The sequence below is a fragment of the Chlorocebus sabaeus genome, chromosome 14, assembly GCF_047675955.1.
Source record: "Chlorocebus sabaeus isolate Y175 chromosome 14, mChlSab1.0.hap1, whole genome shotgun sequence".
Classification (NCBI taxonomy): Eukaryota; Metazoa; Chordata; class Mammalia; order Primates; family Cercopithecidae; genus Chlorocebus; species Chlorocebus sabaeus.
The window spans coordinates 18,690,061-18,762,149 of NC_132917.1; the positions used below are offsets into that span (position 1 = coordinate 18,690,061).

The 72,089-nt window shown below is 39.4% G+C and overlaps 1 long non-coding RNA gene across 1 annotated transcript; it reads right to left on the reverse strand.

Moving 5' to 3' along the window:
• Positions 1 to 968: 968 nt before the first annotated feature.
• Positions 969 to 41,058, reverse strand: LOC140713412 (uncharacterized). Its single transcript, XR_012095490.1, has 4 exons — positions 40,731 to 41,058; positions 36,429 to 36,582; positions 9,961 to 10,002; positions 969 to 2,419 (listed from the first exon to the last, which is right to left on the reverse strand). It is a non-coding gene; the product is annotated as an uncharacterized lncRNA (long non-coding RNA).
• Positions 41,059 to 72,089: the final 31,031 nt, after the last annotated feature.

The following is a 72,089-nucleotide window of genomic DNA, read 5'->3' on the forward strand; positions in this document are numbered from 1 at the left end:
TGAAATAAGGGGGACAGACTAGCTAATAATCCCATCTGTGAGTTTTTAATAAAGGAAATAGTTCCTGATTCCTATCAGCGTTGTAACGATAGTACTTACAATTTCTTAAATTTTGGAGTTATTCTGAAAGGAACGGTGGGTGGGTAAATTAACAATTTGGTGGTGAATTTTCAGCATATACTCTTTTATTTAATATTTCTAGAGCTCCAACTTTGTGGTAGACATTGAACCAGGGGCTCAGAATACAAACATAATGCAGTCTGGATTTTGCCTTAAGTTGCAAGTCTATTTGGGGAGGCAGACTTGTACGTAAATAATTACAATAAGGCTTGAAGTTGATATAGTACATGTATAAATAAGGTTTATTGGTGCTGAAAAGGAGAGGACATCTGCTTCTAAGTTGCTAAAAATATGAAGATTCATCTAATAGTCAGAAAAGGGTCATAATGGTTTTCCCCCAGACCTTGTTGTTTACAAAATCTGTGACATTTAAACTTAGTGAGAAGAAATTTAATATTCACTAGCAAAGGCAAAGCAGAATGTCCATGAGCATTTACCCATTATGTTTTCTTTTAAACTAACAAATGGCTAACCTGTTTTCTATTCAATCAAATGGTATTTTAGAAATTGTGGTCTACACAAAGGATGTCTCTTGCTGGGCAGAGTAATATAATACATTCTGTGTGGAGTAGGAAGCTTTAATGATATATGCAGTTTTGTTATTAAAACTGAGTTATATATTTTGCTCCGCTCTGGAAAATTGTGACCTAGTATAACATATCTTCACATTGTTTATAACTTGAGGAAAATCAACATTTTGGGTTCCCAGTTCACACAGTAGGAATTACATTTGTTTTGGCCAAATATAATTTATATAACTGCAAGGAACAATAAAACATGAACTCTACAGTGTTTTCTTACCTAAAAATAATATAGACCTTGTAAAATGGAAAAGATTATTATTATAAAGAAGACAGTAACTTAAAAGGCTGAAGCTCATTTTACAATACTTTTTAATGCCTGTGCAAATAGGCAGACACCTGTGTCCCCATTTTTCTTGACCCCAGCCCCAGGAGTGAGATTCCGCACAGTAATAAATAACCTTGCAAGTAAAACTTTGAAATAGAATTTGCTTGATCAAGCCGAGTCCTTCCATGTTCAAAAGTCATTTTCTATGTGACTTCTTAAAATGATTCAGTACTCTTTATTGCTCCACCTACAAAGATTTTTTTTGTAGGTGATAAAAGTATCTGGTCCATCTTATTAATATAAGAACCCCATAGTGAAGGGGCCATTATGGATTTAAGAGTTGAAAATGAAATGAATGAATGAATGAATGGATGAATGAATGAATGAATGGGTATTTCTCATTAAAGTCAACTAGCCTATTCAGGAATTGACTCTATTACTTCGTTATCAAAATAAAACTATGATGCCATTCTCAAAGATATGTGAATGATAAAATGAGAAAAATATTCAAATTTGTTTTTATGAAATATATGCAAGAGTCACATTGAATGCATATTATAAATGTATTGAATGCATAATATTAAATTGCTGATTGCAAAATCAATCACACAACTAGAAAAAATAGTAACATTTTGGGGGCAAGTACTTTGTTCAAGGAACTAGTCCGTTGTATCCTATGTAATACTCTAAACAATTCTATGAAGTTGGCAAAATCATCACAATGTTACATGTGAAGAAGCGAAGGCTCATAAATCTTTTGTGATGTGTTCCAAACCACATGGCCAAGTGAGTAGTAGAGTTGAACCCAAACTATGAGTCTTATGATTCTACATACCATGCTCTTTCTACTGTACCACTTGATAATTTACTGGGTGAAAACTACAGGCTAGTATCAGTCACAGCATCATCAGGTGGCTGATGGGTCTACGATTCCTACTAGACAACGCCTATCTACTCTTGCTAGTCTTAATTTTCCTCAGTTCAAAGCCTTTTCACATACAAATCAGGATTTTTCTTCCTAAGATTTTAAATTTTGCTAATTCCAGTACAATTTTCAACATGTTATTTTAAACCCTATTATCTATTTTAAGATGGAATTTAAATTGCATTCAATATTATTAGTGTTTGTACCTGTATTAATTTTTCTACAGCAATCCATTTTTAATCCTTATTTAGAGAGACATTCCTAAGGCATCCTAAATGATGCCGACTTGCTTCTCAAGAGCAGACATGAGTCTATTTTACTTTGAAAAAGTCTGTAGCTTCTCCAGGCGTTGAATCATCTGGCTTGGGGCCAGACACTAGAGGGTGCTTTAGAAATATTATTTGATGATGAACTCGGATGTTAGCCACTTGCTTTTCAGAATTCATTCCTGTAAATCATGGCTTTGAAAACTTGTCAGTATTTTGCTTTTCCTTTTGTGGATTTCTTCAAAGGGAGAAGGAATGTCTGAAAAGTAAATATTCAACAGTCATAACTACATCCCAAGGAGGGTGGAATAAAAAATATTGTAGAAATGTATAGATATATAAATATTTCTGTGAGATAAAAAGGGAACCCTGTGGATAACTCACAAAGAGCCTACTGGAACTTTATCAGTCGGCAGGGCTTTGTTAGAGAAAGTGGGTTTGTGAAGGGACAGGAGAACATGTGTTTCTCCCCATTCCAAACCCTGCTTTTCTGGAAGCTTGCTGTAAACAACCACTCACATTTGTATGAGACTTTTTTTTTTTTAAGAGGTGCTTTTACATATATTACCTTAAGGGATGTTTACAACAACCTATATGGTGAGCATTACTATTTTTATTCTACAGATAAAACAAAAACAAATGACAGGTTTAGTGACAATAATTAACTCACATAGATCCAGAAAGCAAATTAACAGAAAAAGAATTTAATTATAGGACTTTATTCTACAATGTGCAGCAACCCCATCCCTCCCCCATATATGGCTGATGTAACTCTATTTCTTCATTTCCACCTTCAGATTTTGTCACCAATTGTGTCCTTCTTCCCTTTTTATTCTTTTATTTTATCTTTAATGTCCTCAAAACTTAAAAAATAAATAAGTAAAATAAAACACACAAAGAAGAAAAACCAGAGGTCATGAAATATGAAAATTTCATGCTTCCCCTGACCTCAAAAAACTAGCATAACCAATTACTGGAGAAAAAAAAAAAAATCCTCTGAAGACTTACATTTTGAACTCAGCAGTTCACAATTTTTTAAGGCTTATCTGCTCACATATGCTGTGTTTGAATAACTGAACATTCATTGCATCCAACTCTTGTCGCTGAAACAGGGCTCTAAGTGAAGCACAGCTGAGGCACAAAGTGTGCTCTCAGATTCCAGAGGAGTCAAAGCTCTCACTGGGAAGATTAGAAAAGACTTAATGGGTGCAGCACACCAACATGGCACATGTATACTTATGTAACAAAACTGCATGTTGTGCACATGTACCCTAGAACTTAAAGTATAATAATTTTAAAAAAAAAGTGAGGGAGCAATAAAGGCTGTGTGACAAACAGAAAAAAAGAAAGAAAGAAAAGAAAAGGCTTCTTAAAAGAAGGGGAAACAATTCTTTATTCTAGGCCTTAAATGACAATAGGATTTCAAAAGAACACTTGAAGCTTTGGAAATAGGAAAGCCCCCAAGTCAGTGAAGCTCAGAATATATGCAGAAAACAATGAATATTTAACTTATTGGAGGCTCGCTTGCCTGAGGAAACCATCTGGAGAAGAGCCTGGCAAGGGAGCTTTGAACTGTGCTTTAGAGCAGATCTGTCTCAGAGCTTTCTGAGCCAGTGGAAATACCAGCGTCATTCACCAATAGTAGCAATGGGCCATATGTGGCTGTAAGGCACTCTGAAAGGTGATTGGTCTGAATAAAAAACGGAAAGTTTAATTTTAATATTAATGTAAAAGCCAGATGTGGCTAGGGGCTACCATTTTAGACAGTGTCAATCAAGCGAGACTTGAATTACAAAGCGACAGGTTAGTACAGAATTGTAGATCTACCCACAGGAAGCAGACACTGACTGACTGAAGAAGAGAGATGAACTGAGATAATTTGGAGAGGCCAAGGTAAGAAAAGTATAAGATAGATGAATTGGAAGTTGGTATCAAAGAAGATGTTAAGGTTGTAACTGATAAATTTGTGAACTGCTGAGTTTAAAATACAACTTACGCTCATTTAGCTTGTATGACAGATGTTTGTTCTCCACCAAATTTATGAATTTTTCCAACGTCAAAATGATGTCCATTCTTTCGTCTCTCAGTCAACATCCAGAACTCAGCATCATACCTTACACAAATATATGTTGTGCTGTGATATTGTCTTACAAACTCAACCATAGCTCTGTGTTAGTGTTATTAGATATTACGTTAATGTTAAATATTAATGTTAAATGTTAATGTTAGATATAAATTAAATATCTAAGATGGATGAAAGTGACAAGAGTTGGATGTAGTGAATATTCATTTAAACACAACATATGTCAGCAGGTAAGGCTTTAAAAAGTATTTTTTTTTTCCTGTATGTGTGTAAATGTGTGTGTGAGTGTGTGTGTGAGTGTGCAGGTGTGTACTGGTTTATTCTCCCTCAAATTTTTATCTCCAAAGCACTTGTAATGAAAATACATCATCTATATTATTTTAAACCCATAAGAAACAATGTTCTTGTTTCAGCTTCATTAGATTCTTAATTATGGATAAAATATTCTGTAAAGTTAGCCAGTGTCCACTCCTTCATTCTATAAGCTAAAATGATTGTTAAAACAAAAACAGAAAATTTGACTTCTCCAACTGTAAGGCTTGGGATCAAAATATCAAAATCACAAGTAAAATCTCACATTAAACTTGGTAAAACAAAATTATTTTCCTACAGTATTTTGCATTAGAGCAAAGAAAAAGAATAAAACAATAGCAGCAACGGCAACGCAACTTCTCATCTCCAACACAACCATTCTAATCACTAATATCTTTGTATCCACAAAGGGACTCATCACTTGGGTGACTTCTCAAATAAATCTTAAATTGTTTTTGGCTCAGTAAATCCTCATATGAAGACGTTCTGGGGATGACTAGGCACCAAATAGCCTTCCATAAAATGTGTTATGGGCCAATATTCACTCAGTGACCTGGCTTCTCTTCTATATGCTCATATGACATGAGCAAATGCACAGGCAGAGTTTCAGGAAAAAACATCGAGAAGTTAGTTTTTCCTTCACATTCATTCAAATGATGCCTGGGCTAACCATGTTTGATGAAGACAGAGTGAATTCATCCAGTTCTCCAGGCAAGGGCTATGTGTATTCTATCTCTCTAAAAGTCTCATTTTGGAGAATCCTCAATTCATCAATAACTCCTGCAGCTATTGCTGAAACCTTCCCCCTCCTTTATTTAAACCTGAAAAGAAAGTGAAGCCCAGCTAGTGAGGATTATCGGGTTATCTGGAAGACAAAACTATGGAGATTTGTATTCTTATGCATTCTTTGTCTCACAACAATGGAAATCCTTGAACTTCCAGAGATATTATGTTCTAGCATCTTGATCCTTTTAAAAACTCATTTGCATTATCTGACATTTATTTGAAATGTTGGGAGCAGAACTTTAGAAAGGGTTTTAGGTCTGGATCTTCCATTTTAACTTTATTGTGTTTTTAAGACTCATTTTTGAGTTTTCTTACATACACATACTGATCCCACATTTTTCTACATGTATATTTAAATATGGGCAAATAGCCGTATAAACTCAGGAAAATAAAGCAGTTATTGATATTAGTATATTGATTAATGCATTATCCCTTCGTTCACAGAATCCTAAAATCTTAAAATTAAAATTGACCTTAAAGGAAGCTACCTTAAACCATTCTTACAAACTACTGTACTACTACAAGTATTGAATGCCTGGGATCCGAAATGGGAAGAATGCTTCCTTTTTCATGTTTTGTTCCTTCTATTTTGTTTCCAAATGTCCAAGTAGCCAAGTCTCTGGTATGCATCAGAGGAACAGTCAATTTTCAGAGTGAAGTCAAGTGAAAAGTATGCAGATGGCAGTGTAAATGTTAGGAAAGTTTGGGGAGAAATATGCCAACTATGTGCTGTTTTGTTACAGTAACTATAGAACCGTCTCTCCAATGCCACGGACAAGACCCTTGCCAAATGGAATACCCTATTTATAACCCTATTGGGAAGAGGAAATGGTGCCAGGAACAAGATAAAACTATTATCTGTATTAAGAAAAATACTTAAAAGCATGTTTGTATTTGAAAATAAATGTTAGTGGTTAAGAAAAATAATAATGGTAGTTGTAGATCTGGGTGTTGAAACCTGTTGCAAGGCTATTAATTAGTCATCATCTTACCTTCACTGCTATGTCTCTGCCAACTTACCTGTTTGAAGTCATAAATGGAGCTCATAAATGGGCTGTTTGGGAGATATGTAGAAAATAAACAATTTCCCCCACTGGGTAAATAGTTAAGAAATCTCCCTGGGCTCATATGTTTTCCTCCTGTTGGCACTGTTGACTCAGTGCCCATGTGGGATGTACTCCCAAACTGTGCTGCTGCTGGCAATGTTTCCAGTGCCAAGTATTTAGCCTGCAGTCCCAGAGGCAATGAAAAAACAGCTAAGTCCAAGGGAGTGCCATGAGCATATGGACCCTGGTCACAAGAGTGTCACACTGGGAGGGGCTTGGACATATGCCACAGGCTGCATCAGGACATATGCCATGGGCTGCCACCCCAAATAATTCCCTCTTCCCCAGGACCCAGAGGAACAGCTTGTTGAATAAACAAGAGACTGAGAGAGTGGTTGAACTGGCACCAGGCCAGCGTCCCTTGCCTTCCCCACTGAATCAATGAAAACTTGGCATATACTACATTTTCAAGGAGCAGGGAAGCATGAAGGCATAATCTCTTTGTCCCTCATGTGTTTTGCCACTTCATCTTTTCTCCACCTACTTATCTGACTTGGTAGAATACAAACACTTGATATCATTTGGAATAAGACAAAATAAGGGTTTTTTTTTGCTAGTTCTGTGCCCCTAAAAGAAAAACAAAAAAAGAATATTTAACTGATAAAAGCCTCAATTTCTTTTCAGTGAATGGTACCTACCTTGCTGGTTTGTGGAAAGGTTTAAAAAGGTGATATATAAAGTGCTTTGCACTGTTTCTAGCACATGATAGACAATAAATGTGAACTTGTGTATGACCAGATGCACACATTAAACTCTGGATAGTCCAGTTAATTACTCCATAATATTATTATTTAATAATCAAATTTATTTATTGAGTTATATTGTAATATAGAATATCGTCCTATAAGTATATATTTATTAAAATAATCTAATTGTTAACCCTGTATCAAAGTTTCTGATAATTCTGTAATTATACACAATTATTAAAGACATAATTTCCACATATTATATATCATGTGTTGTGTATTGTATACAAACACATTATATATATCGTAATATTATGTATTATATGTTTTATATATCATGTTATATTATGGCTTGTATTACATATTATGGATTTGTAGGTCTCATGTATATGTTACATACATATCACATTTAATATACTGTATATTTGTATTATTATCAATTTATGTTTATATCAGTTACAAATTGTGATATATAAGCTTATTTCATGTAAATAACTTAAACTATAATCATATGATTAATATACTATCTATTAGGGGCTTATTAGATTGTCATACAGATAATTAGATATAATTATTTAAAATAACATGATTTTTTACTATTGTATATGCTATTTATATAAATGTAGGTGTAAACATGCACACACAAGTTTACTTATTTAAGCCACAATTCTCCTGGTTTAGAATTATCACAAGGGAAGAAAGTGAAATGTCATGGGACAACCATGTGTCTGAATGAGAAAAGTTTCAGTTGAGGTCCTGACAGGTGTGTGACCCTGGGCATGCCATTCACCCTCTCTGAATCCTTATTTTCTTACTCTAGTAAAAAGGGAAGGGAACATTTACAGATTTAAATTGAAATAACATATGAAAAGTCTGCAACACACTTCTTAGCTCATAATTAATCAATAAGTGGTAGATGTCTTTATTATCAAAAACTAATTATCATTGTTGTTTTCAATGGAAGTCTCAGAAATAACATCTGAAAAGCAGCCGTTCACTTACTGAGGATTTCTACATGCAGAGCCGGCTACTGCGATTTCTGTTTTGCTTGGGCCTCATTTGGAGAACAGGGCCAGTTGTTCTCACTTTCTAGTGGTTGGAGAATATTCAAACTGATATCCCTTGTGGAGTAAGATCTTGGGGACAAATATTTCTTCTATTTCAAGGTTTCTTAAATTTCACATGTGATTTTAAAAAGCAAATAAGCCCCTTAATTGCTTCGTTAAGCTAGTCAACACTAATTAAGAAAAGTCAAGTGGAAAAATATTAGAAACTGCTGTGCTTGACTTGAAGCCTCCTCTCTTTCTCCCAGAATATGTTTTGCTTTGCTAAGGAAAGGGAGTTTGTGATTTTCTGTGATAGAATCCACTCTGACCTCCTGGGTTCTGAGCTTGAAATTGAGCTTCAGTCTTTGGGGGTTGATCCTGTTTATTACTGATGAAACATGATTTCCCAACCCCATGAAAAAATGCCTAAGTGCCTTGTAAAGTAGCACAGGGGGTAAACCAAACTATTTTGATGAGTTAGAATTCAACAAGCTTGAAACATCAGTTTCTTCTCCTTTGATACAGCATAGGAGCTTAAGAACAGTGGGCAAGGGAGGTAGCTCATTCTTGGAGTGGGAGCTCCGTATGTGAATATGTGCACGTATGCATGTATGTCTGCACCTTTGTGTTTGTGCACCTCTGTGCACATATGTGGTGTTGAGTATGCCGTAGGGAGCTTCTACTTGTCGCGAGACAAATAGGTCCTGAATTCAGGCTTTTGCTCTTCTCCAAACTTTAGGGCAGTTATTTCTCTTAGTTCTGCTGAAGCTTATAAGAAAAGTGAGTTTTGTTATAGATTTTCCTAGAACTAACTAGGCCATATGTCTGGTTATATCAGCTCCTTTGGAATCTCTCAGATCTAGAGAAAATGATGAAGTAATTCCAGTAACCTGCCTTAACTCTCCTTTACTGTAGTAAACAGCTTCTATTATTGAGCACTTACTGTGTACCAAATGTTGTTTAGATATTTTATAACCATGACCACATGTAATTCTCAGGGTACCTCCTCAAGATGCGTATTATTATCTCTATTTAATTGATAAAGATATCAAGGCTAAGAGAAATAAATGGCTCATAGCCCCCGAGTTGGTAAGTTGTTGAGCAGGGATTAAAACCCCAAGATGCCTCCTGCAAACTCAGTCTGATTTCCTCTTTACCCCATTATTGAAAAGGCTCTCTTACTGTAATCCTCTGAGTCATACCAGTAATCTTTCCTGGTCCTAGATGAGAAAAACTCAAATTCCTCTTCACTCTAAAAACACTCCTTGGCACAGTGTCTCTGCTAAGCCTGCTCAGCATGCAAACATCCCCTGAAGCTCCATGGTTGGCTTTACCCACAGCCTTCAGGAGCTCAGCACATGTCAAGCCCTTCAGAGGATTTTGGACTGCTTAAGGGAATCTGCTGGAAAAGCAAGACATATGGAGGACTTTGGGATTGGAATCAGAAGTAATTTTACCTATATTGACACTTGTGCTGGGGAGACCAGACCTGAGTTATCTAGGGTAATAGGTGATCTCCCCTTGGGGCGTCAGCTCCTGTGGATGGCCTTTCTCCTTGACTATGGATGAGTGAAAAGGATAAGAACCTTGCCTTCATCAGAATAAACTCAATAGAGCCAAAACCATAAGACTCAGTCTATTCTGCAGGCATTGAAGCATGCTGTGACACTGTCATGCCAGACCCCTCTTAACTTCAGTAGGGATGGCGCTGGGTTCAAGAGGCTGGAGAAGAGACCTAGAGCCAGCAAAAGAGGCCTATGGTTTTATTTGCAGGAACTTACATACAGGGTCCAGTGGTGGCAGGCTGGACAGGAAAACCACAACTGCTGGCAAAAAAAAAAAAAAACATGCAGTTTACATAACATCCTCACTGACCACCCTCTCCTCAGCAACCTCCACATGAGCACCCTCATTTCTTAAATTACTGTTGTCAGGTCCATCTGCTGTACAGGGTCATTCTCAGGGTAGGCTTCAGTTAAGCTATTGCTGTCAGATGTGTCTACCATACAGGCACCAATTGCATTGGCCCATTTGAGGGAAAAATGCTCAATATGTCTTGAGTGAGGAAAAAGTGTAGAAGCCCTTGTTGGATGTGCTGAGGAATCCAGTTTGCAGGCTCCAAAGGGGTTCTGTTAACTCAGCACTGAGCAGTCCCATGAGATTGTGAGTGTTCAATCAGCTTGGGGAGGGATGGCAGTGGGCATCTTCTGCCTGTGGTGGGCATGCTCGTGGCAGTTGAGAGACCTGCCATTCATTAGACTCTTGCGTACTGAAGAGCTTCCTCAGTTTCCTTTTGGCCCAGGACTACTAGATAAGACAATTCTAGACTTTTCTCATAATGGGTCTGAGCCAGTGGATAGTTCCCTTGCCTTGGACTGAGCAGGATGAAGTCTGCAGGGATGGGGTGGGAGCAGCGCCTGTAGCTCTGATGCTTCAGGCACATGTACATTCTTATGAAAACAAATGATCTCTGGCCAGGAACTGAACACAGATAAACTAAGGCACAAAGTGTGCACAATTAAAAAGACCACAACTTTTGTGAAAATGCTGACATTAATTAAAATAAGCAAATAAAGGAACAAACAACCCTTACATATTTCCTTCAATTTCTCAGTGTTCTGGAGATTCAGAGCAAGTGATTATGAGACTAAAAAGTTTTATCAGGTAGTTATCAAATTATTCCCACCAAGAATATGAGATAGAATCATGACATTCTTTCCCAACATCTTTAATGAGAGTAGAATGAGGTCTTTGTAATAACAAACAGCTTTTGATATTTCTGTGGGGGGCTATTGCTCTAACTGCTCACAAATCAAGGACAAGAAATAAAGTTTATGTAAGAAGAATGTGTGATGAATGTTTTGGGAATTGAAGCATGCAACACAAATGAGTGTAAGGATACAGGTGTGAGAGGCTGTTGCAACCTAGGTCACAGTTCAGAAGGTGGTCTACCCCAGAGCACCTGCCAGTCAGATAAAGAATCCAGGCAAGCACAAGGCAGGATATTAATACTCATAGATAAATGAGCTGACAACTGTTGTCCTGGGGGAGCCTGAAACACTTAACAAAGTAGGGGCTCATGACTAAGAAAAATACAAGGCCAGATCCCAGTTCTAGTGACAAGGTCAGAGGGAATAGAGATGTCAGCAGGGTGACCCAGAGAGTACTAAGTCTCAGACCTCACTGTGGCAAAAAGTGATTAGAATCTAATGAGAGTGCCTGGGTGTCAAACCCAGTCAATGGATACTAGCAAGGGTTCATGATAGTCTGAGCTCCACTGAACTTCACTGTCCCAAAGATTGAAGTGGTGGAAGTCTCCTGATAACTTTGCCAAGAGCAGAAGTGGTGTGAGTACTGGGTACCCTTAGGCCTCCTGGAAGCCCAGAAGATTGAGCCTTAAGAATATGAAGAGGGGGCCAGGCATGGTGGTTCACCCTGTAATCCCAGCACTTTGGGAGGCCAAGGCGGGTGGATAACGAGATCAGGAGTTCAAGACCAGCCTGACCAACATGGTGAAACCCCACCTCTACTAAAAATACAAAAATTAGCCAGGAGTGGTGGCATGCACCTATCGTCCCAGCTACTCAGGAGGCTGAGGCAAGAGAATCGCTTGAACCTGGGAGGCAGAGGTTGCAGTGAGCTGAGATTGCACCACTGTACTCCAGCCTGGGCGACAGAGCAAGACTCCATCTCAAAAAAAAAAAAGAAAACAAACAAACTATATATATATATATATGAAGAGGGTGGAAGATTTCATATGTTAACACCCTGGAAAGTCATCACTCCCAGATTCTTTCCATGGAGGCTCTCTCGAAAGCAGAATGACTCCCATTCTAGAAGCAGAAGGTGAGTATGGCAAAGGCCTGTGGAGGAGCTAGTGTGAAAGGAACTGACATGAGGACAGCTACCAACTGGAGTGAAAAAGTCAGGTCTCAGCTATAAGAGCACTAACTCGGCAGGCAAGACCAGTAGGGCCCTCATCAGAAACAGTCCAGATCAGCCACCTTTTTTGACATTTTGAGCCCAAAAATGTTCCTATATACTACACTGAAGTGTGTCCCTGAAGGTGGCCCCAGAAATGGTCCAGATGAAGTCCTGGGAAGGCTGTGGAGGTTCTCCTCTTTTGTTTCCTTGTTCAACTTGCTCCAATTACCTTGCTCTCCCATTGAGTTTCAAATCACGCCTTGTATCTTCACACCTCTTTACCCTAAGCCTTCTCTTTGCCTGGAATGACCTCTTTCCTCTCTCATCATTCAATCTCCATCTTGCCTTTGAAATAAAGCCTACCTTTCTTGCTATTGTGATTACTTTAGCTTGCATGGACTTTTCCTGGCTCTAATATCTGAATCTTGTATTCAATAATCATTCTTTGGTAAATTTTCCTAAGAAAGCCCACTGGACAAAAGTCAGATTCACATTAAACTACAGACTAAAGAGCAGGAAGAGCCCCTAGAGATCCCCTAGCCCTACTATTTCTGTTTAGGTGAGGAGGCAAAAGTGTAGAAGGAAGGCATGATTTCCTTAAAGTCACAAGAGAGTCAAAAGCAGAGAATGCATAAATCCATGTCTACTGACTCTCAATCTGGAATGTCTTCATACATTTTTTTAAATTTTTTTATGCCTAAGTAGTTTAACTTGAGATGAAAATGCAATAAGCATCACATTTCCACAGAAGTGATAAGAAATTGGTCAGGGCTCCTTTCTGATGTTTCAGCAGCTATGAGTCTCACTGAAGGTCCCTGTTTTTGCACCTCAGGGTAAATCATGGGTTTCTGAATGGGCAGGAGGAAACTAAGGCTAAGTGAGGCTACCCCTGGATGCACTGGAAGCCCTCCCAGGAGGGAAGAGAAAGAGACCTATAACATCAACCTTGAGCTTTCCTTCTTTGTTCCTTTTATGGCCTTCCTCACTTTACGTGAGTTCGGGATATGAACGTGCTCAGGGGTAGAGAAAGCTGTAATCCCCAGGGCCCTGCACTATAAACTTCATTTCCTCCGTTTATTGCAGTTAACTGCCCATGAACTCTATTAATATTTTGCAAATTGAGATCCCTAAAACACATGTTACTGTTAATTTTAACCTCATGCTAACTAGGATGTGGTCAAATTTTCACAACAAATTCCAAGGATATTTTGATATGCCTTGGAAAAATGCATTTAAAGGTGGCTCTGGGGTATTATTTCTTCTAAGTCTACACATTTTCTTTCAATTCTTGCTGCTTAGGAGCAAGCAGAAGTGAACTGTCTTAGGCGAGGAGGAGCCATAATACAAAGTGATGCAGTTAGGATACGGGAGTGACAGAAAGAAGCCTCTACCAGACCAAGAGGTATAGTCAAGGAACATCAACTTTCTGAACATCAACCTTCTGAACTTACCATAGTAAAAATCTGATGTCAACAAAATTGTTATACACTTTTGCATGCAGAATCAATTTACTTCAAAACACTTCACCATTCTATAAACACAGTTCTTCCCTTAGGCAAAAGCCATGGGTTTTATAAATTTAATGAGGCAAAAATGAATTTTTCCCACCTCCAGGATACCAAATACATTATCACGGAATAGTATCACAAGTGTGACCTCTAAGTCTGATGAGCCAGAAATAAGAAACTCCTTTCCTTCCTTCCTTTCTTCCTTCCTTCCTTCCTCCCTCCCTCCCTCCCTTCCCTTCCTCCTTCATTCCTTCCTCTCTCCTTGTCTCCCTCCCTCCCTCCTTTCCTTCTTTGTTTCCTTCCTTCCTTCCCTCCCTCCCTCCTTCCTTTCCTTCCTTCTTTCCTTCCCTCCCTCCTTCCTTTCCTTCCCTCCCTCCTTCCTTCCTTCCTTCCCTCCTTCCCTCCCTTTTCTCTCTCTCCCTACCACTCTGCTGCCTCCTTGCTTCCCTCTCTTCCCCTCCTCTCACCTCTCCTTCCCTACCTTTACTTCCCTACCTTTTTTTCTTTCCTGCCTTCCTTTCTCCCTTCCTTCCTTCTATTTACTCATCAAATATTTTCCGAGTACCCATGTTGCCGGAAATTGCTCTAGCCATTGCAGATTCAGTGATAAACATATCCCTGGAAAACATTAATCAGTGATTCCACCTTTGAGATAGGTATTCTTCCCCAAGAACATCAATCTATTCAAGGCACTCACCTTAAAGAGAGGAGAAAATGTCCAGCTACAGAAAATAAAGCAGTGACCATTTTATGAATCATTGAGTCAACAAACCTGCTTTTTTAGTTTGTTTTCCCAAATGATTCTCCACTTTCTCTCAATCATAATGGTAAGTTCAAGTTCACCCAAATCTTTATTGCCTCAAATGAGGAGATGGTGTAGTATAGTGACATCATTTTTGTCCTCACAACCAATTATTCTGAGAAAGGTGAGTGAGTGCAGAGCCATTGGAGAGAAGGACATCCACCTTCCTCTGCCTCCTGCCCTTATACAATGCCAAGGTCACACCTGGACCTAAAGGAGAGACCCTTCTCTTCCATATATGTTCAATTGATCTTATTCTTCAACTTCCATTGCTCTCACTCCAATTTTTCTTACCCTTGATTCTAATATAGGTGGCAGCATTCACAATACCTAAGTGCCAACTTCTCTGAATACATTCAATAGGAATTCAGTTATTTAGGGAGTAGGGCATCTCCTGAGGAAAAAGTAAATATTCTTCCTACCCTTCCCTACCATCTTTGTGAAATAACCATGCTTTCTCCTTATGATCAGGGTGTATTACAACTGCCAGTGCATGAACTCTTTTCTTTGCCGGCTGTTCTATGGGTACAGTGGGCCCAAATTGATGAGTAGTGGTCATATTTTTAAGTTAATGAGTCCTATATCTCATGGTAGAAACAGCCCTCAGAATCTAAGGTTTCAGGAACAAGAAACAGAAATCTCCCAAGTAGGTCACTGGGAGTAATGGTGAGTCCAGCCCCAAGAGTTCCCCCCGAGGACTCAATGATAATAACTCATTCTTCTTTTAAGAAAGCCAAGATCCCATCTTGTACCCTCAGCCCAGTGATTTCCTGGGCATACAGATAACCCAGCCCCAGAGAAGGGCTGCTAAGGGCTGCTGCAGGGCTGGCTCAGAGGCACATGAAGCTCTGCCCGAGAAACAGAAAGAGAGAGAGAGATCCTTGAGAGTCCACAGCTGTGTGGGGATCTGGGCTTTGAGCCCCCTCAGCTGAAGTCAGCAGCCCCCGGAGTGTCTCAAACCTGCTGCTGGCCTCAAAGCTCAACTTCCTTGGCCAAGGCCCCATATCACTGTAGGACATCCAGGGCTTCAAAGGAGGGCCCCTCAGAGCAGCCTCCTCCTCCCGAATACTTCTTGCCAAAGCACAGCTGAAGCAGGCTTGAAGCTAAATATTTGGATTGAAAGGGAGGGAGGATGCAGCCCCTCTGAGGGGTATTTTACCCAAGCCATTGGGAGAGAACCGGCTCCCAGCGCAGGCATGCTGAGCCCCACAACATTGAAAAGCACTGTTATCGCTGTGCAATCAGCTGTACCATGTGCCTGCAAACCTCACAGAAACACAGGCCCTGCAATGTGCATAGTGATTCCCAGCCTGCCTCCCTCATCTCATTTCACCCTCTTCATGACCTCCAGAACCTGCAGGATGCAATGGCTCTCTTCTTTGTATATGAAGAAATTGAGCATCTCCACAATGGGGAAATGACCTTCTCAATGTTGAACACGAAACAAGGGCTTAAGACTGGACTCTAAGTCGGGCCTTCTGAAGGCAGGATTGACCTCTTCCTTATCAATCCAGGGTTGCTGTTGAATAATAACAATGCCCAACATAAGTACACAATGCTGTAGGGAGGTGGACAGAGCATGGTTTTGGAGAGAAAAGAAGCGAGCTGAAGGTTCCATTCCAGTGTCTGTCAGTTCTGTGACCCCAGGCCTGTCATGGTTGACTTTATTGAGAAGCAATGTCATCTGGAAAGTGGACACAATACTGAGATTTGTCCCTACCCCCATCACTCGTCTGCACTGGGGGTCACCTGAGCCAGTGTGCATTTAAAAAGTCCTTTCCACCTGCCTGTGCCCTGAACCTGGGAATGATGGTGATGGTGATCATGCCAAAGAAATGAACATCACAGCCTAAAGAAAATGGGGGCAGAAGAGAGCTTCGACATATTGCCTAGCCCCTTCATTTTATAAACGTAAAAACTAGTTTGTCTAAGTCAATCTAGGAAAATGGTAGCAAAGCCAAGCTTAGATCTCCCAGACCTGTCTTGTATCATTATCCTTCTTTTTTTCTTCATGTTCCCAAACACTTAACAAGCACATTTATTCTCTGGGGGAGTAGATAGGACAGATGATATATCCCAAGTTTATGAGTGAGGAAATTATGACACGAGGGTTACAAGAATTACGTCAAATGGCATGATGAGTAAGGAGTGGGCTGGGTTTCACTCTTTATTTGGCCAAAGTAATTTTATTTTAAAATGAAAAACAAAAACAAAACCACTACACTCACACCAAACATTTGCCATCCAAACTGCTCAAAGGGCTTTCTTTATACCGATCTCCAACCATTGCAGGGATCCCTTTTATAGCATCCCTGTCACTTGAGCAGCTCACCTTTGCTTAATGAACTCCTGTGTGGTCCTCATCAGATAAATAATTCCATCATTAAATAACCCTTATTTCAAGCAAATATTTGTCAATTGCCTGCTGTATGCAGGGGACTAGATGTATCGATTGCGAGAAAGCTCTTCCATGTATTGGAGCAAAATCTGCCTCTCCCTGGCGAGTAGTCATTTTGCCCTCCAGCTTTACTACAATGGCCCCATGTGACTTTGCTATAGCATTTGACGATGCTAACCATTCCCTTCTTCCTAATGCTCTCTCCTTCCTTGTGTCCTGGTAATCAGGCCCCATGTTCTCCTATACCTCTGACTTACTCTTTTCAGTCTCTTTCACTGGCTACTCTTCTTCTCTCTTAGTTCATAAATATCAGCATTCTTGACAGGACTGATTCACAGCCTCAGAGACATGACTCCCAAATATAAATCAGCCCAGACCTCTATACTGAGCTGCAGACCTGTACGTCAAACAGCTGTAAGACATCTCCATTTTGATGTCCCACAGGCATCTCAAATTTGGCATGTCTAAAACTGAACTTCCACCCTCTAATCCCCAGGAAACCTCCTCTATCCTGTATGCTCTTTCTCTCTATCCCGTATGCTCTATTGTTCCCCATTTAAGCCAAAAACCTGGACATTGTCTTTATTCCCCCCTTGCCTTTGCACACATCCTAACGCCTTAGTTCTACACCACACCACCTCTTGAACCTGCCCTTTCTTGCATTCCCACTCCTATTGATTTAGGTTGGACCCCATTTTAGTTCTCCTATAGTATACAATAGACTTCCAGTTTCCACTGTGGATTCCTTGTAATTAACTCAACACAATAGCACTAAAGTGTTCTCTCTAAAATATGATACATTTGGTCACGCTTTCCCTGCTAAAAAACCGGCCAGTGGTGCTCCTCCATCAAAGGATAATGTCCTGATTTTATATGATGGGCTAAGGAGTCCTTAATTATCCAGCCCCTGCCTACTTTCCAGGCTCATTTCCATTTGCTTCCTGCAAAGTTCTCTGAGGTCCTCTCACTCTAAAGTCTAGGCATTTCCTTAAACATGCTGTGCTCTCTCTGGCCTCTGGTCCTCATCAAAGTCTTTTTAACTCCAAGATGTTCTTTCCTTCAAAGGATACATTTGATTATTCCCTGCTATCTTTGTGATGCCTTCCCAATCCCCAGCTAGGTAGAGCTGGTCTCTTCCCCTGACATACCTTGGCCATAGAATAATCTTATATAACATAGCTGGTTGCTGTGTGTCCCTTTACCTCACAGTGAGCATCTAGATAGTGCATACTCCTTTTTATTGGTTTCTGTATTCTACTGCTTAGCATAGGCCTGGAATACAGTAGGTGCAGTCCAGTTGTTGGCTCAATGAATTAGTTAAATAAATGAATGTATGGATATGTGTATTTCATACCTTTACTATTTCACCTTTTCAAGCTTGCCCTAAAATGGTTGGCTATGACATTTTTTATAGTCATACAGCCCACTGAACCAGATTTTTATCATTTAAGTCTAACTAGAAAAATCTATTTACAGCAAGCAGTTCAGTGCAACCATGAGTGACCCAAAGAAACTGGAAGCAACTAAATTTTTAAATAGAGTGTTATCTCCTCTTCACTAATTCCGACTCCCCAGCATGTCATGTCTGAAAGGGGATTGTTGCCCTGCCTTTGTATCCCTACTGCAACCCTAGAAAAATGATGGCTGCAAAGGGACATTCACTTGCCATGGCCTCCCTTCTTCTTCCTGACAATTCCTTTCCTCTATTTCACCAAAGTCATCATTAGTGAATACTGCCTGTTTGCTTGAGCTGTTTTTGTTTTTGTTGCCATTTAGGATCTCAGATTTATTTCCAACTAAACGATGATCAGCTTAAGATTGGAAGAAAAAGATGTTTTTCTACATTATTCTGTCCTCTGGTCTACAGCAACATTCAGAAGGTGTGCCAAGAAAAAGAAAGTTTGCATTGGATTTGGTTTAGTTTTGGTCAAGTTCTAGCTAGATTCTTGTTATGATGTTCCTGTTATACCTGCTGACCTACTGTGTGGTTAAATGTCATAAAATAAGATATTAAGCAACATTTTTTTTTCTCCTTCTGGTTCCCCCTCATCAACTTGTATAGTTAAGACCATTCATCACAGAGATTATTTCTCATGGTGGGATCAGAGAGCAGAAGAGAAAATTCTTGTCTATTAAATATTAAAACATTGATGTTAAAAGATATAGATGTACAAAGCAAATGTGTTTGTAAGAATTCAGATCTCCTATCCTCTCCACTTAACCCCAGACAATCTGGACACCCACAAACTGGGGAGGAAAAGAAGGATTAGAGAAAGTCACTGGATTAGATATTGGCCTATGACCTGCCTTCCACCCTGAGTAAGCTCCTGAGAAAAGAGAGACACAGAAACTCCCCACATCAGTCTGAGCATTTCATGGCCATCTTTACCTTCCTCCCAGACAAAAATGGTGCATAGGTGAAAAGAAAGTAAGCATTGGAGAGAAGCTTTTGATAGCACATGATGCCTGAGCAGGCACAGTGACTCTGTGAGGCACACAAGTCAGCAAGCAGCCTCCCCAGGCCCTGCGGGTCCCAGGTGGCATGGAGAGAAGAGCTAGGAGCTAACTTTTCTGTGTTCCTAGAGGGAGTGGGAGTCAAGGGTCATGTGCTCCAGTGACCTAGATTAGACGCTGATCACATAGCAAAACATGTGGGCTGATCCTGCTGCCACTGATAGGAGCTCAGGCCCCCCTCTGTGGGTCAATATTAGGAAGGTGCATGCATCTAACAATAATAAGGCAACAATATTCCAATATGGTACCAAAGGGCCTAGACCAAGATGGAGATGAGTCTACCTCTGCCACCACCAAAACAAGGTTGGAGTTGCATAAGTCTCTGACTTTCCCACTTATTCCCACCCTCCCCTGTGCACTGCTCTGCATCTCACACCAGAGCTACCATTTCGTCTCAACACTAGGGAGAATGATAATAAAGGAAGAATAGTCTTGCTGAGGAATAAATTTTCAACCTGAAGTGCTCCCCCTAACCAAAACAACAACAATAACAAAACTGAATTTGATCGAGTTTCTTCTATAATGGAGAGATTTATGTTTTACTGAAGAAGTCAAATTGTGGACAAAAATTTCAAAATTATATTGACAACTTGTAGAATATAACAATGGCAATAGTTTGCACACCTAAACTTCTAATTATGAAGTTCATGTATTTTACATACAAATGGAAGTTTAGGTGGGACAACCAGTATGGGTCTGAAATTCTTACAGTGAATTTCCTTTCTCTGCAGCAAAACTTTCCAATCATTCAAACTTAAGTCTGGATTCATTTTTGACCCCATTCCTCCATGACCTATATTTGGTTAACCACCAAACCCTAGTAATTACACCCACACAGTATATTTCTATACTTCCTTTCTACTTCATCCCTACTGTCACTCAATTGGGTCAAGCCTTTGTCATTTCTTAATATTAAAATATTTTAAGTTGTTCTCTTTGCTTCTAGTTTTCCCCTGACCCTGTACTTATTTCCGGAATAACTTAAGAAAGGAATGATATGGTTCCAGAACTCTGCATAACACTCTCCAGCATCCACAGATTTGATTTCTATGTCCTTCATCTGACACTGAAGTCCACCCAAAGTGAGGTGCTCTACGAATGGGGAAGACACATTGCCTGACACAAAGCACAGGTGTTAAGATCTCAGCTTTGGCGTCAGACATCTCTGGCTGTGTGAATTTAACACTATTAAACCTCATTAAGTCTCAATATTCATATAGCAAGTGGGAAAAACAGTTCATGTGATCACAGAGATGATGGTGATCTCATGTCTAGCATAGGGTCCAACACCTTAGTAACTGTTCCACAATTTTCCTATTGATCAAAAGTATGTATTTAGGGCCACTATGGCAATTACCTTCATTGCTGCTATTATTACTCCATGCCTGGCCAATACAAAGCAGCTTTCATTATGGCTCCATGGCATGACCTAAGCCCCAAGCCCTTCTCACACCCACCTCTCCCTCGGTATCCCTCCCTAGGCAGCAGAATGAGATTCTATGTGCTTCTTTATGTTTATGCTGACAACTTTGCCAAGATTGTCCATCAACACAGAACACTTTGAGCATAACATTTTTTACCTCTTGACTTTGACCCTGAGGACTTCGAATAAAATTATTTCCTTCAGAGTTTTGTCAGCACTGTTGAATTTCTAGTGAAGAAACATTTTCTTGAGTAAACTCCAAGCTAATTAAATTCTTAATCTGCACATTCCATTTTTATCTGCATTTTAAATTATTTTCAACTGATCAGTTAATTATCTCTAAATAATATAATTAGGGTGTATCTATTTTTTGTCAATAACAAACATCATGTATCATTTCTAAAATCATGGAGTTTTTGTGGTTACTATTTACATTATGGTCAATTTTCCTGGGTTGTATTTCATAGCCTACTTGATTATTCGCTTATCAACAGATTTTATCAACTCTATATTTGTATCCTTTGTCAGTTTTGTGTTTTGATTATTATTTGTACTGGTAATGTGTTTACACATTGGAGAAAATCATGAGGATGTTTACTTTTTAGATAATCCATAGAAAAGTAAATGAGGGCAATTTTTGAGAAATGCTTAGAGGGAGAAATGCCAGAGAGATAACTAAGAAAGAGAGAGAGCTGAATAGATAGAGAAAGAGATATGGGGGCAGGAAAGGGGAAGAAGATTCTCCTGAGTTTAAGTTCCACAGAAACATCAAAAGCAAGACTCCTGGGTGAGTGATTTAATAAAGAAATGTTCCCAGGGTGGACCAATAAAGGAGAGGAGGGAAATTTTTATATTTACAAAAATGTTGAAAAGGCATCTGAAGGGATTTAGAGGTAGGATTGCTAGATATAGCAGCTAAAATAGAGGACTCCCAGCTATGTCTGATTTTTAGATAACCAGTAATTTTAAAATATAAGTTTGTCTTATGCAAGATTTGTTGTTTATCTAAGCTTTAAATTTAACTGACATTGTCCACTACAACAGCACAAGAGATGGAGTGTGGAGGAGGGAAGAGGCCCCTGTCACTCTTATATCCTGGTTGCTGAGTTCTTAAATGCACAGGGGCATTCAAAGCAATTTGGGGGCCAAACAGTGGGATCATAATGGATGGTAGAAGCACCCTATTCCAATGTCATTTGCCCCTCTCTCCAATCTTTAAGTCCAACTTCAGCTGAGGGTAATTCTTAGACATACTGTGATCTTTAAACACACACACACACACACACACACACACACACACACACATTACCGCCACCAATACCAACAACAACAACAATGTATTCCTTGACTTCAAAAGTAATGAATGCCGTTTTAGAAAATTTAGAAAATATACAGAGTATTTATTAAAATAGATAAAAGATAATTCATTATCACTACAATGGTGCATTTTTTCATTCTTTTTTCTAGGCATTCTATGTATTTTTGCATGTATTCACTAGTATTTTTTTCTTTTTGCATGGTTTTTTCAAAACTAGGACAACACTCCAAATATTGTTTTAAATCCTACTTTTCAAAATTAACATTATTCTGAGAATATCTCATCCTTAAGTGTAATTTGAAAGCATAAATTTTAATGAATGTGTATTTTATCACATGGATAAATTATAATCTATTTATAAATTCCATTATTTTGGACACAGGTTATTTATAATTTGTGGTTAATATAAACAACACTGTGGATAACTATGTAAATTTTTATCAGCATAGCTTATCACCTTGAGATTACTCCTCAAGCACTTTACACTCCATTGTGGACCTATTTTGCCAACACTAGCTGGAAAGGTAGAGAGCTGTTTCATTACTCGATGCAACAGTTTATATCAGGATAAGATTATTTTCACTAACCACAAAAATAATATTCAGGTATGAATTGGAGGGTCAATTTATATCTTCAAATCTCTAAAGGTTGTTAAAAGAAAATAAGAAACAACAAGAACAAAATATTCTGGATGGATCTGAAAGTAGAAAAAGACCCAACTGAAGAATTATGGGCAGGCAGATTTTAGTTCAACATGAGGAAAGGCATCCTGAAATTTCTGTGAAGCGATAGAAATGGCTCCCTTGAGTGACAGTGAGCTCTGGCTCATGTATGGGGAATGGAATGGAGACCTATCCTTGGAGAAGTGGCAGAGCACTATGGCTGAGGGCAGGGACTCTAGAGCCAGAGGGTTGGGTTTTAACCCAAGCTTGAATGTTGTGTTGCCTCCAAATCTCATATTGAAATGTGATCCCCAGTGTTGGAGGTGGGGCCTAGTAGATGTCTGGGTCATGGGTGTGGACCCCTTATAAATGACTTCGTGCCATCCTCATAGTAATCAGTTCACAGGTAAGCTGCTTATTTAAAGGACTCTGGCACCTCCTCTTCCTCTCTTGCTCCCTCTCACCACATGACACTCTAGCTTCCTCTTTGCCTTCTACCATGATTGTAAGCTCTCTGAGGCCCTCACTAGAAGCAGATGCTGGCACAATGCTTCCTGTACAGCCTGCAGAACCATGAGCCAAAATAAACTTCTTTTCTTTATACATTACTCAGTCTTAGGTATTAATTTATAGCAATTCAAAACAGACTAACACACCTAGCTCTGCCATTTTCTGACTGTGTGATCTGGGGCAAGTGGTATAACTGCTTTGGGCTTTAGTGTCCTTATCTGTAGAATGGAAATTATTCCTAATGGTAGTTGTGAGGATTAGAGGAAAAATGTCTGTGTAGTGCCAGAACTGTCCTAAACATTCAATAAATATTAGCACTTGTTTTAAGTGTTGTTACTGTAGACAAGTTTGATTAGGCAATATGATTGGCTAACAGCTCACAGAATTTGGGAATCTATACTGATTCTCCCACTGTGACTGTACCGCTATAGTGATGTCACTCCAATAGACCATCCTGGCATTCTGCAGGGTACACTCTGGTTCTGTTTGTTTCCAGGTCTGTGCCTCATTATTTACCTTTTTATGAGTAAAAATAACTTCAATGCCCTTCATTTTGCAAGTCACAATGGAGGCCAACTCTAGCTTTGTAGCTTATCCATACTGGAATCAAATAGCTGCCTTGTAAAAGGAGTGTTGCAATCTTTAAATGCCCATAAATAAGGATTTGAACATTTATCTCATATCATGTGATTTGGTAAAAGTAAACAGAAAGTCTTTTAGTGGAAGAGTGGAAGTGATGACTGAGTGAAATGATATAAAACAGGAGGGTTAGGTTGAGAAAGTGTGTGAACCGTAAATAGATGAAGGAGAAAAGTGTGGTTGGTACAAGAAAAGTCAGCTTTCTGTATGGCAGGCAAAGCCAGTTCACAGATGATGCCAGCTAAAAGAGAATGACCTGCAGAAACTCAGTAAATAGAGAAGGCTCAATAGTCTCCTCTGTTTATGTTACCCCTAAAAACTTCCCATGACTTCTCTGCGACCTCCCTCCCATAAGTAGCCAGGAGGATATATTAAAATAAGGAATTATCTTCCTATTTGGAAAACCAAATCTTAACTGGAACCAGGACTGAAGTCCATGAGACATGGCAGGTCTCAGAAAATATAATCAACTGCTAACTCACTGAAGCTAGATTAAGGAAGGTAGAACACTAGAGCCAGACATGCCCCCAAACTGCCGAAGATTACAGGCAAATAGAGGACCCACGTTACAGAGTAGAAAGTGAACATTGGAAAATTGTGTAAAAGACAGCTAATTGTTGGAAATACGAGTAAAATTGTTGAAAATAAAAACTCAGAGAATTCATTAGTAGCAGACTACACCATGGGGAGTAGACAATAAGAACTGGAGAGGCTAAGGAGGGCAGCAGTAAAGATAGGATAGAAGACACCTTGGTATGATCACGTTCCTCTGAAAAGCCTCCTGCGGCATCTCTTTGTACCATGTATCCCAATACTGCTTAGAATCAAGAAGAGAGGGTCAAATTCACTTTCAAAGATAAACTTACCAGGGCCTCTGAAATTGACATCTCTTGTCCAAAATTCTAGAAACCCTTAGCCCTAAAATATGGATTGTTCACAAGGAATCTTTATAGTCTCTTATTTTGTTAGTGCTTAGAATGCTGAAATGCCTAAGAGATTGCAGCTGGGATTTTTTTCCAACTACACCCTCCATGGATGGGTTTGGCATGATGGCTGGTGAAAAGAGACCACCTGCTGGCCACTTAAGCTATCAGCTCCCATGACTAGCACCAACTCATGATAAGAATTCTACACTTTATTTTATCCTGTAATTTGGTCATAAATATGTATTAGAAAAGGCTTAGAATTTTTTTTAAGTAAGCTCTAGATCAACATGTATATTGTAAGTTTAAAATCCACCTTGCTCTTAGAGACTTTCTTCTAGAAAATACCTAAGAGTTAGATCATGGAATTGGATATATCTTCAATTAAGGATAGTTCTAAAATCTAGGAGAGGGGCTAAAGTCAAGTGACCCCAACAGCCCATGAAAAGACGGGGAGGTGAACAAGAGAAGACCATGGCAAAAGTAGTCATGATAGAGTGGACCAAATCAATGAAATGGTTGAAGAGCTCTTTGCTGAGATTGGTAGAAACACAGGGAAGATGCTTGTGGGTGATTCAGGAGTGACCCCAGAGAAAGGGAGGACAAAATGGCAGTACTGGGCATGTGTTTGTTGTTGTTGTTTTTCTTAGCCTCAGATTCCCAGTTTGCTGAGCCAGACTTATCTAAACCACATTAATAACTACAATCATTCTTTCCTCTTCCTGTTGAGGTTAACCATTGATAGGTTCTAGTTAGCCTCCCTTCAACCCTCCAAAAATCAGTGGCACATTTAATGGTTACTTTCCTTCTTGAGAGGTAACTCTGGGAACTTCTCCCACCAAGTGAAGAATGCTGGAAATACATTTTAAATGAGGCAGAGAAGACTCCTAAACACATTGTGGGTGAAGATAGTGGGATTAGACTGTGGCATTAGTATCAGTTCCTTTCAATTTAATTCGACCACTTATTTTAGACCTACTGGTATCGCAAGACTGTGCCAGCCTTAATGAGTCTGACATGAATAGCAACAGCAACAGTTTCACTCAGCACCGTTATACTCTAAAATTTATTGGGACATATGTCCTTTCAAGTATTCTCACTTTTAAGAGAAATTGTAATGTGGCAGGAAGACCATGGGCTTAATAGTGAATCCAAATTCTGCTACTACTTAACAATATGAATCTAAGCAAGTTACCTCCTCATTTTGAGACAGTGTCTTTATTTGCAAAATATGGATTATATATATTTTAAATTATAGTTATGAAGGTTAACTATAATGTCTATTAGGCATCTGGCAACTTTCCATGCTCACAGTAGGTGTTCAGTAAATGGTGGTATCACCATTGCTGCTAGTTTCCCTGTGGGCCCCAAGCCCATCTGCTGCTGCTCTTGCCACCTCTGAAACTGCTCTTGCTGTTGGAACTGCCATTACTCTTGTTTTTGCCATCACTCAAAGGTGTCCCAAATCTTGGAATAGTTATCCTAGGAATTACAGTCACTGATGATACTTTGTAAAAGCCTTTCTGAACTTTCAGGTATTATCATCCTACAACACAAAAACTTGAAATGAGTTACCAGGAATCTGCTTCAAGGATAAACAAGTGAAATTACTGTATTTCATCTCAAGCATATTTTTTCTCTGAAATTCCAGTGTTTCAAAATAGGGCCTCTGAAACTTACTTAATTATATTCCAGTTCAAAATGAGTTTACTAATTTCTAGGACTTCCTCAGACACTAAAGCAGATTTTTACCTTCTTTTGTTTCAAGATTGTAACCCCAGTGACATAGGGTCCCAATCCTCAAGCCCCAGACCTCCTTTAAACCATTTCTTCCAGATACCTAAATCTTAATAAAAATTCTAGTAGTATGCAGTATGTTCCAGAATTTCTCTGGTTTAAACAGAGAATATTTCCTATTCCTTTCCACTGTGCCCCTCCATACCTGTGTGAGGTTCTACAGATAGAAACCTGAACCATACTCAAGCCTGCTTCCTGTGCTAACTCTTCAGTGGATGCATCAAATACTCACCGGCTACATTACGATTGATTTACTGCATGTGTCAAAGCACAGTTGATTATAGGTTCCTAACAGGGATCAAGAAGGGAAAGGTAAATCAGGAAAGGCCTCATTAAGTAGGAGCCATTTGAGTAGTCTTGGGGTAAGATTTGATTGGCCAAAAAAGTATGATGGTACTTTCAGCCTTAGGGATCAAAATGCACAAAGCCATAATTCAAAAGGAAATGGCAAGTGCTTTTGTAATGAAGGAGCATAGGATGTTATTGAGATGAGCCTACAAAGAACAGTTGAATGCAGATTGAAGAGGGCCTTGAGCGTCATAATAATGAGGTAGAGTCTTTTCAGCAGTGATGACTTAATAGGTTTTGAGCAAGACAGTGATGTGAGGAATGTAGGAATCAGAAGGGAACTTTATAAAATAGTGATTGTCCAAGATGAGAGACTAAATTGGGTGGGATACATAAAGACTCTTAGATAATGCAGTTTTGAGCTTACTCTTGAAGAAAGATATAACTGAATTTAAGAGACAGTGGTGACTCAGGGAGAGAAGTTTTCTACGGCAGGCATAGTGATTGTAGTTGTTATTTTGCAGTGTCTTCTCTGTTCCAATGCTTCTCACTCTTGCTATGGTCAATGTCTACTCTTAGGGCATGGAGTGGACACTCTGAGTGGAGTTTGCAGTTTTCACACATGACTCTTGGAAAGAGGTGGGAAATAAGATTGGCTGGAACTGGAATATGTTATTTCTTTATGAGAAATAAAATGAACTCTGAAGCTCCAAGAAGGTGGATGGGAATGGAAAGGCTGCTGGAGAAGGAATGAGCCCAGAGGATTCAATGGGACCAAGACTCTGGGGAGGCTGGAGCAAGGGAGCAAGTGAGAGCCAAAATGAGCAAAATTTGATACCTTCATGGGAGTAAAAATAAAAATAAAGTGGGTTCTATGATAATGATTCTTCCTACTATGAGCCCTTCAGAGCAGAAACTCTATCTCCACTATCACAGCCCTTGGCACCCAAGCACAAGGGCCAATAATTATTAGTCCAGAAATGAAATAAAACCAGGAGAAATAACAAAATATTAGCTTTATCTTAAACATACAGACACCAAAGTCATGGCAGAAGTTCAGTCTAAGTTGCTATGGAGGCTATATAATTATCACAAAAAAGTGCCACAGCAAAAACTCTTCCAGGATTCTAGTAGGAATCAACTCTGGAGCCATCTTACAAACCACTCAAGATAGCCCGTTACCATTCTTTATAGTCATCTCCGGCTTTTGAGCCCAACGTGGTGCCTGGTCTATGTCTTGACTGTGGTAACAGATACACAAATCTAAACAAGTGATAAAATTGCAAATAACTAAACACACACACACACACACATGCACATAAGTACAACTAAAACCAGGGGAGTTTGAATTAGACAAGTAGATCGTACCAATGTCAATATCCTGGTTGTAATAGTGTATTATGTTATGGTTTTGTAAGACATTGTCATTGGGGAAAACAGAGTATAAAGTGCCTAGAATTTCTGTATTCTTTCTTTCTTTTCTTTTCTTTCTTTTTTTTTTTTTTTCCTGAGACAGAGTTTCACTCTTGTCGCCCAGGCTGGAGTGCAATGGCACAATCTCAGCTCACCGCCTCCCGGGTTCAAGCAATTCTCCTGCCTCCAGAGTAGCTAGGATTACAGGCATGCGCCACCACGCCTGGCTAATTTTGTATTTTTAGTAGAGATGGGGTTTCTCCATGTCAGTCAGGCTAGTCTTGAACTCTCAACTTCAGGTGATCAGCCCGCCTTGGCCTCCCAAAGTGTTAGGATTACAGGCGTGAGCCACCACACACAGCTTGTATTATTTCTTTATTTTATTTTATTTATTATACTTTAAGTTCTGGGGTGTATGTGCAGAATGTGCAGTTTTGTTACATAGGTATACATGTGCCATGGTGGTTTGCTGCACCCATCAACCCATCACCTGCATTAGGTTTTTCCTAATGCTATCCCTCCCCTAGCTCCCCACACCCTGAAAGGCCCTGGTGTGTGATGTTCCCCTCCCTGTGTCCATATGTTCTTATTGTTCAACTCCCACTTATTAGTGAGAACATGCAGTCCTTGGTTTTCTGTTCTTGCATTAGTTTGCTGAGAATGATGCTCTTCAGCTTTATCCATGTCCCTGAAAAGGACAAGAACTCATCCTTTTTATGACTGCATAGTATTCCATGGTGTATATGTGCCACCTTTCTTTATCCAGTCTATCATTGATGGATAATTGGGTTGGTTCCAAGTCTTTGCTATTGTGAATAGTGCCACAATAAATATATGTATCTATGCGCCTTTATAGAAGCATGATTTATAATTCTTTGGGTATATACCCAGTAATGGGATTGTTGGATCAAATGGTATTTCTAGTTCTAGATCCTTAAGGAATCGCCACAGTGTCTTCCACAATGGTTGAACTACTTTACACTCCCATCAGCAGTGTAAAAGCATCCCTATTTCTCCACTTCTCTCCAGCATCTGTTATTTCCTGAATTTTTGATGATCATCATTCTAACTGGTGTGAGATGATACCTCATTGCAGTTTTGATTTGCATTTCTCCAATGACCAGTGATGAAGAGTTTCTTTTCATATATTTGTTGGCTGCATAAATGTCTTCTTTTGAGAAATGTCTATTCATATCCTTTGCCCACTTTTGATGGGTTTTTTTGTTTTTGTTTTTGTTTTTGTAAATTTGCTTAAGTTCTTTGTAGATTCTGGATATTAGCCCTTTGTCAGATGGATAGATTGCAAAAATTTTCTCCCATTGTGTAGGTTGTCTGTTCACTCTGATGATAGTTTCTTTTGCTGTGCAGAAGCTCTTCAGTTTAATTAGATCTCATTTGTCAGTTTTGGCTTTTGTTGTCATTGCTTTTGGTGTTTTAGACATGAAGTCTTTGTCCAAAACCTCAATGGCATTGCCTAGGTTTTCCTCTAGGATTTTTATGCTTTTAGGTCTTATGTTTAAGTCTTTAATCTATCTTGAGTTAATTTTTGTATAAGGTGTAAGGAAGGGGTCCAGTTTCAATTTTCTGCATATGGATAGCCAGTTTTCCCAACATCATTTATTGAATAGGGAATCCTTTCCCCAATGCTTGCTTTTGTCAGCTTTGTCAAAGATCAAATTGTTATAGATGTGTGGTATTATTTCTGAGGCCTCTGTTCTGTTCCATTGGTCTACATCTCTGTTTTGGTACCAGTAACATGCTGTTTTGGTTACTGTAGCCTTGTAGTATAGTTTGAAGTCAGGTAGCATGATGCCTCCAGCTTTGTTCTTTTTGCTTAGGATTGTCTTGGCTATGCAGGCTCTTTTTTGATTCCATGTGAAGTTTAAAATAGTTTTTTCCAATTCTGTGAAGGAAGTCATTGGTAGCTTGATGGGGATGGCACTGAATCTATAAATTACCTTGGGCAGTATGGCCATTTTCACGATATTGATTCTGCCTATCCATGAGCATGAAATGTTCTTCCATTTGTTTGTGTCCTCTTTTATTTTGATGAGTAGTTGTGTGTAGTTCTCCTTGAAGAAGTCCTTCACATCCCTTGTAAGTTGGATTTCTAGGTATTTTATTCTCTTTATAGCAATTGTGAATGGGAGTTCACTCATGGTTTGGCTCTCTGTTTGTCTGTTATTTGTGTATAGGAATGCTTGTGATTTTTGTATGTTGATTTTGTATCCTGAGACTGCTGAAGTTGCTTATCAGCTTAAGGAGATTTTGGGCTGAGACACTGGGGTTTTCTAAATATACAACCATGTATCTGCAAGCAGAGACATCTTTATTTCTTTCTCTTGCCTAATTGGTCTGGCCAGAACTCCCAATAATATGCTGAATAGGAGTGGTGAGAGAGGGCATCCTTGTCTTGTGCTGGTTTTCAAAGGGAATGCCTACAGCTTTTGCCCATTCAGTATGATATTGGCTGTGGGTTTGTCATAAATAACTCTTATTATTTTGAGATGTGTTCCATCAATACCTAGTCTATTGAGAGTTTTTAGTATGAAGGACTGTTGAATTTTGTTGAAGTCCTTTTCTGCATCTATTGAGATAATCATGTGGTTTTTGTCATTGGTTCTGTTTATGTGATGGATTACATTTATTGATTTGTGTATGCTGAACCAGCCTTGCCTCCCAGGGATGAAGTCGACTTGATCCTGGTGGATAAGCTTTTTGATATCCTGCTGGATTCTGTTTGCCAGTATTTTATTAAGGATTTTCGCATCAATGTTCATGAGGGATATTGGCCTGAAATTTTCTTTTTTTGTTTTGTCTCTGCCAGGTTTTGCTATCAGGATGATGCTGGCCTCATAAAATGAGTGAGGGAGGAGTCCCTCTTTTGCTGTTGTTTGGAATAGTTTCAGAAGTAGTGGTACCAGCTCCTCTTTGTATCTCTGATAAAATTCAGCTGTGAATCCGTCTAGTCCAGGACTTTTCTTTTGGTTTGTTGGCTACTAATTACTGCCTCAATTTAAGAACCTTTTATTGGTCTATTCAGGGATTAGACTTCTCCTCGTTTAGACTTGGGAGGGTATATGTGTCCAGGAATTTATCCATTTCTTCTAGATTTTCAAGATTTCTAGTTGATTTGTGTAGAGGTGTTTATAGTATTCTCTGTTTGTAGTTTGTATTTCTGTGGGATCAGTGGTGATATCCCCTTTATTATTTTTTATTGTGTCTATTTGATTCTTCACTCTTTTCTTCTTTATTAGTCTGGCTAGTGGTCTATATTTTCTTGATCTTTTCAAAAAACCAGCTCTGGGATTCATTGATTTTTTTTTTTTTTTTTTGAAGGGTTTTTTGTGTCTCTATCTCCTTCAATTCTGCTGTGATCTTAGTTATTTCTTGTCTTCTGCTAGCTTGTGAATTTGTTTGCTCTTGCTTCTCTAGTTATTTTAATTGTGATATTAGATCTTTTCTACTTTCTCTTGTGGGCATTTAATGCTATAAATTTCCCTCTACACACTAGTTCAAATGTGTCCCAGACATTCTGTTACATTGTGTCTTTGTTCTCATTGGTTTCAAAGAGCATCTTTATTCCTGCCTTCATTTCATTATTTACCCAGTATTCATTCAGGAGCTCCTTATTCAGTTTCCATGTAGTTGTGCAGTTTTGAGTGAGTTTCTTAATTCTGAGTTCTAATTTGATTACACTGTGGTCTGAGAGACTGTTTATTACGGTTTCCATTCTTTTGCATTTGCTGAGGAGTGTTTTACTTCCAATTACGTGGTCAATTTTAGAATAAGTGCGATGAGGTGCTGAGAAAAATGTATATTCTGTTGAGTTGGGGTGGAGAGTTTTGTAGATGTCTATTAGGTCCATTTGATTCAGAGCTGAGTTCAAGTCCTGAATATCCTTGTTAATTTCCTGTCTCATTGATCTGTCTAATATTGACAATAAGTGTTAAAGTCTCCCATTATTATTGTGTGGGAGTCTAAGTCTCTTTGTAGGTCTCTAATCACTTGCTTTATGAATCTGGGTGCTCCTGTATTGGGTGCATATATATTTAGGATAATTAGCTCTTCTTACTGCATTGATCCCTTTACCATTACGTAATGCCCTTCTTTGTCTCTTCTGATCTTTGTTAAAGTCTGCTTTATCAGAGACCAGGATTGCAACTCCTGTTTTTGTTTTTTGTTTGTTCATTTGTTTGTTTTATTTGTTTGTTTTGTTTTGCTTTTTTCTTTCCATTTTCTTGGTAAATATTCTTCCATCCCCTTATTTTGAGCCTATGTGTATCTTTGCATATGAGTTGGGCCTCCTGAATACAGCACGCCGATGGGTCTTGACTCTTTATCCAATTTGCCAGTCTATGTCTTTTAATTGTGGCATTTAACCCATTTAAATTTAATGTTAATATTGTTATGTCTGAATTTGATCCTATTATTATTATGCTAACTGGTTATTTTGTCTGTTATGCAGTTTCTTCATAGTGTTGATGGTCTTTACAGTTTGGTATGTTTTTGCAGTGGCTGGTACTGGTTGTTCCTTTCTATGTTTAATGCTTCCTTCGGGAGTTCTTGTAAGGCAGGCCTGGTGGTGACAAAAATCTCTCAGCATTTGCTTGTCTGTAAAGGATTTTATTTCTCCTTCACTTATGAAGCTTAGTTTGGCTGGATATGAAATTCTGGGTTGAAAATTATTTTCTTTAAGAATGCTGAATATTGGCCCCCACTCTCTTCTGGCTTGTAGGGTTTCTGCTGAGAGATGCACTCTTAGTCTGATAGGCTTCCCTTTGTGGGTAATCCGATGTTTCTCTCTGGCTGCCCTTAACATTTTTTCCTTCATTTCAACCTTGGTGAATCTGACAATTATGTGTCTTGGGGTTGCTCTTATCGAGGAGTATCTTTGTGGTGTTCTCTGTATTTCCTGAATTTGAATGTTGGCCTATCCTGCTAGGTTGGGGAAGTTTTCCTGGATAATATCCTGAAGAGTGTTTTCCAACCTGGTTCCATTCTCCCTGTCACTTTCAGGTACACCAATCAAACAGAGATTTGGTCTTTTCACATAGCCCCATATTTCTTGGAGTCTTTGTTCATTCCTTCTCATTCTTTTTTCTCTAATTTTGTCTTCTTGCTTTATTTCATTAAGTTATCTTCAATCTCTGATATCCTTTCTTCTGCCTGATTGATTTAGCTATTGATACTTATGAACGAAGTTCCTGTGCTGTGTTTTTCAGCTCCATCAGGTAATTTATGTTCTTCTCTAAACTGGTTATTCTAGTTAGCAATTTGTCTGACCTTTTTTCAGGGTTCTTAGCTTCCTTGCATTGGGTTAGAACATGCTGCTTTAACTCAGAGGAGTTTGTTATTACCCACCTTCTGAAGCCTACTTCTGTCAATTCAATAAACTCATTCTCTGTCCAGTTTTGTTCCCTTGCTGGTGAGGAGTTGTGATCCTTTGGAGGAGAAGCTGGTTTTTGGAATTTTTGTTTCTCCCCATCTTCTTGGATTTATCTACCTTTGGTCTTTGATGTTGGTAACCTTCGTATGGGGTCTCTAACAGTCAGACCCCTCTGCTGCAAGTCTGCTGGAGTTTTCTGGAGGTCCACTCCAGACCCTGTTTGCCTGGGTGTCACAAGCGGAGGCTGCAGAACAGCAAAGATTGCTGCCTGTTCTTTTCTCTGAAAGCTTTGTCCCAGAGGGGCACCTGCCAGATGTCAGCCAGAGTTCTCCTGTATGAGGTGTCTGTCAGCCCCTACTGGGAGTTGTCTCCCAGTTAGGATACATAGGGGTCAGGGACCCACTTGAGGAGGCAGTCTGACCCTTAGCAGAGCTCAAACGCTGTGCTGGGAGATCCGCTGCTCTCTTCAGAGCCGGCAGGCAGTAACATTTAAGTTGTTGAAACTGCACCCACAGCCACCTTTTCCCCCAGGAGTTCTGTCCCAGGGAGATGAGGGTTTTATCTATAAGTCCCTGTCTGGGGATGCTGCCTTTTTTTCAGAGATGCCCTGCCCAGAGAGGTAGTCTGGCCACAGTGGCCTTGCTGAGCTGCAGTGGGCTCCACCCAGTTCAAACTTCTGGGTGTCTTTGTTTACACTGTGAAGGTAAAACCACCTATTCAAGCCTCAGCAATGGCAGACACCCCTCCCCACACTGAGCTGGAGTGTCCCAAGTCGAGCTCAGACTGTTGTGCTGGCTATGAAAATTTCAAGTCAATGGATCTTAGTTTTCTGGGCTCTATGGGGGTGGGACTTGCCAAACCAAACCACTTGGCTCCCTGGCTTCAGCCCCCTTTCCAGGGGAGTGAACTGTTCTGTCTCTCTGGTGTTCCAGGCACCACTGGGGTATGAGAAAAAAAAAATCTCCTGCAGCTAGTTTGGTGTCTGCCCGAACATCTGCCCAGTTTTGTGCTTGAAACCCACGGCTCTGGTGGTGTAGACACCAGAGGGAATCTCCTAGTCTGTGGGTTGTGAAGACTGTAGGAAAAGTGCAGTATCTGGACCGGAGTGCTCCATTCCTCAGGCACAGTCCCTCATGGCTTCCCTTGGGTAGGGGAGAGAACTCCCAACCCCTTGTGCTTCCAAGGTGAGACGATGCCCCAGCCTGCTTCAGCTCACCCTCCATGGGCTACACCCACTGTCCAACCAGTCCCAATGAAATGAACTGGTTACCTCAGTTGGAAATGCAGAAATCATCCATCTTCTGTGTCAGTCTTGCTGGAAGCTGCTGAGTGGAGGTGTTCCTATTTGGCCATCTTGCCAGCAATCTGTATTATTTCTTAAATACTTACTTGCATGCAAATCTCAAATTATCTCAAAATAACTTTAGTTTTTAAAAATGAGTCATTGAAAAATTTTTGAAAATCACCTTTCAAAAATTGGTTGAGATGAAGTAGCTACTTTGACAGACAAGTTCGGTGGTGCTGTCCTGAGAGTCTTTCATGGAAGTCTGCCTGAAGTCTTTCGAAAGTTTTCTAAGCACGCAGTTCCCTGCATCACATTCCTTTTGCTTGAGACAGCTAGAGTGGGTGTTTGTTTTGTTATCTGCAACTGAACCCTCATGCTGATGCCCTGTGACTTCATAGTTCCATCATGGCTTTCTATCCAAGTGGAATGTCCTCAGTTTAAAAGTCTAAAACTGTCCAGAGATAGTTAGCTAAAGCACAGAATTGTCAGTGGGTCTCTCTCAGCTAGGACCCTCACAGGTATTATCTGAAAGTGAAAGAAAAAGCAGGAAGAAACAATGGGGTCTTGGTTATAGGACATTTTAAATTATTTTGCTGGTGCAGAGATTGGGGTATTGATGACAGTATAGATTAAAAGTCCCAAGGAAACTTTAGGAAAACCTGAGTAGTGTTTCAAATTTCTAATACATTTAAACTCTTTGGAGTTTTAATGGAGACTTGCTCTTAGGGAAAAACTTGGTGAGATTGCGTTGTGTTTCCCATAGGAAATTAAAAGCAGCTGAGAGATTTTTTTTTAAGCTCCTATCTATCCTCCTTCTCTCCATTTCTCAAAGGCTTAAGAAGTTTCCCTCACAGTAAACAGAACAACACAGAAGTGTCCCGGACCCAAGGTGAATGAATTAGCTAGGCCATGGTCAGATGCCATCGCACCAACTGGAGTTGGGCAACCGGGAGCTCATGTTTAGAGAGGGTGAAGCCACAGCCACAGAGCTCTAGGGTAGAGCCATCTTCTCAGTGACCCTAGCCATCCTGTGCTTTGCCTCCTTATCCCTTTCTCCCCACCCACCTTTCATCATCCTCAGAAGCCCATGTGTGTGAAAGGCAGCGGAGGAATGTGGGTGGGTTGACTTGTATAATTAAATCCATGTTGCATCGTGTTCTTTAGAATTAATAAGGAATTCTTCCCATTGAAACTCACCATGACATCTTCCCTCTGACTCAGATTTCTTTTTTGCTTTTCTCTTCTTTCCTTGGCTAAAAACATTAGACATGGGGCTGTGGTTTAAATTAGTATCCTACATGTCTCTTCTTTCTGTCTTTGCTTAATTGAGCTTTTCTGTTCAGGGAAAAGTGTAGTTTGTTTATATTTCATTTTTCGTCAATTCCACTTATCTTTGTCCCTTTTCTTTTCTTCTTTAAGAAAACTTAGGAAAACAGAAAACAAGAGAGCTTTTCACCTTGCATCTGACTGTAAGGTTGGAGAAAGTGCACTGCCGGCCAAACCTTGACAATCCAGGTGTTGTTCTTTGAGGTTCTTTGTTCCCTGGATCTTCATATTCTGACACCAGGAAAACTGTGCTCTCATATACTTATCCGCTGAGGCCATGAGAGCTGTGAGACAGGGAGAAATAGTGAACAAATGGTCCTTCTAAATTCCTGGGTCATGTTGCAAAACACCTTTTTATTGGGGGTAATAATTTGACTTCATTTCCTTATAAAAGTGGATTTATGTGATGGATATGTGATATATATATTTTTTGCCACCGTTTTTGCAGGATGCTGGTTGTATCAGTTAGGATTAGATTCAACTGTGAATAACATAAACCCAAAATAACAGTGACTTAAACCCGATAAAAGTTTTTCTTTCTGCTCATGTAGAAGAACAGCTGTAGCTGTCTTGGGCTAGTGTGGTGGCTCCACTCCATGAAGGCTTTCTCAGAGACCCAAAAGAAAGCAGCTCAGGGTGTCACCCTCAGCTTCATGGTCCATGTTGGCAGTTATTATGTCATCTTCAGAAGAATCTTACAAATCTTCTGGAAGAGTCCATCTCCCTCCTTTACAGGCTCCTGACTTTTGACCACGAGGAGGGTCTCAGTTTGGTTTCATTCATGAGATTCAGGGTCATGGCATATATTTGAGTCTGACCTGTGCTGCCAATCAGATATGCAAATCTGGGCAAATCACTAAACTTCTATGCGTCTGTATTTTCATCATATGGAAAATTGAAATTATAACGTATAACTCTTAGAGCAGTATAGTATAAGGATAAAAGACAATATGTAAAGAAAAATTGGTCTGCTGATTAGCATGAAAATGAATATCATTTTACAGTTTTTAAGTTTTGTATTGAGCTTTTTTTTTTTTTTTTAAAGAAAACCAATCCCATATTTAGAGACTGGAGATTTTTTTTCCTGGTGAGAACATCCTCAAAAAAACGGGCTGTATGTTCCCTACAAGCCCTTCTCCCAAGTGAAAAGAAACATGATGTGCAGCGGGACAGCTTCATTGTTTATTCCACCTCCAATGAGGCTTTCACTATAGGTTTCATCTATGGGGGATATGGTGGATTTATGGTTAGTATGCACTACCCTCTCCCTCCAGTGGAGTGTTCTTTAAACTGCAGATCAAAAATCTATTAGATGATAATGAAGTCATTTTAGTGTATCATGGCCAGTATGTTTGAATGAAAAAATAGAATGAAATAGAATACAATAGTATAGGTTAGAAAAAAATTAGGCCATATCACAAATAATCAATGTAAGTTTTTCATGAAACATGTTTCATGTATATGTGCATACACATGTATGTGCATTTTGGGTTATGAAGTAAAATGTGTTTCTTCAAATGGATCATGAGTTTTGAGACAGAATAATAAATTGGGAGGAATTACTCTACCTGACATAAAAGCTGACTATATAATCACAGTGTTTAACACAATGCATTCTTGGCAGAGAGATAGACACATTGATCAGCTGAACAGAATAGAGAACCCAAAAATAGACCCACACATGTAAGCCCAACTGACTTTTAACAAAAGTGGGAAAGCAATTCAAATGAAGAAGAAATCAACTGGCCTTTTCAATTCAGCTAGGCCTTGACAAAAAGTGGTCCAAATGGGTAGACCTCTCATTTGCATTCTAAGTAGCAGCAAGAAGACAAGAGATGCCTCCTTGCATGTCAGAGGTCTTTTAAGCAGAACATCCAGGAGCAGCCACAGTCTTCAAGCTAAAGTCTCATTGACTGGAACTTAGTTTCATGGCCATACCAACTGTAAGAAAACCTGAGAAATTCATCCTCCTTCTGAATAGTCACATGCCTGGCTTGAATGTCTGTTATTCTATATCAGCAGAATAAGATAGATATTGGGGCATAGTTAACTATCTGTCAGTGCTACACTGTTGTTTAGATTTATCCAGAGATGTCGTGCAAGTGCAGCATTCCATCTCTCCAGAACACCCAAATAATCCTTCCACAGCACATATTTTATCTCCTGGTTAAAAACCTCAGATGCCTCCAATGCACATAGGGTAAAGACCAAACTCCTTTGTACGATACTTAGATTTTTGAACATTTAGCTCAAGCCATATTTCTAGCCGTCACCTGCCCACTGCATTCTCCCAAATGCTAAGACTCTCTGCTACCTAAACGTTCCTGCTCAAGTTCTCCCCTCCCCTGGAATGCATTCCAACTTCTGCCCCACTCCATATATCTGACCGATGATACCTCATCCATGCAGACCTGTATCATCATCATCCTCTCTCTCTCTCTTTCTCCCGCTCTCGCCTGCCCTTCCTGACTCCTCAAGCCAGCAGAAGTACCTGTTTCCTTCTCTAGGCCTCATTAATTCAGACGTACACTGATGATGGCACCATCCCGTGTCTTTGCTATTGTGATTTGTTTTGTTTTGTTTTGCTGCAGACTACAGGCTCTTCCAACACAAGACCTATCATCCCGAATTCTGTTGCCACAGATCTTGGAGTCCCTCCACACCCTTACAATTAATTGTTGAATTATTGAGAGGTTTCTCAGCATCAAAAAATTGATGGAAAGAAAACAGTATCTATCTATGACAGGTGTGCTCTGAATGGGCAAGGCTGTTATTTCATGGGTTCAGTTGTGAAGAAATGATCTGTGATGAGAAGTGTTTGAAAAAGCTAAGGTGAAAGAATGATTTTTGACATCTGGAGATCCCTATTTCATGAGTGAGTCACACTCACAGTAGACTACAGCAAAGTCAATCTCCTTAGACCCCATGGCCACTTATTAGAAATATCTGCCTGCTTGAAGGAGGGAGATGTCTTTCGATTTCAGCATGCAAAGACACAGTACCAAGGACAACTTTAACAGTATCATTTCTCTATTTATGTATTTGGAAAATAAATCTTCTCTCTAAGGAAAAATATACATTCTGTTATTGGAAACTCTACCTTCTTTTTTTGTATGAAATGGCAAGTGACATTCTTCAAGTATGGTCCCATCCTACCCCCCCCTTTTTTTTTAGACACAGTCTCACTCTGACACCCAGGCTGGAGTGCAATGGTACAATCTTGGCTCACTGCAAGCTCCGCCTCTCCCAGGTTCATGCCACTCTTCTGCCTCAGCCTCCTGAGTAGCTGGGACTATAGGCACCCGCCACCATGCCCGGCTAATTTTTTATATTTTTAGTAGAGATGGTGTTTCACCGTGTTAGTCAGGATGGTCTCAATCTCCTGACCTTGTGATCTGCCTGCCTTGGCCTCCCAAAGTGCTGGGATTACAGGTGTGAGCCACTGTGCCCGGCCAGTCCCACCCTACTCTTAATGGGCCTTCCTGAGCTGCAGTTTCTTAAACTGTGAAATCTACCTTCTCTACTGTGAATGATTTTGCTCACCAGATGTGTATATCCTCCTGTATATTTCCCTGCCTTTCAATTAGATCAGGTTATATGATATTTTAACCAATGAACTGTGAACAGAAGTGTCGAGATAGGTATCATTCAGAGTGTCCCTGTCTTTCTATAAAGAACATGTGTTTCGGACGGCATAGTTACAAGGTGAAGGAGGATTTTATATATGCAGGAAATACATCTTTACTTTGTTAAGCACCTGAGATTGGGGAGTTTGTCTGTTGCAGCATCTAGGATTAATAATCATACTAACATACTGACAGTGTGAAGTTCTTAGTAGGATTAAACAGGTTATTTACATACAAGCATGAGCACAGTGCCTGAGAAAAACAGGCATCAGTCACTGTGAAGTAAGATTTTTTCATTAAGATGGATAAATAATTTTACAAAACCCAATAGTTACATTGAAAGAAAAAATGTCTGGAGAACAGAAAATCTTGGTTCTAGAGTTGTACAATTTTAGACTTGGACTTAGAAGCTATTTAATCTAGTGTTTTCCAAACGGGTCTGATTATAAACATCAGGTTCTTAAGCAGAAAATACAGATTTCTGGGCCCATCTCCACTTAAAATGAATCAGAATCTCTAGGGAAAAAGTGTCGATTTGAATTGTTTTGTTGGTTTTCATATGGAAGGAAAGTGAGGCCCAGGAAGTTGATGACTTTTCTAGGGCCACAGAACTGATTATTGACATGTTGGAACTAGAACCCAGCTTCCACAGAGCTGCGTGCTTTCCTTCTGGGATCACATAATAATGTCCTAGTAGAGTGAGACCAGGACTGACCCTTTGTCCCTCTATCTCTGATAAATCATGTCAAGACCTGCAAATGATTTTACCCCTTAACAATGAAAAGAAGATGTAATTTTAAAATTACCTTGGATGTACAGTAAAAGCAGCATTCCCATAATCAATCATCCAAAATCACGGGGTTATTTGGAGCTATTTGAAGGAAAGTAAATTGAAAACATGTTGTTAAACAATGCACCAAAGAGTTATCAAATCATAAACATCTAGATTACTTTAACATGTTGATTATTCCACATTTAGGGTCTCCTTACAAAGCAACTCTGGCCATGAAGAGACCTGGAAAATTCAATGAATCCCTTTCTAAGTTGTTAACTGTACTGAGTTGAATCATTTGGCTATGTGGGAACATATGTTAAAGTAAAAAAAAAAAAAACTATATATTACAAATATATTCTTTTTGGAGCTATTATTCACACTTTTCACTAAGCAGAAGACACAGAGGCCTGCTATTTGGACATGTCTCTGAGGACACAGAAATAGTTTGGGGAGTACAGTGGTATAATATTGAACACATTAAAATCTATCTGGAGCTTTGGAAATCAAATATACAGACATTCCATAATGACTCTTGGGTTTTAGCATAATTCCTGAACCTGAAAATTCATAACTAAATAATGGCAGGACATTTATGACATAAATGCCTTAAACCATTTGTTTATTATTATATGTGGATTTTGAGTTATGTTTAAGAAAATTGAAAGCCTACCCTTCCTTTTTTTTTCCATTTTGGGAGAGTGATATACCAATTACCAAGAGAGACTTTGTTTTTCTCCCTGGAAGAGAGCTAAACCAGGACTGAAGTATACGTCAAGGCATCCATTTGGTTATCAAATCTGTGATCATGCGCTCTTGTTAAACTAAACCAAATTAGATTAATATTTGTTGAAAAATAAATGATGTAATTCGTGAAGAACTCTGTTTTACTCCCAGGATGGCGGCCTGTTTCTTCAAAGTAGCCTGTGAGAAAACAAAGTCTGAAATAGTTCTTTAAACTGAAAAGAGGAAATTGTTTTGAGTGTGGCAGGTGTCTAGAAGGATCACTACCCTTGAGTGATCTTTGATCTCAGGGTCATCGTTATAAGACTAAATTATATATGCAATTTTCCTGAGACCAAATTCAATGACTGAACTCTAAAATTAATCTGGATATTATTTCTTCTTGGAGTTCTAAAACAAGGCCAGGGAAGATTAGAAGCCACTCCTCTGACTGAGACGCATCCTCTGACTTTTCTTGGAATGGATTCCTTATGTGGACACAATGTGATTTGAATTGCATCTGGTTACTGTTTTTAGAAAATTTTGTTGAAATTCAAACTGAGCCTATGTACTGTGAGCTGATTTATCAGTGCCTGCCCATGTGAGAAGCAGAAAGGAACTAGGAGGTGTAACTGTGGGGAGGCCGCTCTGCGGTCTTTCATCCAGGTTACCTATTAAAGATGCAGGTCCCCAGGCCAGAAGGAGCAAATGCAGTACACTCCCAGAGGGAAAAGCCTTCTCTTGAGGCTCTGAGAACTGCTAGAGAAGAAACAACAGCAGCATAGTGGAACAAAGACAGAATTTGAAATCAAACACAGCTAAATCTTAAGCCTAACTCCACCATGTATGAGATATATGACTTTTTTTATTAAGTTTTGTAACCTCTCTGAGCCTCAGTTTTCCTACTGGAAAAATAGGAGTAATATTGCCTGCTTCGTTGCGATATAAGAATTAACAGGGGACTTTATGTATCTGACATCTGGTAGGTCCTCAAAAATTGAAAAAAAAAAAAAGCACATCTGCAATCACCTTATCAGCAATGAACATATATTGAATATTTATTATAGGTCAAGCACTATACTCCTTTACCTCCTGTTGATATCTACTTGCACACCTAGCATTAGTGGATACTCAAAAATAGGTCATAAACTGACAAAACGATGGATGAGTCTCCTTTTCCTATTGACTTTCTTTGGCCATGAAAGGACAAACAGGCAAGACCAGAGGGGAAACGTCCACGTGTTCTGCTGCGGATCCCTCAGTGCACGCAAAGATGTGTGCTTCTGGAGGAACGATCCCCTCATCACTTCAGTTGCCTACTCTTGGGTGGATTACAATGCCCTGCTACTGGGGTAGTAGCCTCCATTTCGTGTACTGTGATCTTGCTTCTTCTGAATTCAGAGGGTAAAAACTGAAACACCATCTAAAAATGTCAGGTTCTATTTTGCTTCAAGAGCTCCTGAGGGCTGGGCAGAGGTTTTGCAGTTTCACCACAGGCATTTACAAGGGCCGCACACTTTGGCAGAACTAGGTCTCCAGATAGCCTAACCTCTCCAGACCTAGAATGCAGCTGAATCTTAGGGGTCGTGAAAGGGGGAGTTTCTGGGGGGTCCTGAAAAAGACTAAGTCAACCTTGGTTCATCATCATACTATGCTCAAATCACCACCCCCCACCCCCACCTCCGGCCCCATAGTCAGGGCTTGCTTGGTTTCTGGTTTCAAAATGAAATTTTCACACGGCCCAAATCTCAACCCACCCTAATTTAAAGAAACAGGCACTTGGCATGTGATACAGATAGATCAGCAGTTGCTCATATACAGCTGTGCACATCTGGCACACAGGTATGTGATTTTGCATGAAGATAAATTGTGTGGGGACCAAACGCACAGTTGTTAAACTAAAAATGAATCGCTTCTTGGAAGCAATCTTCCTGCACAGCAGGGACTCTGTGTGAGCTTGATCCTTTTCATTAGGCCTTTCTCAGAAAGCACAGCCTTCTCCAGAAGGCCTAGGATGGAGGAGGGGGCATGCCTACACCTGCAGTTGGCTCTTTGTTGCTCCCCTCAAACAACACTTGGACATAACCTCTGACTACCATGATTGGACAGCCTTCCCAAGGGAGTTACTCAGAGCCCAGGAGAAAGGAAGAGGCCAGGTCCTTCATTGTACTGCTTCACTTTCCATAAATAATGTTGCATTCAGGAGCCTATTCTTCAGGGAGAGTTCTTTTGTACACCATTGCTGAAGGATCCAGGTGTATGACCAAACTTGATGGAGCAAGAAGTCTTCCTCCCTTGGGGGCCTCTTGGAGTCAGTGGTGTCTATCCCTGTGTGCACACCTTGCCTGTAACTCACATACTGGTAACTCATGGGAGCACCGCATGCTCAAATGCTGTTCAGATCAGCTGGCTCCACTTGAAGGTGCTTTGCTGGCACTTTGGGGAAAACAGAAAGAATGAATCCTGCTCTAGGCAATCTCCTGGATTCCATGAAGCACCATGCTGAATCAATGGGATCAATGACTAAGGCTGATATCGAATGTTCCATTCCAGGCTTAGTTTCACAATTTCAATAATAGGAAGTTGCTAGGTATTACTAGGGGTTTGCATAAATGAATCAGTGACTTTGAAGGAGATTTTTCCCATCTTTCTTTTAGTGTGGTAATAACGTAAGCAAGGGTCTAGCAAATTTACTTTTATTCTTATTTATCTCCCTATCCCACTCTGCCCTTAATTCTTTCCTCCTTATCTATTTATTTCTCAAAACAAACAACAAATCCAATAGGTGAAGGGAAAATTGCAATGGCTTCAGAGGGAAATATAAACTACACCTTATCCCACTTGAGTTAGAGTAATAGATTAACTATAATATGTATTCTGCAGTATTGCATATGCTGTGTCTTTTGTCTGTTTATTTTTTTTACCCTTTCCTAGATTGGTAAACCCTAGATTATTCCTTAGAGCTCAACTCAGTTCTCACCTCTTTGATGACTCCTTCTCACATGGGAGATGATTTTATTCTCTATGCTACTATTATACTGCATGCATACCTGTCTGCTAGCAGCACACCACTTTGTGATTGCCTGTTTCCATGTCTGCTTTCCCACCACAGTGTGGGCCTCTCCACAGCAGGGATTATCTATTTCTTTCTATTTCCAGCACTGAGCCCTATTTTAATAAATATATACCTGGCAAATGAATACCAATGCTATTCTTTCTTTTCCTGAATAACTTTGTTAGAGCACCAGGTATTCCTCCTTTGTGAACGCCATGATAACCCAGGATGAGAATATAAAGCGTCCTCCATAAAGCTGCTCTGGACCTGGCCCAGACAGCAAACAAAAACAGCCCTATTCCGAGGTAGCCTGCAACTGACAGAATTACCTGGGATCTGCCTCAGGGGGTCCTGGCAAGGGATAAAATAAGAGGAAACATGTGAATAAAAACAGAACTGATTATCTTTGTTCTTAAGGAAAAGAAAATGCAAGTATTTTCAGGCCTCAATGCTGAGACCAGGGTGAGAGTACAGAGGTGCATGTCATTGTTGGAGCTACCAGAGGTGTTTGAAACCAGCCACTGCAAGAGCTCCCTGGTGGGACTCTCAGTCGAGGAATTATCAATAGCAAAGTCTCCCAAGGGTCTGTCTCTATCAGCGCTCTTCATTTGCCCATTTGTCCAACCTTGCCTTGCATTGGTAGTTTGTAATACTCTTGAATCCCAGAATGAGCAAAAGCTTTGAGTGGGGAGGTTTGTCTTTTGCAGAACCCAACATAAATTCTATACTAACATGGCAACAGAGAGCTGAGCAGAATCAAGAAGTATACATACATATAATATATATCACATATATATCATACATGTGATATATGATAAATAATACACATACATACACACACAGACACACACACAGTTTGCCAGTTGTTTTTCCATCTAGTCTAGTTTTTATTATATGAGTAAGACTCAAAAATACTTACCAAAATTAATAACTGATAAAATAGTCAATCTCCCTCTTCCTGGTAGAAAAATGTTATCTTAGGGCCCAACAGTATAATAAAATCGCATTATTGGGATAGCTCAGAGAAGAGGGTTTCTAAGATGGGCTTCTCACAGTTTCTTGCCTTGACTCCGAAAACGCTAGTGCTGCTCTGCTTTGCTTCCTTGTCCCTGTTCTTCACATCCAAGCTCCTGTTCTTTCCCACCCAGCCTCTATGGCAGGATTCCCTGAAGCAGCCTGCCTCTCTCCCCACATGATCTGCGTGGTGGCCAGGACCAACACATCAGAGGGACTGTCCTGTTCCTTACAATGTGTGGGAAAGACACAGACAACTGGAGGGAAGGGAAGAAAGAATCACACCACAGCTCTACGATGGCTTCTGTGGAAAAGTACATGTGGGAAGTATAACCCTCTGTAGAGGTGACCAGAATGTTTAGTCATATAGAATTTTTTAATTGCTATGTCACCCAACTAAAAAAACAGCCTGCATTTTCAACTGAGGGAATAAAAAGCCTGGTTGCTTATGTGCAGGCAAATGATGACTTCCTGTGCACTTTCTCCTGGCCTCGTCAGTGCCTCAGTACAAAAAAACTCAAAACTGTTACCAGTAGCAGGAAGGCAATAGGAAAACAATGAAGATTAGGAGAGAAAGGAGCAATATACTAGACTTGGAGTTAAAAAGTTGGAATTTTATGAAATTTTTTACTCTGTTACTTCAAAAAAGTCCCTTCCCTACCTGAGCCTAAGTTTCTTTAAATATAAAATGAGAAAAATTAGCCATACAATTCCAATATGCCAGTATGTTTCCTTTTTAATTTTCTCATCTTCTATGATCTTTAAAAAACTATTTTTGTAGAAACTGAAATTTGTGTTTCCATTGCTATAATTCTGGGTTTATATTTTTTCTTATTTACAGAAATTTTGTTCAGAAAGATATTTTTGTGTTGGATTAACTTTCAAACCAACGACCAAGTGTGCTCCCTAGAAGCCATTTGAATCTGGGTGTGCCTCATTCCCAAAACTAAGCCTCTTTTCATGTTTGTGTTACTGATCCATCTAGTGTAGGTGTTCGTTAAGTTCTTGCTAACTAAAATAATCAATCATCTTATAAAAACAACATTGACAAATGTTATTTCTAAAAGTTCAGTCTATAGTGAAAAATCCTCAACATCCTGTGGTTGAAAGCACTTGGTCCACTGTTAACTATTTTTATGAATTAGTTTCAGGAGGCCTCCTCTGTTGACAAAAGATACTCATTATCAACTGGGTTTGCTGGGCTGGGACTATTTCAGGCATCTGCAAAAGTACCATCTTCCAGATTTACATGGCACTTTTGTGACACTTACCAATCATATCTTTTGGTCCAAACCACATCATTCTAAACCTCCAAAACTCGTCTGTTTCTTAGTAAATTGGGTGGACATTGTAAGCTTCTTTCTTCTATTTCTGGGAATGCAAAAATTCCAAGAGTATGTCAAGTACAGGGCATATTTGTAATCAGGTATTATGAAATCCTGCTTTGGATAGGGGTGGAGTCAGTAGTTATCTATCCCTACTGGCTTTGATTAGTAGTTGATAAAAGCAAGATAAATTATCAGAAAAGCCCATGATGTGAAGTGCTATATGAAGAACTTATTTCCAAGTCTAATCATATATGGCCCTGGTAACTTCTTACACCTGGAACTCAACTCCCAAAACACATAAAGGTATTTGGTCCATTGAAGTAGACTGATATAGAGTTCCCTTTTTCATCTCCCATCATCTTCACTCACATTGATGACATAATATTCTTTGCCTTCTCATTAGCAATCAAACTGTTCATGATTATGTCCCACAGATCACTGTCAAAACTACTTTCTGGAGAAAAAAGTCTGAAAATCCATTATGATGAGGAATGGATAACTGAAGGAATGTTAACATGAGATACAGGAGTAGTGGCATCATAGTAGAGAAAAAAGTGTTAAGTGGAAGGAACGGTGACATTACAAAATGGTGGCTATTGGCTGGAAAAAAGGACATAGAGCCCCAAAGCCTATGCTAACTCTGGAGGACGTAAAACACTAGAGAGTCATGTCTGCCAGTGTTGGGCGAGGAGTAGGTCTGGTGCATGTGAGCCACTCGGTTCTATAAATAAACTTAGCAAGACCTGCATGCATTTTCCTAGTGAGCCTGCTTCCTTATAACAGAATTTCTGCTGCCCCTGCAGTCCCTGCTGGTGTTAACTTCCTTTTGGCAAGCAACCCCACGGTCTTCTTGGGGAGATGTCATGTGTGCCTCCTATAGCAGGACCAGGGCCATTTGTCTCTTCACTTCCAAAAACTCAGGCAGAAGGAGGTCCTCTGTGCTCTAGTTGCAGAATGGGGTGCCTGTCTCTAGATGTCTAAACAAACAACTCTGAGTTGAAATGTCTTTAAGAAGCTGCTACTGTGAGGGCATTATCCATCATCTCCTAAAACACAGTTTAAAGTACTATGTGTGGTCTTATTCCCTTGGGTTTATTTGGCCTAGAATTTAATTAAGGACTTTCGGGAGAAAACAATGATGTGAGACAACTGGAGGGTCCCAACAAGTATGTTTTACATATGCATAACTGTATAATCCACAAATTTGTTTTTATTTATGAAAAATCTCAGTGAGAATAAACAAAGCAGAGAGCATAATAAATGGTGTCTTTATTATAAGGAAACCAGGAAGATTGCACTGGCCATTTGTTTCCTTCTGGGACCTAGGATAAGACAGTCTGCCCATCATGCAGTTGGCAGAATGGGATCCAGTCAACCCCAGAGGCACCTTCCCATTACAATCCATAGCTGTACCAGTTGTCCTCAGTTTTGAAAAAGCTATTATAACCTCAACCCATCTACATACAGATAAGGCCAATATCCCTAGAAATGATACCTAGGGGTACCTACATCCTATTCCTACAAATCGGAAACCTATGTGCTGCTTCTAAGTGGCAGCAGCCTCCATGAAATGGAGAATGCCTGGCAGCATTAGGGACCCTGGTCATGGGATAGGGCACCGTCACTTGAGATATGTCAACAGCTTTTTTTTATTTAATGAATAGAAAAAACATTTGAAACACTAGTTATAAAGAAATAAACTTGAACTTACTTTATTTATTCATTGCCAAGTCAGGAAAATATAGTAGACGTACTTTAATGGTTCATACTCTTGTGAGTGTGAGGATTCCTTTATGGTATCAAAATACTTCAAAGCTTGTAGCCCCAATTGTGGTTGTTTAACTTTTAGTGCTTTGTTTGAAATAAATTAACTTTAGATAAATTAGCATTTTGTTTTATCTCAATAGCATCTGCATTCATTTTAAGGCACTCATTTGTATGTGGAAAATGTAATTTATTCAGACTACAGATAATATTTGGTTGCTTTGAGAATGAACAGATTATTTGTGTTAATTCTGCAGTTTCCAGAGACCACTGGGAATCATGAAGACCTGACTTTCACTCTGGACTTCACCCAAGCACAACTAAGTTTCTCACGATATATTATGAAGACTGGAGAAATAAAGGCTGATGTTGACATGATGGGTGCATATTAGGTAGACCAACTACTTTCAAAAGTGCTGATGATTGCTGGGGAAGAGAGGATGGGTCTCTGATGAGGAGCTATGAGCTCTACCCTTTGGTCTCTCCTCTTCCATTCTCGTTCTGCCACTGACTCAGTGCATGGCCTGGGAAATGTCATTTTTGCTCTCTTAGCCTTTGGTTCTTCATATGAGACAGGGCAGGTAGAATGTAAAATAGAACAGCAGTTCTAAATCTTTTGATTTATAAATCTTGAACTTTTTACAAATGCTTTGATTCATTTTTCTAGAAAATACTTACACACACAAAATTGACCTACCATTCCAGGGACTCATGGATCTTCTGAAGCCATGATCAGAAACTCTCAAGGTGATGAACATTTAAATACTCCCCAGCAAGGATGGGGCAGTGTTAGGGAGTCAAAGACATGACTATGGAGCTGTGGTGATTTCACTTTTATTTCAAGCACCTCTTTTGCAGAAAGTAATGGGAGCCAGTCCCTGGGAGACATCTGGAAAGCATGTCGCCTGACCTCCAGCTGGGTTTGGTTTCAGTCTGTTCCAACTGGTGACCCTGCAGTGCTCTTTCTCTTTCCCAACCCAGACATTCTCTGTCTCCCTGTCTGAGCTGGGCCCTTCCTGGCCTTTCAGGAATGGTGTGCCAAAGACAAGGCAACTCCACCCTGAGAAGAGTCTTACAGCACTGCCTTGTATTACAAGGGCTCCTTCAGTGGACTCTAAGAAATTCATTCCCTCCCTTGCCACTGAATTTGATTCCCTTTCCAAAGCCCTCTTCATACTTTATAGAAAGGATTCTTTTTACAGCCACCAACCAAACAGAGTATGTTGACCATTCAGGAATGGAGTCAAGTCAGGGAGAGAAAGCACAGCTATGCATACTGGCATCTTCTGGCTTCCAAGCCAGCTGCAGAACTACATGATCAACATCATGTGAGGGAGAAATGGGGTTGAGTAGAATGCCCTTTCTCATCTCTGGTCTCACTCGTTTGGGTTTATACCAGTCCTCTTGTCATAGATCGTGAGCAGCATTTCTTAGAATCTCTTTTGGCCATTCTTTTATCATTACCTATAGCTGTGTTGTCCAGTGCAGCAGTCACTAGTCATATGTGACTATTTAAATTTATTAAAATTAAAACTTTAGCTCCTCAGTTGCACTAGCCACACTTCGAGTGCTCAATAGTCACATATGGCTAGTGGCTGTTGGACCAGACAGCACACATCTAGAACATTCACATCTTCACAGAAAGCTGTATCAGACACCAATGACATATATGCCTTCAGTAAGTAAACACTCCCTGCCAGCACCTGACTGAGATTTGAAAGTGTAAAAATGATTGAGATGAGATTCTGCCCTCAAGAGGCTCATGGGTTGTGGAGGAGGCAGACATGAAATTATATCGTCATAAAACTCTGAGCTTCCGAGGGAGACAGGAAGTAGGTATTCCAGGCAGAGATAACAGTAGGTACAAAGGCACAGAAGAGTAAAAATATGACGTGTTCAGAGAAGGGGACATTGCTGCCTGTTCACATGTAGATTATATGTGTCTCATGAGTAAACAGGTGGTGAGAGTGATGACTAACCAAGGTGGGAAAGTAGACTAAGATCAGGTTTGATGAAATCTCGTCTGCCATGTCCATTTGGTAGTTGTTTTATAAAGGATAATTTATCAGAACTTCACCTGTAACTAGTTTTGATTTCCTAGAATTTGGTTCCTTAAAATTAAATACACTTTGCCCCATTCTCGTCAGGATCTTATGACAGAATCTTTTAAATAATTTTGAATCCTGAGCTCCTGTCCTCTCTGTGGCACATCTTCTTCTTCTTCCAGGCACTGCCCTCAGGTTCACATCTCTCATTGCCACATCCTATGGTCACTGGAAGATGTAATAATGTACAGATATTTGTGTTTAGCTAAGCAAAGATGTCCCTTAAATTGACAATAAGGTTGATGACCACAAGCAAAATGAAACAGGGCAATGCCTCCAAAGAATCAGTTAGCTAGCTATGACAACAGGATCAAGGAAAACTGTGGAAGGACAGGTGGAAAAGACACTTGCAGAATGCTCTTCAGGAGGCATTCCTGCAGCTCACTGTGGCAAACACATGCACTTCTCTTTCAAACTACATAAATCCTCACAACTGAGGTTGAGGTTCGTTTCTGCTTGTCCTAAATGTATCTCGATAACCAGTAAAGATGCATACCATAAAACCGTTCAAGAAACATTAATGGAGCATCTACTAAGTGTCAGACTCTTGCTGCCTTCAATGAAGACCAACTTCATGGGTCTGTGATGACCATGGGTCATGATCCTGACCTCTGGGATATTCATGATAGATTTCAAAACCCTTCCAGTGCTATCTTCTGCAGTCTCAACATATCCCTGCTTGGTAGATAAGACCAAATTTTTATCCCTGTTTTTACAGATTGCAAAATTAAAGTCCAGGGACACTAAGTCATATCCCAGTATTGCATTGAACAAGGGAGCTAGAGTCAGCTCCAGTATTTCCAATATAGGCTCTTAGAGGTTTCCTCAGAAGGCAAGTTAAATAATTACAGAAAACTCCCCTAAAATTACTTTTTCCTAATATGTTGGGGAAAAACATCAAATATGAGGCAAAAAATACTAGGAGATTCTTGATGATTGCATTTGCTTAAAAACAGATACAATACTCTCAGCAGTTCAAAGCTCCAAACACTTGTAATGATCAACAAAAGCTGAAAGCTGATTTCTTTTGAAAATCATCAAGATTAAAGTGGTCAGGTGGCCACAACCATTCAGAGCCTTCCTGTTACACCAAAGAAAAGAAAGAACTTGATGAGTTTACATGCTTTTTTGAAAGCATTTTATTTTAATGAAAAGAAATACACATCTCTCTTTTCTCATTTCAGAAAAATGAGTGGATCAGTGGATCAGAAGAGTTTGTGGCAAAAATCATACTGGCCAACACTGAGCCAATGCTGCAAGAGCAGACGCTAAATAAAGAAATCTGTTTTGAGCCTTTATTGAATTGTAACTGCACACTTGCAAATAAATCCCAGTACATGTTGTTTTAATTAATGTAAATAATAAGATAACAGTTGGTTATGGTGGCCTAACCAACCATACAGTTAAGCATTCATTTGTTTTCAATTATAGTTAAAATATATTCAACTGAATACAGCTTAAGTGGTAATTACATTCTTTACAAGTTCCTAATAATCCCTGGAATGGCCACTCTAATAAAAATTTGCTTCTAATGGGTACATGTTCTGCTTGCTCACATGTCAAGGCCAGTGGAGTCATTAGGAACAACAGCCGTCCAAGTGTCTGTCTGGAGATTTAGACTTCTGTCCAAAGCCCACACATGAACCACTCACTGTGTACTTAATATGGGAAGCAGCATGGTCATTTGATTGTGGTTTTATGCTCTTTCCCAGGAATGCTTCTCAGGGGGGCAATTCTGCTATTGGAGAGTGGCTATTTGTCATTTCCTATCAGATGAAGCCTTGGACAGACCCTACAGTAGGATGCAAGGGGCTTCACTCAGCCATCCTGGCTACAGGAATTTTACTTCATTTTAAGATAGTCACTGACCTCCACCCAAATTTCCAGGATATCAATCTGTGTTTAATGGGTGGCTGGTTGTACGACTGAAGTAGCCACAGCATTCCAATCAGGGGAAATATGTCTGGGTGCACACACAGATTGATAAATTGCTTTTAATGTTTTGAGTCAGGAAAAAAAAATCTAACGTTATATGTTCCCTTTCTTTTCTCTTCTTTCAATACTCTACTGTGTCTCTCTTCCTCAATTTTCCTTCCTCCCATGCTCCTTTTTCCCTTTTTCTCTTTCTTGTCCCTTCCTCTCTATCTTCCCTATGGGAGAATTTCAGAGGAAAGAAGAGACAGAAGTTGCTTTGCAGATAAGAGTGCCCATGTTGGGTGATTCTGAGCTATATCATTTCCTCAACTGTCATTCCAACATTCATGTGTCATTCTAGTGGTGCAATTCTGCTGCTCTGGTTCTGGAGAGCAACTATAATTGAAATGCTTGGCAGATTTTTATTTTCAGCGTCTACTTGAAATTGAGAGGAAGCCGATGAGAACTGTGCCCAGAGAGAGAAAAGCATATCTCATAGATAAGAAGGGATGTCACCCCCTAATATTAAGAGGACAACCCTAGAAGTAAACATGAACCTACTGCTAGCCCTGCTTTTCTAAAGGAAAAGATTCACATTTATGCAGTAAATATATACTAAACAAATAAAGGGAAGTAGAAATAGTCAAGAAGAACAGATGACAGAAAGGTATATGTACTCGTAACAAACTTGACAGTGCTGTCTCTAGTAAGCCATGGCAATGCTTGGGTAATTGTTGGGTTTGGATATAAATTTCAAAAGGCAAAGTCGGCCATATTTTGTACCTAATAGCATGTTTAAATAAATCTTTCCTCCTTGATTTGTCAGTTCCATACTTGAGAGGCTGCTGGTAGATGGGGTGCTGGTTCTATTTGGCCCTGTTATGGAGTGAATATGGGAGCGTGTATAATTACCTTCTCCTATATGGGTCTTGTTTTCTCCTCTTTTAAACTGATCATCTTAAAGCCACCTCTCACCTCTGACAATTACCATTTCATTAAATTACAGTTCAGATTAATAAAGTTTCTATGACTGATGTGCTTTAACAATCCAGTCTTTCCACAGCAGTGAGCCATCGGTTAGTAATTTGGGCGGATGTACATGTATCAGAAACTTTACAGAGAAGGGCCATGCATCATAGAGAGAAATAGGAGACATACGTTTAAGGCTTCTACCCACCTCAAACTTCCAGAATTCTGTGGTACTTCTGTCTAACCATAGTTCATTCCTGCCTTGTGCTTCTCCACTACCTTGTGCTATGAGACTTTAACAACTTCAAAAAGAGTGGAGGAGCCCCATAGAAAATCCTGGCAATGGCTGCAAACTCGCACAAGCCAGGCAAGTGCCAGAAAGACAGTATGGGGATAACTCCTACCAGTTTGTGAATATTCAGTCTCCCTCTTACTGCCCAAACTATGCCACGACCATTACCACAGAACATGGTAGTTCACATGGTGTTTTCCAACATTGTCCCAACCACTGGAATTTCATTTAGTTCTAATTTGAATAAGACTACATTCAGTGTATAGATTCTAATTTGGACTAGACTAAATTGTCTCTTCCCAATCTTTTCAGCCTTCTCTCCCACCAACCCCCAACATGTACTCAGAGCTCAAACTTAACCTGATAGCTTATAGTATCATATTTCTATTGCTGTGCAACAAATTACCACAAATTTGGTGGCTTGAGAAACATCCCTTTACTATCTTACTGTCTATTGGTCTAGAGTCCAGGTATGTGTTAGCTGTATCCTCTGCTCAGGGTCTTGCAAGACTACACTCTAGGTATGCCCTGAGCTACTTTCCTTTCTGGAGTTCAGGGGTGTTTTCCAAGCTCATCTGCTTGTTGGTATTAGGTCGGTGCAAAAGTAATTGTGGTTTTTGCCACACTTTTCATGACAGAAACCACAATTACTCTTGCACCAATCTAATGGCATGTAATTCCTTGGAGTTGTGAGATTGAGGTTGTTATTTTTTGTTGTCTTCAGCTGGGGAATGCTCTCAATTCCTAGAGGGTCCCATCTTCCTTGCCAAGTGGAATTCTCACAAATGGCAACTCATTTCTTCAAAAGTGGCAGGAAATCTCTCTCCACTGTGCTGAGATGGAGTCTTATATAAAGAAACACAAACACAGGAGTGAATATTTCCATGCCTTTGCCATACAACATAACATAATTATGGGAATGACATCCACCACCTCTGACAAAGCAAGCCTAGAGTTCCATCTGCAGTCAAGAGGAGGGGCTTATACAAGGATGGGATTCACTGGAGATCAAATTGGAATTCTGCTTACCATAATTATTATACCCAGAGCATTTTTCTTACCCCTTTAGATACGAGTTTCCTCTGTCTAGAAGGGAACTACAAGACATAGGGCTTGCCTGTGTCTAAAACCATCAACTTTACAGATGACTTGAAGTCTACCCATCCTCCTGTTGAGGTTTCCATTATATGTATAATCCTCTTAGGGCACTTGCTCACTCTGGAATGTGATACAGTTTGCAGGGTCTTTTCCCCCAATACACAGAAATCTTCTTCCAAGCAGGGAACTAGATTATATTCAACCTCACATTTCCTCTCACTCCTCACTCTCTACTATGCAGCATAGTGCTTTCAACATAGGCAGTAGCTGGCAAACACTAGTGAAATTCAATAAATCAAAGCATAGAAATTACAGAATATGCAAGCTGAAACAGAGCTTCAGGGTCACCTACACCGAACTCCTTCCCTTATTTCTCTTGGCTGGAGGCTATTGGCATCTTTTTGTGTTTGTATGTTCCATCTGCTATCAAACATTTTTATGACATTTATTTCCTCATTATAGTCCTTATTGTGCTTTATTTATATATCTGTGAGGCACAGGAGAATTTCCAATTCTCCTTTCCCCTGCAATATTTTCTTCTCAAAGCCCCAGTTCGCTCAGACTCCCAATGCCCATGACAGGCCCCCAGGGCTCCCGTGACAACACTACTCCCCACTTCCCTACATGTCTCTCTGTCTCCTCTGTCCCTCCATCATCAATTTCAAACTTCCTGCCCTGACATTCAAGGCCTCCTTACACTTTGAGTCTGTCTGTATCACCTCCCTTATTTTCTCTGGGTCTCATTCCCTAGCTCCCACTCCCAATTCTGGGCATTTCTCCAAGTTCCTCCATATTCCTGGAACCATCACCCCACTCGCTCCCTCCCCCACCTCTCCTATCATCTGTCAAGCCTTCCCCCATTTCTTTTATATTCCCTAACCCTACAAAAATTTGAAAGAACTCTCTTTTGACACACTAAGTACATGTAGATTTGATATTCTATGAGCAAATATTGGCTCATGACTGTTCGAGCATTGAAACGTATACATAGGACAGATGTGAGAATACCTTGGTCTTTGCCACAGTGAAAATCATAAGCAGCTTTTAATGTCAGACATGGTAAAGTAGGAAGGAAGCCTACCATCAAACAGAATTAAGCTGTCTTGATTTGCCCCCATGGCCAACTTAACTCAAAAAAGATACAAGTTATTTGGGGCTTGATCTAACACTCTAATGGGTCTTTCATTATTTCAGGTAAAGGGAAAGCTAGGCATTGGACAGATTTTTAAGGTGAGCTCTCATAGTTACTAACTGTTGTGATTTTCAATCAATTATATAAACTCTCTAACATTGCTTCCTTACTTCCAAATAGAAATTATCTTAATAATAACACCTGATAATGAAACAAATTGACATGTACAAAAACTTCCATAACAAATTGTAAAATGCATGTAACTGATACTTGTAACCTTTCATAGCAGCATTTTTGAGCGCAGCTTGTGTCAGATTCTCAGTGATCGACTGTGAGAGAGCCTCCAGGTTCCCTCAGGACCTCAATTTCCTCATCTTTAATATTGGAGTCATAAACTCCTGCCTTGCTTATCTCAACAAGCTGTTTTGAAGATACCCTAAGAGAAGAGAAACGGACATTTTAACTCAGAAAGGTGTGAGTTTGAATCAAATTTTCAGAATTTATCCATCAACCCAACAACCTACTGTGTCACTGGTGAGTTTAGGGCATAATTTTCTGATTTAGGGAGTTCAGGTACTGGTAACTGGTTATGGAAAACTCTATGACAGATTCTTCTCCATTCTCTTCAATTAAAGCAATATTGCAATTCTAAATTAGAATACTTTAACAGATTAATTGGGAGTTTTGGCTGCCCTCAGTGCTTGGAAGATGTGGTTTGAAAGACCTTTAACTCAATGAACCCCAAATCCCACTTCTATAGGTGCTGAATGCAGAGACAGGAGGGCAGAGGAACCAAAGAAGCACAACAGTAGGGAATATTAGTTTTGTGTAACAAATTACCATAAACTTACAAGCTTAAATAACAAATTTGTTATCTCAGTTTCTGTAGGTCAATGTCCTAGTTCATTGTAACTGGGTGCTCTGCTTAGGATCTCATGGGAGAAAGTGGGTCTTGCTGACCAGGCAGGGATCTCATCTAGGGGCTCTGAGGAAGGAATTGCCCACAAACTCACCCAGGTTGTTGCCAAATTTAATTCCTTTAGATTGCTGGTTGTTGGAATAAGGTCCCCATTTCCCTGCTGGCTGCCAGTCAGGGGTTCTTTCTACTCCTATAGGCTGCGCATATTCCTCTTCATGCTTTCTATAGGGCCCTCTATCTTTGTAGCAGCCAAGGTTTATTCAGGACTCACACTTTAAATCCCCCCGACTTCTCATTCAGCCTCCAGCTGGAAAAAGCTCTCTGCTGTTAAGGACTTACATAATTATAACAGGCCCGCTTGGATAACTCATTATTTATGAAAGCAAATGTATTGTGATGGTTTCCACTATGTTTCCACTGAACTGGGAAACAGGTTTCCCAGATTAAACATTATTTCTGTGTGTGTCTTTGAGAGCATTTCCAGATGATATCAACATTTAAATTGGTGGACTAGGTAAAGTGACCCTGCCCAATGTGTGTAAGCTTCATCCAATCCACTGAGGGCCTGAATAGAACAAAAAGGTGGAGGAAGGGAGAATTTATTCTCTCTCTGCCTGACAGCTTGTGTTGAGACATCGCTCTTCTGCCCTCGACTAGAAATTCTCTCATTGACCCTCCAGTTCTCAGAACAACAGCACCAATTCCCTGTGTTTCCAGCTTGCAGGCAGCAGATCATGGGACTTCTCAGGCTCTGCAATTACTTGAGCAGCAAATTCTTTATAATAAACAGATATCAACTTCTTTTGAAAAGTCAAAAGATCTGGCAACACAGTGCCCATTTCTCCTCATGACAATAACAGGCTGGTGCCTCCTCGAAGCAGTTTGTGCATTCTCCAATTGTTGTAGTTCAATTACTCACTTTTGTGTTGCACCTGGTCTATTCACTCTCTCATGTCACTTGCCTGCTCCATGAAGGCTTTTGGGCTGGCACCCCTTGCTCTTGTTTAACCAACTCATTTTACTGATAAGAAAGCTGAGTAACAGAGAGCTTAAATAGTATGTTCAGACAGCAAGGACAAGTCTCCTAACCCATGCCATGTCACCGAATTGCATAAATTTTGCTGTAAGCAATATCTCTTTTTTAAAAAAGTAATTGCAACTTGTATTATAGATTAAAGGGTTCATGTGCAGGCTTTTTGTAACCTTTTCCTATTTTCAAAAGTTTGTATAAGCCAAACAGTATTTAGTCTGTGAGTGGTCAGTTTGAAATCCTTAAATAAGCATGTCTTTAAGCCATCTCCAACTGAAAAAAAAAAAAAAAAGGTTTCTGTTTTTCATTTAGAGATATAAACCTAGCTATGAATACTGTAATATGGAACATATTTATTGCATACATTGGGAAAACATCTCTTTTAAGGTGTGGTTGTCCTAGGTACACATAATATTTTTTGTCTTTCCTTAGGTGATTTGTTTATCCAACACTCCATCTAATCTCCTTTTTTGCTTCAAGGAAATCAATAAAAACTCTCTCTGTCTCTCTCTCTCTCTCTCTTCCTATCTGTGTAAGAATATGTGTGTGTATATATACATATATATCTACCATAGGTTCCTTTTGCTGGAACCCCCTGACTAATACATGTACCATATAGCATAACACAAAATAACAAGAATTGATATTTCATCATATTTACAAATTTAGGGGATTATGTCAGGATATCTCAGGGAGGAAGAGGCCATTTTAGAAATTCTGCTTACCACACTGAAGCATACATTCTTCCAGTTCATGGAGAAGTTTCAGTGTCCAAGTGATATTACATAGAAGGTGACACCTCCTGATAATAAGAAGACTTGGAGTGAGAAGGAAGATTCCAGCAAACAAATGGGAAAATCTTCAACTGCACTAACAAATTCTCTGCAGTTGCTCATAGAATAAAACTACAGGAAAGGCACAGATAATCTAGCAAGGAGAAAAAGAAAGGAAAACATAAACAAAGTTTTGTTAGAAAAGATCCAAAAAAGCCAACCCAGAGCTTAAATATACTGACACAAACAACATGAAATAAATGAAAAAAAAAAAAAAAAGGAGCCATAAAGGGAGAGAAAACATTCAAGAGAATAATCAGCGAGGAGGCCAAGAGCACGGAGACCAGCGAGAGGATGAATACAGAACAGAGAGTCCTGAATAAGAACTCCCAGATGATAGAAAACACCCAGTAAACAAATACCCAGCTCAGAGTTAAGAAGATGCTTCAAGGCTAAGAAATTCCAAAATTTAGAAAGTGGGGGTGGTAGTGAAAGGGTGGAACCAGGACATTGCACTGTAGATCAAGCTAGCTGATTGTAAAAAGGGAGTCATATATTAGCTATGAATAGTAGAGCAAAATGATCCCATTGAAAGGAAATACAGGCGGCCAAGCGCAGTGGCTCAGGCCTGTAATCCCAGCACTTTGGGAGGCCGAGGGGGGAGGATCACAAGGTCAGGAGATCGAGACCATCCTGGCTAACATGGTGAAACCCCATCTCTACTAAAAATACAAAAACTTAGCCCGGAATGGTGGCGGGTGCTTGTAGCCCCAGCTGCTTGGGAGGCTGAGGCAGGAGAATGGCATGAACCTGGGAGGCAGAGCTTGCAGTGAGCCGAGATCGCGCCAGCCTGGGTGACAGAGCCAGACTCCATCTCAAAAAAAAAAAAAAAAGGAAATATAGATATAGGCAGCAAGGCTGAAAATTAGATGTCCTACAGTAGGTATTATTTGATCTTCAGAGAATCCTATGCTATTACAACTATTTGTCTTTACCTTCTACCTAATTCAAGAAAAATAAATTATAAGATATTAAAGATGAAAAGAACCCTTAGGGATCATCTAGTCTAGCCTGTTTTTACAAATTGTTAAACTATGGGCCAGAGAAGGAAATAAAATGGACTGGGTCAAACAGTGAAACTCAAGACAGTCAAGTGTTGAGAAACCTGCCTTTTAATTCCCAGCCCATGCTCTTTATAGCACAGGGGGCAATGGACCTCCCTTTTGCTGGATAAGCTAAGCATCAAAGATAAAGCTTATGCTGTTTAGTAGACAGGGACTAAAAAGTAGGTTTTGCCCAAGATTGGATCCTCTGTTTAAAAAAAAAAAATCATGGGTATTCTTTCAGGAAATTTTTTAAAGTCTATACTTGCATATTTCAGGCTACCCCAAACTGTTTTAGGAAGAGTATTTATGTTTTCATGCAAAAATTTTTGGAATAAAATTTTGATATTATTTCAGTTACTAAGGGCTTTTAAATTATGAAAACTTCTGTGTTGGTGGGACTGGAAGTGGGGATTTTTTTTTTTTTTTTTTTCTTTTTGAAACAGAGTCTTGCTCTGTCACCAGGCTGGAGTACAGTGGCATGATCAAGGCTCACTGCAACCTCTGCCTATCAGGTTCAAGCAGTTCTCCTGCCTCAGCCCCCCTCATAGTTGAGACTATGGCATGCACCACCACGCCCAGCTAATTTTTGTATCTTTAGTAGAGATGGGGTTTCACCATGTTGGCCAGGATGGTCTCAGTCTCTTGACCTCGTGATCCGCCCACCTTGGCCTCCCAAAGTGCTGAGATTACAGGAGTGAGCCACCGTGCCCTGCCAAAGTGGGGATCTTATAAGTTTATGAAAGTGAAAATATTTTTAAATAACTTTATATGGTAAATAAAAGTTTAGCCCGCATCAAATGCTATTATGTATGAAAAGTGAATAATTTTAAGGCAATATGTGGTCTACACATGAACTCATACAGCCACTGGATGAATAACTGCATGAAAATATGTAACAATCTCCATTGCTGGACCTCAGTTTCTATCTGTGAAAGGTAGAATTTGAAGTAGATTATTTATACTTCCCATTTTACTGCTAATGTACTATGACTTTAGGAATATGTGCCACACATACAGCTTTTTGGGTATGCCCTGCAAACTTCCAGGGAGCACCGTTCTCACTGCGGTCTGCTTGAATGGGCCCCATGAAGTTATGGAGTATGAAAGCTGAGATGTGATACGTGGTGTTATACAGAAAAAAAATACATCTCAAAACGTAACAGTATAATATATGGAAGATAGTATTAGACCATCAGCCTAATAAAGCATCATCTCACATTTAGCTACAATCCTCCAGAACTTCCCTCATGTCGGCTGAAAATAGAAGATATTATTTTGTTCTGGCTGAGAAGAGCCTTTTTGCTATTTAGATACCATCTTAATTTAGTGAGAATCCTGCTCTATAACTGTCCAGCTTGCAGTCAGGAGCATGGGAATGCACCCAACAACAGTTGGAGAAAGGAGAGTACAGTGATGAACTCAGGCGTCTAAACATAGATAGAAGACAAGCCAAAGATTGAGGAGGAGGTTGCACAAGGAACAGTCCAGTGAAAAGGCAACATATCCTGTGGGCATGCACAGAGGCATGAAAAACTGAGAATTAAAAATACACAACATTAACCCAGCTAATTAATTAATTACTAGCTTGAATTTAAGGCATATCCTTACATGGGCATGTTCTTTGGTTTTGATTCTTGTAATAACAAATACTGTTTTGAGTCATAACATTAAAGACTCTTTTCAGATTCTGAGCTTGCCCAGGGCGAAGTATTATGGCAAGTATTTGAGGTCTCCATTCTAAGACAGAGAGACATTAGTAGATACAGTTATAGATTAAGAGAGAAAAAGAGAAAGAGGGAGAAAGGGGAAGACAGACCCAAAGCAAACATTTGAAGGATCTCTTACAGATTTAACTGTTTTTTTTTTCAGTTTCATAAATGTCAAATCTCTCTCTAGATGAGGTCTAACATGGGCTACTAGAAGAGCACGTGCCATTTCCTATGCTGAAGCTAATGACCACAGCAACACCACTTTGCTCTCAACAACACTTGCACTCTGGCACCTGAACATAAAGGAGCAACAAAGTAAAACAGCCACTTAAAAGAAGGAAGGTCAGTCAGGCATGGTGGCTCATACCTGTAATCCTAGTACTTTGGGAGGTCGAGGCGGGCAGATTACCTGAAGTCAGGAGTTCAGTCTGGCTGAGACAATGAAACCCCATCTCTACTAAAAATATAAAAATTAGCCAGGTGTGGTGGCAGGTGCCTGTAATCCCGGCTACTCAGGAGGCTGATGAAGGAGAATCACTTGAGCCTGGGAGGCAGAGGTTGCAGTGAGCCGAGATAGCACCATTGCACTCCAGCCTGGGTGACAGAGTGAGACTCTTGTCTTAAAAAAAAAAAAAAAAAAAAAAAAAAGAGAGAAAGGTCTTGCTTTTGCTCTGGTTTGGGGTAAACATCCTTCTACAGCTCTTTGAGAACAAAAATTAAGTAGTACAAATTGAGCTGAATTCATACATTCTTCTTTTATGTTTCTCAGAATCAAGCACAGAGAAAATAAATCCTTCATTCATTATCACCTATTTTTTTCATTCAAAAATGCATGTAATAAAAATACATGTATTATGATCTAGGTGCTGGGAATGAACACAACCTTAGAAAATAGAACCACTCTGCTCATTGAAGTATTGAAACATTGCATAAAATTTAATAATTTTTTCAGGAACCTTAACAAGTAATGACACAAGATCTTTGAAGCCCTGGATTCCTGCCTTCTGCAGTGGGAGTGATATCTTTAAATGTTCTTCCCATTGCTGACTTGCAGCCACATGAGGATTAAATGAAATGAGATAACAGCTACAAGACACATTGCCAGGGCAGCTTCCTTTATCAGTATGGATGTGCCTTGGCACACCAGAAGTGCTCAATAATGTTGATCTGTTAATTCATGGACTCACGTATTTTCCATTGCTCAATTCCTTTAATTTACATTACATCTCCTTTCTTACGTGAATTTCTTTGCTCATGAAGATGCTAAAATGTGTGTTTCAGGTACACACATGAAACATCCTGAAACCTGATCCCATTTCAATGAGGCCACACTTTCCCTGCTCCAGTCACAAGAACTAAGTCCAGAAGATGCTGCTTGAAGTTCAGGTATGGGAACCAGACAAATAGCTTTAGACTACAAGCAAAAAATCAGTCATTAAGTGCTAGTTGCTGTTTTCCCACCTATTTCCCTTGTCTGAGCCTTGCCATCCAGATCCTCCACCTCTACACCTACCTGGTTAAAAATGTCAGCATTGGGGGGCATATTTACTTAGCCATCTACTTCCTGGCTCTTGGATTCTGTTTGCTAGGTCCTGTCGTCATCCTCAGGCTGGAAGCCAATGTTTGCACTGGGTGGGAGTAAAGGGAGGCATAAACAGAATCAACCCTCTTGTGCTTTAAAAAATCAGGCTAGAATTATATACATATCTCATGTCGAAAAATAAAATGTGTCTTGGCGGTAGATGGGAAGTTGGAGCACTTGGATGGGGAGTGGAGAGTTGGCAGATGTGTTCCCCTTTTCCTTGGCCCCTGGCCTGACAATCATTCAACCTTTTACTCTTAAAGTCAGCTCCTTCCCCCTCCTCTGAGGCCTTCCAAGTGCTACAACATCCTTGCCGTCATCCTTAGCATGACTTGAAAAGGGAGACAGCACTTTTAGAAAATGGTGTACATTCTCTAAATTATATAAGTCTTGTGTTCATGTCACTGGAGTGAACCCCAATTTTGCTTTAATCAGAAAGCCAGGTTCAGAAAACAAGACCAATTCACACAAGAATAAGGTGATCCAAATGAGAACATGTTTAGAAATCAACCACTTAACCAGAAATGGAGTTCCCATTTCCCAGGTTCATCAAGCACTAAGAAGACTTTTTAATTATTTAATTTTTTATTAATTTATTATTTTTTTCAGACAGGGTCTGGCTCTGTCCCTCAGGCCTGGAGTGCAGCGGTACAATCATGGCTTACTGCAGCCTCGAATTTCTGGGCTTAAGTGATCCTTCCACTTCAGCCTCCCGAGTTGCTAGGATTATAGGCATGAACCACCATGCCGAGCTGAAAAGTATAATTTGCAAAAATATTAACTACATTTCTCGTATCTCCTTTATTCCCTTCCAACTCAAGTGGATCTGTTTCTCAATTCCTGGTCTTTCCTGAGACCACCCAGGATTGCAGTGTCTCCTGAGTTTTTATCAGCACATTCTGTGGCCTTTGTTCTAATCCTGCCACCTCTCCTTTCACGAGCCCGTTCCCAGTGCTTCCCATGGGATTCCTAGGAAAGACAACTCCACTGTCCTTCTCCTATATCTTCAAATTCCAGAAAGTGTTCTTTCTTCTACACTATAGTGTCTGGAACCCCATAGACTTGTGGTGATGGTGTTGCTTGTGTTGATGTGACCTCCAAGGTCCCATGGTGGTTGTAGGAGGTACTGAAAAACATTTTATGCACCTACATGACAGCTTCTGGACCCTTGCTTTCCCACCCTCCTGAAGATAATTCTCCTTCATTGAGGCTCATGACACCAGCCCGCTCTCCTCAACCATATGTCGATTATCTGCCAGACTCTATGGAGTCCATTTTCTCATGCTTAGCACCCCTTTGTAGCCTGGCAGGAAGTCTGGCTCCCCACCTTCAGTCTTGAAACTGCTTTGGGAAATTTCACCATCCACAATCCTAAAACCTTGCTAATTCAAATGGCTTTAGACTTTCCTCTAACCTAAACAATCCACGCCAAAAAACATAAGCCAGATCACAGAACTCTTCAACTCTTAGAAAGCTCCTGACTTCCACCAAAACACTATATTTAGAAACCTGACCCTACTAGCTGTGTTTAAACAGTGCAACAATCTAGTTTACTATGGAAGAAGATTTTTCCAATTAAGGTTGTATGCTCAGAGTTTCCTTCTTCTGATATTAAAATAAAAACAAGCACTATAGTAAACCCCAAACAAAATGTTGTGTCTGGAGAGAAGGAAAGCAATGGCACCACAGAAGACATCATGAGTGTAGAGGGCCTTTCATCCTCTATGAATCACTCAACCCTCTGTAATTATAAGAACAAATTCAATACTAAACGGCAAATAATTTGGATGCATCTCATTTCTTCTTCAGCAAAAAGACAGCATTTCTGCTGAGCCTCCATGAAGTGGGAGGGAAGGATAAAATGAGAATCTCTACATGCTATGATTTCCTGGGTTGTCTGTTGTGAAGAACACAGTATATTCCAGGTCCTAGTCTCCTCTGTGGTCAGCCATCGGACGCAAGCGGAAGGTGACATGTTCTGTCACACTAACAATGTACATGCACTATTCCCATTTGCTGTACTTTCTTTTGACATGACTGAAATAGGAGGCTGGGAAACTTGCCTTATCTAGAATTGAGTCCCAGATCTTGGCATTGTCTAAAGCAATCCAGGAATTCAAGTTACACTAATGTAATTTTACCTCTTGTGCCAAAAACAACTTTTGATTGGGTCTTCTACACTTACTTTATAGGTCATACATTCTCCCCCAAATGTGACCACTGATGAACTAGCTTCAACTAATTTCTGAGAATTTTCAGGCCGAGGGAATAGGCCCAAACACTCTTGAGTTTTACTGACTTTATTTTTTGAAGGGCTATGCCTCCCTTGGCTCTGTGTGTCAGCAGAATTAACCAATCTATATCATTTTTTATACATTGTGAAGAAGAAGGACCTCAAGTCTGACCTCTGTCGGGCCTCAGTAAATCTCACAGCACCAAGTTAAAGACACTCCACTGGGCTTTGTTTTTCCACCAGTCTATCATCATCTCCCATGCACTCAGGATTTTAGCAAAACTTTTCATCTGAGATTCACAGTAGGATTTTTTTAACATCTGCTGATGATCTAAATAGGTTGTTGCATAGGATCCAATTTGTCACGTGACCTCCAGGATCATCCCACTGTTCTGCATTAAAACAGAATTCTGTCCTCTCATAAGAGTCTATATTTCCTTCTTGCATGTGTCTAGTAGCGTTTTCCTTTTCAAATACCAATCTCATGGGATTGTTTCTTCTAGACTCCTCCTTTCTAGGAGTCTTGCTCTTTATTTCAGTCTGAAAGAAAGTCATTTGAAGCCGGAAAGTAAGCAATTACCAGTTCTGTCTTCATTTACTTGAAGCTACTTTGTTTTCATTTGGTTTAGGGACTCGGGATATTAATTTGAAGATCTCTTCAGAATTTGCTTTGTAAAATGGTATACTCCCATATACTTTCACACAACTGTGTCATTCTTATATTAAAACCAATACATATGTTATTAAATAGAATGAGAAATAAACTTATATGCATTTTGCAAAGAAATCAAGACTTCCAAGGTATTCAATATGTAGCTGTCAACTTCAGCCTTTCACCTCAGAAACTCAACTCTAGTTGTATGTTTTGTCTTCCCTTCAGGAAAAGGTAGGAGAAGCAAATTTCTTTTTTTTTTTTTTTTTGAGATGGAGTTTCGCTCTGTCCCCCAGGCTGGAGTGCAGTGGTGCAATCTCGGCTCAGTGCAACCTCCACTCCTGGGTTCACGCCATTCTCCTGCCTCAGTCTCCCGAGTAGCTGGGTCTGCAGGCACCCGCCACCACGCCCAGTTATTTATTTATTTATTTATTTATTTATTTATTTTGTATTTTTAGTAGAGACGGGGTTTCACCGTGTTAGCCAGGATGGTCTCCGTCTCCTGACCTCGTGAGCCACCCGCCTCGGCCTCCCATAGTGCTGGGATTACAGGCATGAGCCACCGCTCCCAGCCTGAGAAGCACATCTTTAAAAGTTGATCACAGAAGAAATGAGGACGATGATGAAACAGAGGATCCTGATGATTACCATAAACTAGCTGGGGATCCCTTGGACTTGAACTCAGAGCTCCACCCTCTTATTCTACAGAACAAAGCAAAACGAAACCAAATTGACAAATATAAAGAAAACTATAACTCATAATTCACAACCGTGGGTAACTGTTATTCATATTTTGGTGGATATCAGTTTCTATTATGAAAAATTGATTTTATATCATTGAGGTCATAATTATATATAATTTGATATTGACTTTTTACACAGAATAATATAACACAAGTATTTTTAATGTGCATAAAACTCTTAATATGTTGATAACCTATTGCCTTATTAACAAATATACCATAATTTAATGAATTACTTTTATTTTCCAGATTTTTAATATATTAAATGATGTAAAATGAATACCTCTGTTTATACTTCCCCCCATGCCCCATATTTTGTAACTGACTCTTAGGATAAACTCCCAATGATCTGGATTAAGAGTATGAATATTGTAAGGTCCTTGAATATTTATTGACAATTGTTTTACAGATAGTTTGTTAATTTACATTTACTCTAGGAACAGAGTAAAGCAAATAACTCATTAGACTATCATAAGCATTAGGTTCTCTAATTTTTAAAAAAATTTTATTCTGAAAAAAGCTCAAAACTACAGAAGCAATCACAAGAATAGTGCAATAAACGCTTCTTGGATCTTCATCTGTCTTCACTAATGATTAGCATTTTTTCATATTTGCTTTTAATGCATATTCTCTCTGACTATATATTACAATATTATTGTTTGTTGAACCATTTGAGAGTAAGTTGCAGATATCATAATTCTCTACCCCTGAAGATTTCAATTTTTACCTTCTGAGAACAATGCTCTTATATTTTTACATTTTAAAATTAACTACATTTAACATCAATATAGCATTATTATCTAATATGCAGTCCCATATGTATAGTGTCTTAATGCTGTCCTTTACAGTATTTTGTTTTCTGATCTAGAATCCAATCCAGGATTTAGTTGTTTGGTCTTTTTTTTTTTTTTTCAATTTTTTATTTTTATATTTCAATACGTTCTTGGAGGAACAGGTGGTGTTTGGTTACATGAATAAGTTTTTTAGTGGTGAATTCTGAGATTTTCATGCACCCATCACCCAAGCAGTATACACTGTACCCAATGTGTAGTCCTTTATCCCTCGCCACCACTCACCCTTCCCCCCAAGTCCCGAAAGTCTAATGAATCATTCTTATGCTTTTGTGTCCTCATAGCTTAGCTCCCATATATGAATGAGAACATACAATGTTTGGTTTTCCATTCCTGAGTTACTTCACTTAGAATAATAGTCTTGAATTCCATCCAGGTTGCTGCAAATGCCATATATATATATGTGTGTGTGTGTATATCATATATATATCATATATATATAGCTCATATACATGATATATATATATATCACATTTTGTTTATCCACTCATTGATTGATGGGCATTTGGGCTGGTTCCATATTTTTGCAATTGTAAATTGTGGTGCTGTAAACATATGTGTGCAAGTCTCTTTTTCATATAATGACTGTCATATAATGACTTTTTTCCTCTGGATAGATACCTAGTAGTGGGATTGCTGGATCAAATGGTAGATCTATTTTTAGTTCTTTCAGGAATCTCCACACTGTTTTCCATAGTGGTTGTACTAGTTTACATTCCCACCAATAGTGTAAAAGTGTTCCCTTTTCATCATATACATACCAACATCTTTTTTTATTATTATTATAGCCATTATTGCAGGAATGAGATGGTATTTCATTGTAGGTTTTGATTTGTATTTCCCTAATAATTAGTGATGTTGAGCATTTTTCCATACGCTTGTTGGTCATTTGTATATCTTCTTTTGAGAATTGTCTATTCATATCCTTAGCCCACTTTTTGATGGGATTTTTTTTTTTTCTTGCTGATTTGTTTGAGTTCTTTGTAGATTTTGGATATTAGTCCCTTCTTAGATGTATAGGTTGTGAAGATTTTCTCCCACTCTGTGTGTTGTCTTTTAACTCTGCTGATTATCTCTTTTTCTATGCAGAAGATTTTTAGTTAAGTCCCATCTATTTGTCTTTGTTTTTGTTGCATTTGCTTCTGGGTTCTTGGTCCTGAAGTCTTTGCGTAAGCCAATGCCTAGAAGGGATTTTCCAGTGTTATCTTCTAGAATCTTTATGTCTTCAGGTCGTAGATTTAAGTCTTTGATCCATCTTGAGTTTATTTTTGTAGAAAGTGAGAGATGAGGATCCAGTTCCTTTCTTCTACATGTGACTTGCCAATTATCCCAGTATTATTTTTTGAATAGGGTATTCTTTCCCCACTTGATATTTGTGTTTGCTTTGTGAAAGATCAGTTGGCTGTATTTGGTTTTATTTCTGGGTTCCTTATTCCATTCCTTTGGTCTATGTGCCTATTTTTAGACCAATACCATGCTGTTTTGGTGACTATGGCCTTATAATATAGTTTGAAGTTGGGTAATATTGATGCCTCCAGATTTGTTCTTTTTGCTTAGTCTTGCTTTGGCTATGTGGGCCATTTTTTGGTTCCATATGAATTTTAGGATTTTTTTTTAGTTCTGCAAAGATTGATGGTGGTATTTTGATGGGAATTGCATTGAATTTGTAGATTGCTTTTGGCAATATGGTCATTTTCACAGTATTGATTCTACCCATCCATGAACATGGGATGTGTTTTTATTTGTTTGCATCATCTATGACTCCTTTCAGCAATATTTTGTAGTTTTCTTTGTAGAGCTCTTTTACCTCCTTGGTTAGGTATATTACTAAGTATTTTACTTTTTTGCAGCTATTGTGAAAGTGGTTGAGTTCTCGGTTTGATTCTCAGCTTGGTCATTGTTGGTGCATAGCAGAGCTATTGATTTGTGTACATTAATTTTGGATCCTGAAACTTTTGCTGAATTCATTTACCAGTTCTAGGAGCTTTTTGGATAAGTCTTTAGGGTTTTCTAGGTAAACAATTATATCATCAGCAAACAGTGACAGTTTGACTTCCTCTTTATTGATTTAGATGCCGTTTATTTCTTTCTCTTGTCTGATTGCTCTGGCTAGGACTTTCTAGTACTATGTTGAATAGAAATGGTGAAAGTGGGTATCCTTGTCTTGTTCCAGCTCTCGGAGAGAATGCTTTCAACTTTTTCCCGTTCAATACAATATTTACTGTGGGTTTGTGGTAGATAGCTTTTATTTCCTTAAGGCATGTCCCCTCTATGCTAATTTTGCTGAGGGTTTTAATCATAAAGGAATGCTAGATTTGTCAAATGCTTTTTCTGTGTCTATAGAGATGATCATGTGATTTTTGTTTTTAATTCTGTCTATGTGCTGTATCACATTTATTGACTTACACATGTTAAACCATCCCTGCAGCCATGGTATGAAACACATTTGATCATGGTGGATTAACTTTTTGATATGCTGTTGGATTTGGTTAGCTAATATTTTGTTGAGGATTTTTGCATCAATTTTAATCAGGGATACTGGTCTATAGTTTTGTTTTTTTGTTATGTCCTTCTCTGGTTTTGGTATTAGGGTGATACTGGCTTCACAGAATGATTTAGGGAGGATTCCCTCTTTCTCTATCTTTTGGAATAGCTCAATAGGATTGGTACCAATTCTTCTTTGAATGTCTGATAGAATTCAGCTGTGAATCCATCTAGTGCTGAACTTTTTTTTGGTAATTTTTTATTACCATTTTAATCTCACTGCTTGTTATTGGCGTGTTCAGAGATTTTATATCTTTCTGGTTTAATCTAGGAGGGGTGTATATTTCCAGGAATTTATCCATCTTCTCTAAGTTTCCTAGTTTATGCACATAATGATGTTCATAATAGCCTTGAAATTTTTTCTATTTCTGTGTTACCCGTAGCAATATCTCCCATTTTGTTTCTAATTGAGCTTATTTGAATCTTCTCTCTTCTTTTATTGGTTAATCTCACTAATGGTCTATCAATTTAATTTGGGTTTTCAAAGAACCAGCATTTCGTTTCATTTATCTTTTCTATTTTTTGATTGTTTGTTTTATTCAATTTCATTTAGTCCTGCTCTGATCTTCCTTACTTCTTTTCTTCTTCTGGGTTTGGGTTTGGATTGTTCTTCTTCTCCAGTTCTGTGAGGTGTGACCTTAAATTGTTTATTTGTGCTCTTTCAGACTTTTTGATGGAGGCATTTAATGCTATGAACTTTTCTCTTAGCACCAATTTTGCTATATTCCAGAGGTTTTGATAGGTTATATCACTATTATAGTTAAGTTCAAAGAATTTTTAAATTTCCATCTTGATTTCGTTGTTTACCCAGTGATCATTCAATAGGAGGTTAATTTCCATGCATGTACATAGTTTTGAGGATTACTTTTGGAGTTGATTTCCAATTTTATTCCACCATAGTCTGAGAGAGTACTTAATATGACTTGTATTTTCTTGAATTTACTGAGACTTGTTTTGTGGCCTATCATATAATCTATCTTAGAGTTGAAACCATTTCCTTGTCTGCATTATAGTGGCCAGAGTAAGATTTCCTAGGTAGCAGGGGACATAAAATCTTTATTAGTGGCAACAGCAGTGGAGTATGGAGAGAAGAAGAACATGTTTGAAGACAAAGGAATCTGTTACACTGGAAAAACTATCGATAAAAGAGATAGGGAAGAATTATCCCAGAAACAGTGGTATGAAGAAAGAAAATTGTTCTTTCTCCAGCAGTACCAGTTGAAAGTGAAATCATAAATTAGCATGGCAGTTTGTAAATGACTTTACTTTTATGAAAAACTACCATGAATTTGAAACATTCTATAGGCATGTATGGATGGGAGAGATTATCCCTCTGATTATTATTTAGAAAAAGCATACACTCCTAGAAATATCTAAATTATAAGGTGATCACTCTTAAAATGAAAGTATAGTGAGATGATTAAATAGCAGATACTACTTGTATATTAATCATAAACTCACATATTGAAGCCATGTATATTAATCATAAACTCACATATTGGGCTGGGTGCCGTGGCTCACACTGGTAATCCCAACACTTTGAGAGGCCAAGGCAGGAGCATCGCTTGAGCCCAGGAGCTCTCGACCAGCCTGGGCAATGGTGAAACCCTGTCTTTACAAAAAATTAAAAATTTAATTTTTTAATTAAATTGAGTGTGGTGGCATGCAGCTTACCTTGTGAGGCTGAGGTGGGAGGATTGCTTGAACCCAGGAGGTTGAGGCTGCAGCGAGCCATGATTGTGCCACTGCACTCCAGTCTGGACAACAGATAATCTGGATATCACTGTGAAAGTGTGTATTGACACCTTTGGAGAACATTTTGGTTGTGTGTACCATATCTTTGTCCCAGCAAGTCTA